General features: G+C 44.8%; 3 protein-coding genes across 3 annotated transcripts in view; 1 reads left to right on the top strand and 2 right to left on the bottom strand.

The window, feature by feature from the left end:
• The first annotated feature begins 36,204 nt into the window (after positions 1 to 36,204).
• On the top strand, positions 36,205 to 43,654 carry RBM15 (RNA binding motif protein 15). The gene has a single exon (XM_032804905.2). The coding sequence runs from the start codon at positions 36,277 to 36,279 to the stop codon at positions 39,142 to 39,144; it is 2,868 nt and encodes a 955-aa protein (XP_032660796.1). The 5' UTR covers positions 36,205 to 36,276; the 3' UTR covers positions 39,145 to 43,654.
• A 9,630-nt stretch (positions 43,655 to 53,284) lies between these two features.
• Positions 53,285 to 63,897, bottom strand: SLC16A4 (solute carrier family 16 member 4). The gene is made up of 5 exons (XM_032804906.2): positions 62,896 to 63,897; positions 61,633 to 62,220; positions 58,212 to 58,423; positions 57,371 to 57,464; positions 53,285 to 53,436 (listed from the first exon to the last, which is right to left on the bottom strand). The coding sequence occupies exons 1-5, from the start codon at positions 63,119 to 63,121 to the stop codon at positions 53,285 to 53,287; spliced, it is 1,272 nt and encodes a 423-aa protein (XP_032660797.1). The 5' UTR covers positions 63,122 to 63,897.
• Positions 63,898 to 70,509: 6,612 nt separating this feature from the next.
• The window catches only part of LAMTOR5 (late endosomal/lysosomal adaptor, MAPK and MTOR activator 5), a 4,171-nt gene continuing 3,015 nt past the window's right edge, over positions 70,510 to 71,665 (bottom strand). Inside the window, exon 4 of the mRNA XM_032804908.2 lies at positions 70,510 to 70,877. Coding sequence (XP_032660799.1) covers positions 70,817 to 70,877 — 61 coding nt within the window. The 3' untranslated portion in view covers positions 70,510 to 70,816. The remainder of the gene's footprint in view (positions 70,878 to 71,665) is intronic.

Genomic DNA, 71,665 nt, shown 5'->3' with positions numbered 1-71,665 from the left:
CAGCCTTGCAAAGAGTGATGGGAAGAAGGGGTGGGATGGGGAAGGTCAGAGCTTCGACCCTCTGTCCCTCTCTCTGTCAGGGCTTTCCTCTCTGTCTGTTGTCTTAACTGGGCATTGCTTGATTCATCCAGGGGAAGGAATGGTGCCTTCTGGGAGGCATCTGGGCTAGAAAGAGAGTCATTATTAGAGGATATTTCTGTAGTAACCATCCTGATCAGAGACAGAACCCTCTGGGTTTTATCACCTCCTCAGAGAATACCTGGGTGGATCAGTGCCCGCTGCAGACCCATGAGTCTTAAACATCTGTCTGGTTCTTCACGTGGCTACTTTTGATAATCCCCTGCCATTGTGGATTTGGTGGTTGCTATCATAACCATGGGATGGGTGGGTTAAGACAGGATCAAACTGGTCAGTTGAGCTGGGTCTCCCAATTGGATAGGATTTCCAGATTTTTCTCAAAGGGCTACACATTTTGCCACATCCCCATGGAGATTTGGGGCACCCTATTTATTGTCCAAAGCCTCCCCGCAGTTTTCTTAAGGAGTCCTCAAATTTTGCACCTCCATTCCACTCTTCCTCAGCAATATGCCAGCTGCTTTGACCCACTTTCTGAAAAGGAACCCCAAATTTTCCCCCTCTACTACTTCTTGGGGACTGGTCCTGCTTTGAACAGGGGGTGGGACTAGATGACCTCCTGAGGTCTCTTCCAACCCTGATAGTCTATGATTCTATGATTCCACTCTGTAGCCTCACCAGAAATATACAAGAGGGTTGAATTCAAGCAACACTGTGGGATGTCTACGCTACCACGGCAAGGTATGATTGCTTCATACATAGACATACCCAATCTAGCTTTGACCAGGCTAGAGCCAAGCCAGCTCAAGTAACTATAGCAGTGAAGTTCTGGCAGCATGGGCTGCAGTCCCCTGAGTAGGTACCCGGGGTCCCGGGTGAGCAGGGCTAGCCCATAGAGCTGCTTGTGATCGCACTGGTGACTTCACTTCTATTGTTCAAACTAGTTTTGCCCGAGCTAGATCAAAGCTAGCTTGGGTCTGCCGACACGTGTTGCCGTCACACCTCCTGACCGTAGTGTATACAGACCCTTAATCCATTTCTCCGACAGGGAGGACAGGTCTTCTGTGCTTCCCAAGTGGCTTCTCTAGAGGCACGAAAGGGCCAGTCCTGGCTACTGAGACACACCAGTTCCATGTTCCAGGTGGCTGTGCATTGCCTGGGCTGATTGAAATTTTGAGCTGCAGCATGTTGTGGCCTCTGAGTCAGAGCAAGAGAAATGAGCACTGGCTGTCTATCATCCCCACTAATCACTGCCAACAGCCACAATTCAAAGCAGCTGCTCCATGTCGATATGATACTGAGCATCCTTCCAGCACCCTGCAGCTCTGGCCGAGCCTACTGTGTAATCAGGCTGGAAGTGAGGAGGTGGGGAGCCAGGATATGGAAGATAATTAGACTAATGGCAAGGAAAATTATGCTTGCTGGAGGAGCGGGGTGGAATATCCAGCCACACTTCGCTAGAATCAATCATGTCAGTGGGGGATTCTTGCAAGGATCAGCAATTCAGGGATGCTTCTAAGAGATGATGTCAGCGTGGTCCAGGGGATAGGCTGCTAAACTGGGAGCCAGGAGAACCAGGACCATGTTCCTATCTCTGCCACTGACCTAGTCTGTAGCCTTGGGCAAATCACTTAATCTCTCTGTGCCTCGGTTTCCTCATCTGCGTGGAGTAGGGATGACACTGAATTTCTTTTGTAAAGTGCTCTAAATAAGAGTCATAGATATGAAGGCAATAGGGAACCATGGTGATCAGCCTGCATTACACAGATCATGAAATTTCTAAGTATTATTAATATTATTATCAGCTGTCGTTACTGAGAAGGGAACAGGAACTGACAGAACCTCACAGTTGAAACTCCATGGGCAGGCAACTTTTTAAAGCAGTCACCTCCAGCCAGGCCACCTGTTACAGGAATGCCAAATATAAAGGTAATATAGCTATAATGGATGTGCATGCCATATATAGCGAGTGATTATGAAGCGCGCCATCTACTGGCAGATAAGGATTTGTAGCATGGCTCCTAAATGGTGCTGTTACGCACTACAAATTGGCTACTTGAGTCTAGGTCTTAATATTGCCGTGTGCTCCTTCCAAGCTAAGAACATCTGGGCTGTGTTAGGACCTGGATGGGAGACTACAGAGTAGAACATTTCAAGGGGGCTGATTGTTTAATGTCTATCACATGCGCACCCCCATGGTGCAGCATCTTTGTTTCACTTTTCTTCCCCTTAAGTTCATAGTGAACCAATGCCGCAGCATGGGACTGTGCTGCTGGATGTGGGGTAAAATCAAGGGCCTGACCACGTGTAGTTATTAGGTTCTATTGCAATATAAAATACCAGGACCCCCCAGCCATGGACCTAATTCCCTGTTGTGCTAGGCATTGTACAAATGCAGAACACATAGCTGGCCCCTGCCCCGACTGCCTTCCAATCAATGCATAAGGGTGAAGACTGATAAACAGAGGGGGGATGTACACGGAGACAATGAAATGATCAGCAATGGTCTCAGTTCATCAGCTGCCCAACCATTGTCAAGGTTTTGGTAGGTATCAAGCACGGGAGAGTTTTAAGAAGGGATTAAAGATCAGAGCTGTTTTCAAAAGAGTCAGGGCATTAGTCCCGGCTGAGTCTGGGTGACCACAGTATAGTCAGCTGGCCAGTTTCAGCAAGATACAGGATCATTCACTTCCTGTCTTCCACTGTCATAATTATTATTTAACACTGAGGATTCTTTCCCTGGTGGAAAAGGAAAACCATTGTCTATGCAGAGGTGGAGGGCGGAGTGAGAACTAAACAAAGATTGGGTTCCTCCCCAAATAAAGTAGCATATGTGCAACAAGGGGGGATGGAGGGGAAATCTCCCAAGGCGGAAATGGGAGTTAGGCACCTCAGGGCAGGGGCTTTGAATGGGAACTGGTTACCTAACTGGTCTTTGTACCTTGGAAAATCTCCCACTAGATCTAATATCATGGCTCACAGAAAATACACTGGACCTGGAGCTTTTCTAGAAATGTGCCTTTCGTTTACTTATGGTGATGTAGAGACACCTCTGGCCACTTTGAAATGGCAGAATTCTACATGCGAGAGGTGGAAACCCTCATCCATGCTGGCCCATGCTTGCAATATACTTCAAGAATACCTCTTAAGCCCCCATCCTTAATCAAATACCAGCATGTGGCTATCACATTCCCTCCTTAGGCTGAAGTCTTCTAAGTAGGCATTGTATCTCCAAGCTCAAGGACTCATGGCTTCTATATACCTCACTCTGCAACTGATTCACTGTGTGGCTTGGAGAAAGTCCCTTTGCCATTCTGTAATTCAGTTTCCCCACCTGTGTAAGGAGAATAACGATACTGACCTGCCTCATAGGGGTGTTGGGGGACTTACATTAACGCATGGAAAGGGTTGGATTTTCAAAGCCACAGGAGGGATTTAAATGCCAAATTCTGATCAGAAATTGGGCATACACATGCTCTATAAAGCCTTGAAAACTCCCCCTGAGTGCTTAGAGATCTGCAGATGAGAGGCGCTAGGGAAGGGCAAAGCATCAGCATTGTGTCTGCATCCTTTCTGAGGGGGGCTCATCTCATCCGACTCACTTCCATCCTCTCTGATGTTGTTTAAATTAAGCCATCTACCCACATTAAGTGGTAAATTATCTCAGCTGCCTACCTGACTCCCGGAGGGAAACAGAAAGAGAAAAAGGGAGAGACGGTGGTGGCACTGGAGCTGAAAACAGTACAGATTGGACAAGAATCAGAATCACATGCCCCCCTGCTTCCATTATTCTCCACCCCACCGGAGAATGCCAGTTCACAGGAAGCTACAGGTTCCGTCTGAAAGATCAAGGGTCACCCAACTTTAATGGGCTGTACAAGCAAGGAGAGGGGATGGATGTTCTATGACCATCATCAAGCTGAGTGAGATCACTTCGCATTACATAATAGCTCTGCATTGTGACCTTACTCAGTTATTGTCCTTAGAACTCCTGGACCAGGCAGCTCAGGGGGGTGCTTTTTCAGCTGATGGAATAAGGGCTTTTTTGTGCCCAAAGGGACTGCTAGATACTGGGACAAAAGCTGTAGAATTACAGCAGACACCCCATCCCTGTGGAGCCTCATCATGAGAAAGGATTTGAGGGATCTTCAGGGTTTTGTTTAACTTGCAATGCATTTTACCTATTTTTCACTTGGTATTACCCCAGCCCGCTAAGGAGTCACAGCTTGAAAATTCCCTCCAGGGTCTTCAGTATGCCATGCCCCTTGGAACTTCCCAGCGGGGGCTGGGCTAGAACTCTCATCCTCTCACTCTAAAAGTGCTGGCAGTTGTCATTCGAGCATAAGGCGAAGCTCTCTGGGTGACATAGGGCAAATAGCTGAGTAGGTCTGAAGCTGATCAGTGCATCAGCGCATGTGTGCAAGCAGCCAGCATGCTCAGAACTGAAGGTAAAGAATACTTGCTAGGCAAAACTCCACCTGACTCTGGGTCGAAAGAAAAGGAATGCAGTCCATGTTCCCAATGGGCTGAGCCTAAATGTACTCCTGGGTGTGTTTATGCTTTCCTGCTTCAGTTTGCAGGGTCCTTCCTTGCTCCCTGGGAACTGGCACAAGAAACTTGGTGTGGGTGCAGCTTAATGCCCTGTATAGCTGTTTGGCTGTGCTGTGACTTGGGCCTATTCATTCCCCTGGAGGTATGTGGTCCCCTCCTCTGCCCCCACTTTGTTGAGGGGCTCACACTATTTGTGAATCTGCCTGCAGGGGGTTCTCTCAGCTCCTGGCCCTACTACACTGAATGGTCTCCCATAGCAACACCAACACATAGCAACACCACAAGGCTGCCACCAAACAAGCCCCTAAGATGGATTGACTGATGCTATGACAACAGTCCCATAAATAGCCATCTCCATGTCACAAAGCACTGTGTGGGCTCGCCACCTGGGGCTATGTTAGCCAGCATTATCTGATGGATGGGATCCAGGGTTCTTGAATTCTTCTCCCTGCTTGGCCGGTGCTTTACTGTGTGACCTTGGACAAATTGCAGCTTCTGAGTGTTTCACTTTTCTCACTGGTAAAATGTGGATTTTGACACCTACCTGTCCTGGGAAACCACCTGGTGACCTGCTCACAGAGAACAGGTGCTATGTAAGTGCTAAGTATTATTAGCATACCTGTCAGTAATAGCAGGTAGCACCTAAGATGGATGCAGCCAATAAACTCATGAGCAACAGAAACTCACTGAGCCCCAGAATAAACAGATTGTGTTGCCAAGACAGTGCAGAGGAGTTTGGGGCACAGGTGAAAAATCTCTTGTCAGAGAGAAGAGTGCCTGGGAGTGTGGCGATGTGCATTGGCTACTGGCGTGGGATCCAAGGAGGAGTGACGGCTTTCACACTCCAGGGAGATGTGCATGTCCTATGATTCTAGAGGAAAGACGGAGCCACCTCCTAAATTCTCCCAGTCCAAATGTAGATTGGGGCTCCTCAGGCAAGCGGAGAAGACACTTTGAACTGGGCAGCAGGACCTTTGAGTTAGAACTGGGCAGTGGCAGTTGGAACTGGGCGGCTTGGCAGCTGGAACTGAGTCATCTGAATGGGGCAGTCTGGCAGGGGCAGAGGATTGGTCAGGGGCAGTTGGAACTGTGCATTCAGGCAGTCGGAATTGGACAGTTGCGGAGTAGCAACTGGAATTGGCCCATGTCAATTTGGCAGCTGCTCTGTCTCCCAGAAATCCAATCAGCTAAATATCCCCATTTAATTAAGTAAAATGACTTTAATTGGCTCAGAATAACAACAAATAAAGTAATGACAGAAAGGAATCCATTTAGCACAGCGAGTCCTTGTTTACAAGCTATACCCAGCCCACTCCGTTTTGGGGGATTCAGTCTCAAGCTTCAACTCCAGCTGCTGCCAGCTGATAGGTCACTTTCCAGAACTTAAAGAGGCAGTCACTGTTGCTTAACATTCATATACTGGAGGTGCAACCGTTGGAGCGACAGTGGAATCAGGCTGTTGCGGACAACAACTGGAATTGGGCAGTTGAGGGAGATGCCCTGTTAGCCAAGGAAGGGATGGCAATTGAGCTGCTCAGATTTGCTGTGACGCAGCAAATGGAATCCTGTGTTCTCTGAGTGACTCATTTACAATCCGGCTTGCCCAGGTGTCTTTGTTCTTCATCATGCAAGGCTGGGCCCCTGGCAGGGTTGTAAGCAGCTGGGAATCAGACCCAAGGCCTCTGCATCTCAAAGAATGCTGGTCTAGAGCCCCAGCTAAACGACTGCCAGTGTAGGAGGTTCATTGTTGTCCTGCATATGCAGACTAGCTGCCACTAGCAGGTTACAGGGAGTGTGGCTTGGACTCCATATTAGTTCAGCCTCTGGCGTATTTGTGAACTGTGGGTTTTGTTGGTTTTTTTGGTTTTGTTTCCCCTCTGAAGATATTTGTAGCTTGTGATTGGTCCTCAGTCACATGCTATTGTTTCTGTTCCTTACCTGGATGGGGAAACTTTTCAGAACAGCAGAGTGAGGAGGAGCAAGGGATGCGCTTTAGTCATGAATTTCAGGCAAATTGGTGTTTGTGTGAAAAATCGTTGGTGTGTAGGGTTCCTGACTACTGAATGCTACAGGAATAACATGGCCCCATTGAAAATGAAGGGGCAAATAGGCTATGGCTATTTGTGGAAATAGCTACAGGTCACTTTTTGTGCCACTCATCTTGCTCAATGAGGACTGTGGGAACTGGATGTTTTCACAGCAGCTGGAGATGGGCAGTTGGGACTGGGCAGCTGAAGAGAGAAAATGCAGTGACCCCGAAGAGAGAGGCAGAGAAGGCAGAGGGGAAAGGTGCATGGCAAAAGGCCTTGCAATACCTCGGTGGGGTCAGAAAGGGCAATTATCCCCATTTTACTGCTGGGGACTTGAGGCATAAAAAGGCTAAGTGACTTGCCCAGGGTCACAGGAGAAAGCTGTGGCAGAGAAAGGAACTGAACCCAGGATCTGCAGGGCCTAAACTAGAGCCCTAAGCACTAGAACATCCCATCTCTCCTGCAAGGGATAGTACAGTCCCTGGGGAGACTGCAACTAACAGGTAGTCTCACTAGTGCTTATCCTGGGGTGGCTCCACAGTATCATACCAGGTCAGTGGCGTAAGTGCCAGGATCCTGCTTCTGCTCTCATTGAAATCAATAGAAGCATCATTGACTTGGATGGGATGGGTCATTTAGTGAATAGGACTGGAAGTCAGAACCCCCATTGCTCTCACTGCATGAGCTGGGGCATTTCTCCTCTCTGTTCCTCTCCTGGAAACAGGCAGTGATGGATACTCATCTTTTTGTAAAAAGGTTTAATATTGATGTTGCATAAGTGCTCAAGACGACTGTTATAATAATATTTTATGCCATGCTCCTCCTGAGTTAAAACTGAGTAAATATTGAATGAGGCCCTTGAGATCTGCCCATTTCTCTCTCTCTTTCTGTCACTCTTTCTTGTTTTCTTTTATTGGCTCATGCTAATCCGCCCGACTGCCTCTTTCCCTCTCCCAGCTGCAGGGCATTCACACATCTCTTTCCATTCCTCCCCATCTGGATTTTCTAACAGCAAGTCAGTGGGATGTGGCGAGTGGAATACACAGGGAGGGTGTTAGACTGCTTCACTTTGTTTGCTGCCTGACTTGATCAAGGCTTTGGAGCAGCCCCCAATGGTGTCAGCAGCTGGCTCTGAGCCACTGTTTTGTCAATGGAAGTATTTCTTATTCACAGCAGCAGGAAGCAGATGACTGCAGTGTGTCCAGCCCATTCATGTTCTGTGCAGCCTGTGGAACAGAAAGGAGATCTCGGACTAACTAGCCTACCTGTGGGCAGAGCCCAGCCTGTGGGGGAGAAAGCTAAGTAGCCCTTTAGCCACCCCAGGGATAGCTCAGTGTTTTGAGCATTGGCCTGCCAAACTCAGGGTTGTGAGCTCAATCCCTGAGGGGGCCATTTAGGAATCTGGGGCAAAAATCTGCCTGAGGATTGGTCCTGGTTTGAGCAGAGGGTTGGACTAGATGATTTCCTGAGGTCCCTTCCAACCCTGAGCTTCTATGATTCTGTCATCCCAAAAGGTAACAGCACTAAGGAGGGAGAGTGTGTTTAAAGCCAAGGGACTCCTGGGTTCCCATTCCCAGCTCTGTCACTGGCTTGCTATACATAAGAACGGCCCTACTGGGTCAGACCAAGGGTCCATCTAGCCCAGTATCCAGTCTTCCAACAGCGGCCAGTGCCAGGTCCCCCAGAGGGAATGAACAAAACAGGGAATCATCAAATGATCCATCCCCTGTTGCTCATTCCCAGCTTCTGGCAAACAGAGGCTAGGGACACCGTCCCTGCCCATCCTGGCTAATAGCCATTGATGGACCTATCCTCCATGAATTTATCTAGTTCTTTTTTGAACCCTATTATGGTCTTGGCTTCACAACATCCTCTGGCAAGGAGTTCCACAGGTTGACTGTGTGTTGTGTGAAGAAACACTTCTTTTTCTTTGTTTTAAACCTGCTGCCTATTAATTTCATTTGGTGACCCCCAGTTCTTGTGTTATGAGAAATAATAAACAACACTTCCTTATCTACTTTCTCTACACCAGTCATGATTTTATAGACCTCAATCATATCCCCCCTTAGCCATCTCTTTTCCAAGCCGAAAAGTCCCAGTCTTAATAATCGCTTCTCATACAGAAGCCGCTCCATACCCAGAATAATTTATGTTGCCCTTTTCTGAACCTTTTCCAATTCCAATGTATCTTTTTTGAGATGGGGCAACCACATCTGCATACAGTATTCAAGATGTGGGCGTACCATGGATTTATATAGAGGCAACATATTTTCTGTCCTATTATCTATCCCTTTCTTAATTATTCCCAGCATTCCGTTCACTTTTTTGACTGCTGCTGCACATTGAAGGGATGTTTTCAGAGAACTACCCACAATGACTCCCAGATCTCTTTCTTGAGTGGTAACAGTTTATTTAGAACGCATCATTTTATATGTATAGTTGGGATTATGCTTTCCAATGTGAATTACTTTGCATTTATTAACATTGTTTCATCTGCCATTTTGTTGCCCAGTCACCCAGTTTTGAGAGATCGTTTTGTAGCTCTTCGCAGTCTGCCTGAGTCTTAACTATCTTTGGTAATTTTGTATCGTCTGCAAATTTTGCCACGTCATTGTCTACCCCTTTTTCCAAATAATTTATTAATATGTTGAATAGGACTGGTCCCAGAACAGACCCCTGGGGGACACAGGCACCGACTTCCCCTTTTTTCTGTGGGTGCTTGACCCCCCACCTCTGCCCATGGCCCTGCCCCCACTCCACCCCTTCCATGAGGCCCCGCCCCTGCACCACCTCTTCTCCCCCTTCCCCGCCTCCATTCCAACCCCTTTCCCAAATCCCCGCCCTGGCCTTGCCTCTTTCCCACCTCCTCCCCTGAGCGTGCCATGTTCCCCCTCTCTCCTCCACCCGGAGCTTGCTAATACTGCCAAACAGCAGTTTGGCAATGGCTGGGCGGCAAACACTTGGAGGTAGGCAGAGGAGCCGGGGGAGGATGAGGTGGGGTAGGGTGGGGTGGGAGGGGAGCTTGGCTGCTGGTTGGTGCAGAGCACCCATTAATTTTTCCCTGTGGGTGCTCCAGACCTGCAGCACCCATGGAGTTGGTGCCTGTGCTGGGGGACACCACTTTTTATCTCTCTCCATTCTGAAAACTGACCATTTATACCTACCCTTTGTTTCCTCTCTTTTAACCAGTTACCAGTCCATGAGAGCACCTTCCCTCTTATCCCGTGGCAGCTTACTTTGCGTAAGAGCCTTTGGTGAGGGACCTTTTCAAAGGCTTTCTGAAAACCTAAGTACACTATATCCACTGGATCCCTGTGGTTCACATACTTGTTGACCCCCCTCAAGGAATCCTAGTAGATTGATGAGGCATGATTTCCCTTTACTAAAACTATGTTGACTCTTCCCCAACAAATCGTGTTCATCAAATATGTCTGACAATATTGTTCTTATGTGTAACTTCCTCTCTCCAGATCTCAACTAATTCCCTATTGTGAGGTGTAATGATTCTATGTTTGTACAATGTGTAGGTATGTGGTCATGGACGGGGGCTCCTCAGCACTACTCATAATAATGAATGAATGGGCCAGATTGATTTCTGGTACGGAGGCCTCAGTTGAGTTACAGCAGGGATGAATGTGATGCAGTGATTGTAAAGTGCTTTGAGATCCTTAGATGAAAGGAACAATAGGTCTGTGCCTCACCTGGACTGCCTCTCTCTGACATGCGTGATGGTGCTGGCTGGGATGAGGCTGGTAGATTTTTAATAGAAATGGGCATGATCCTAGATGGTCACACAGTGGTCCCTTCTGACCTTAGAATCTATGAATGGGTCTTGATCTTCAGCATCCAGCCTATTCTCCCCATTGTTAGAGTGCTGGATCCTCCGCTCATTGGCAGCTGGTCTCCGCCATGGTGGTGGCACACAGACCTAGCTAGATGAGCTCCGATCACAGGGGCTGAGCTCCAGTGCTGCTGCTAATCGGGCAGCAGCAGAACCCAGAGCGTAATTTCAGTGATAGTTGTTGGGACATTTGTCCAAAAGAGAAATTGCTGATATTGTTTACACATAAACATAGGAATTGCCCAGAGTCCACCAGCTCAGTCTCCTGTCTGGGAGAGTGGCCAGCACCAGATATTTCAGAGGGAAGAGCCAAAAACATTACCTACAGAAGATGTGGGCTCCTCTACCACCCATTAAAGTCTCCTCCGAGACTGGCTTTAGACCTGAAGCATAAGGTTATAAATCCCTTCCCAAAACTCTCTGTGGTTTTTTTTTAAGCACTAACTAAATGCAGATTCTGATCCCATGCCTAGTGATGCAGCTCATTTACATTCTAGGTCTGGTGTCTGTTCAGTGAGGCATCTTTCCTCTTCGCTTCATTATATTTCATGAGGCACTCTGAGACCTTCAAATATGGACAAGCTAACAGTTAAAATGTGGTATTACAGAGGGAGAGGCAGTAAGAAAAACCCCAGATCCAAACACTCCTGGATTATGAAGGGACTCTGCCCTTGCCTCTGTGCTTGTGTAGAGTGACAAGGGTGGGGGACCTCTGACTCCAAACCTGGAATGACACAGTTTGCAATAATTTATTATTTTGATCACTTGGCTAGCAAAAAGATCACAGGAAAAGGTAGAACTTCTGGCTGGCCAGCAGGCGGCAGTATTTCTGAGCACCGCCCACCCTGCCACAGCATGAACATATCAAGTGAGTGTAATTGACCATTATGCTATGATTTTTTTCATTCAATTCTACAGACCTTTGGGGGCTGTGGGATTGGGGGCCTAAACGACAGGGGAATTGAGAACTAGGTGGCACAATGGGTCAGTGCACTAGCCTTTTGCTTCTGGATATCTAGGCTTAAATCTTGGCTCAGGGCATGTACATTTCATCCTGTTGCCAAATATTTAGTACAACGTTCTCCTGAACAAAACACAGCCAGAGTGTCCCGGAGAGAGGGAAAGAACAATGTTGACTTCGTTTCTTACTATGATGGATTCCAGTACCTTCAGCAGAGACCAGGATCCCTGCCTTCCAGTGTAGTACTGGATCCTTTTTGTTTGTCTGTAGCCCCTTCCCCAATGTGTGGCTCAAGCCCTCTCACCAATACCTATCACTTGCAGCGGCTTCTCCACTCTCCTTGTAGGAGTTTGGGTCCTGGGTTCTTTGTTGTGATGCATGGTACCTCCACCCATGGTGACCCCTTCACTATGCCTGGAACACAAAGTCTGCTGTTCCTGGGGAAAATGACTAATGCTATCACCCTTAACAAGGACTATGACAAACAACAAAATACATTGATCCACACCCCTGACAAATAAATGCCACACCCCTAAGTAACAATATAACAAATGGGACCTTACTATGGTCAGGAAATAGAGGCTCTAGGGAAGGAAAGGCTAAGGTTAATTAATAAATACTACACTAATAAAACAAAACTTTCCCCCCATTCACAACTGTAACACAACCTCCAGCTCCCACCCTGGCACTCTTCCAGCCAGATGGAATGCCTAGGATGGGTCTGGAGATAGGTGTAGCAGCGCTGCAAACTTTTGTCTGCTTAAAGAAAATGAAGGGGGCCCTCTCCTGGCTCCCTAGTTCGCAGTCTTGTGGAGGTCTCAAGTGGCTCTCAGTAGCCAGCCTTGGACTGGTTCTCTGGCCACTGCTCTCTATAGGGCAGAAACTGCTTGACCATGCACTAGATCCCACAGCAGTTCAGTGTCTTTCTCTGTGGGGACCAGGTGCTAAGCAGAGACACCCTGAGATGTTCTGCTGCTTCTAATCAGCTCCAAACTCAAGAGACCCAAGACCTTGAAAACTGGAGTAATAGAACTGGGATGAAATTTAATAGTGCAAAGTGCGAGGTCATGTCCTTGGGAACTAACAACAAGAATTTTTTGCTGTAAGCTGGGTACTTATCAGTTGGAAGTGACAGAGGAGGAGAAAGACCTGGGTTTATTGGTTGATCACAGGATGACTGTGAGCCACCGATGTGATGCAGCCGTGAAAAAGGCTAATGCAGTCCTAGAATGTAGAGACAGGGAAGTGTTAGTCCTGTTATACAAGGCACTGGTGAGACCTCATCTGGAACAGTGTGTGCAGTTCTGGTCTCCCAGAATTCAGAAAGATGAATTCAAACTGGAACAGGTGCAGAGAAGGGCTACTAGGATGATCAGAGGAATGGAAATCCTACCTTATGAGACAAGACTCAAAGAACTTAGGAGATAGGTATATCTCCATTAATTACATTTGCTATAACTTGGCTTGTTTAGCCGAGCCAAACCAAGGCTGAGGGGAGATATGATCATTCTCTATTAATACCTTTGGGAGGGAGAGGAGTTATTTAAGTTAAGCGCCAGTGTGCACACAAGAACAAATTAATAGAAACTGGCCATCAACAAGGGTAGGCTTAAAATTAGATGAAGATTTCATCATAGTGAAGTTCAGGAACAGCCTTGCAAAGGGAGCAATGGAGGCAAAACATCTTAGTGGCTTCAAGACTGAGCTTGATAAATTTATGGAGGGGATGGTATGATGGGACTGCCTACAATGGCACGTGACCAATCTGTGACTGCTAGCAGTAAATATCTCCAATGGCCAGTGATGGGACACTGCATGGGGAAGGCTCTGAGTTACTCCAGAGGATTCTTTCCCAGGTGTCTGGCTGATGGGTCTTACCCACGTGCTCAGAGTCCAACTGACCACCATATTTGGGGTTGGGAAAATTTTTTCTCCCCGGTCAGATTGGCAGAGACCCTGGAGTGTTTTGCCTTCCTCTGCAGCACGGGTCACGGGTCACTTTTTGGTTTGAACTAGTGTAAATGGTGGATTCTCTGTAACTTGACATCTTTAATTCATGATTTGAGGACTTCAGTGACTCAGCCAGAGGTTATGGGTCTATTACAAGAGCAGGTGGGTGAGATTCTGTGGCCTGCGATGTGCAGGATAGACCAGCTGATCATAATGGTCCCTTTTGGCCTTAATGTCTGTGAGTCCAAGAGCAACACTAACTACATTTAGACTCTTTGCCTCTGTGTCAGTCTGTGCCTGCCCACCAAGGAACTGAGCAGTCATATCTCATAAGTGGTCCAGAAAACTGCCTGTTTCAATCACCCTAGCAGAAGCCTTCCTATTGGGTTTTGTGCGAGTGTCCAATCGATCCTGTCCCTGCCCCAGATTCTAAGGTCCAGAGGCTGTGGAGCCGTGGTTGTTGTCATCCATAGGGTAGGTCCTCTCCCCTGGAGGCTCAAACCAGTATGATTCCAGGAGCTGACAAATTTCAAAGGGGGTTACACAGCTGTCATTTTCCTGCTGCATAACGCATACCAGCGATGCAGCACTTCACTGAATATGAAGGGCTAGGAGGTGACTGAGGAGGAGGCAAAGGTAGCAGGTAAAACCAACTCCGGATTTCATCAGAGGAAAGTCTGGAATGAAGGAGGATGTGCTGCATGAAATCTACAGGGAGGCACGATGGAGGGAAATGCACAGAGGAGAAGTGGAATGTGTTTCCTCATCTATGGTGGTAGCGCCAAGGGCTGCAGATGCCACCCCCTAATAAACATGCACAGGTCGCAAACAACAGGCCAATGTGTATGAACAAGGAAATGCAAAAAATAAAAGCAATCCCGGGTGAGGGTGACTCCTGTGCGAGTGATAAAGCATTGGGCAGGAGCGAGGAATGGAGTTCACAGTGTGAAGTTAATTGGGTGTGAAAGAAACAGAGCACAAGCCCAAGGCACACTGGCTGAAAGGCAAATGGCACCGGGAACACAAAAGTTGCAGCGCTGTAAAGTGCCAGTGTAGCCATACCCTGATGAATGATAAGAAGTTTTCTCAAGTGCATACGTAACCAGAGGTCAAAGCAGGAGGCAGTGGGACTGCTAGAGGGAGCTGGGCACATTACATACATTAAATGATTTCTCCCCTTATTTTTATTTATATCCTGGTAGCATCTCTAATACGCTAGCTGCTGTACATATACACAACAACACACACCCAGTCCCTGCCCCAAAGAGCTCATGCTCTTAGAAATACATTTTCTACCTGAGGGTCTCAGCATGCTTTACATAGATTAATAACCAGATTGCCAATATCCTGGTGAAGTATAATTACCCCAAACTATCAGATGGGGAAACTGCGACACAGAGAGTTGATGTGTCTTGATCAAGGTCCCACCGTGAGTCAGTACCAGAGCCAGGAATAGAACCCTGGTCTCCTCACATCCAGTTCTTTGGGCCTCACACATAAGACTAGAGGAAGAGGAAACCAGTATCTAGAAACAAACTTTCCTATGGAAGGGGAAATAGTTAATGAAGGCAGTCACAATGGCAGCAGGTTAAGATGTCAGAGTGGCTGGGCTGACCTGCCTTCGTGTTACAGTGAAGGGTGAAGACCAACTCATGTCTAGGTGCTACAGAGGTGACTGATGCCATATAAATGCCTTAGGTGCTGAGACAGAGGCTGACGGGAGGGATAGATAGCCTTACACTATTACAGAGAAGACACACAAACATGCTGTGGTCTCTACCATGGACACTTTTTACCCTGGCTCGTTCTTGTTTTTCCCTTATGCTAAAATCAAATTGTTTCAGAGTTGCTCTTGGATATGGAACCCATAAAACTCTATTCAGTTCCTAGTCCACCTGTGCTCAAAGAAAGGGAAATACCTCTTCCCCGCCCCCATTACTCACTTACCTGGGCATACCACAGAATGGAAAATGTCATCCTGATCCCCCAGCTGGTGTCAGTTTATACCCTGAGGCATGAGGGTCAAAAGCCATTATCATTATTTTCTTAGCTTGGAGCGCTGCAGATGCTATTTGTACTCATGTGTGTCTAATCTTTTTTGGGGGGGGGAAGGCTTTTGTCTTAATCCAACTAGCTTGTCTCATGTGCAGGAGAGATGAAAATAAGCCGTCTCTGGAGAGGGAGGCGATCTGACAGAAGGAGAAAACCAAAAGGGAAATTAAACCAAAATAGCTTCATGGGTCATTTAAAAATATACCAACGAGTCAGTTAAAAAAAAAATCACAAGAATTCACCGTCCATGGGTGAGGGAGCTCTGAAAACAATAATGTTTGTGGAAATGGCTTATGATACAGTAGCACAGTGGGGTAATTGACAAGGTCAGCGAGAAGGAATGTGGCAGTGTAGTGTGCAGAATACACTGTAGGCAACAATTCTGCACGGGCAGGGAGTGGAAGGAGAAGGTGACTAGGCTAGTGGTGGGTGAATCTCAAAAGGGTTGGATAAAATCCCAGGGTGAAGTTCTTCTGATGGTTACACCCACCCAAATGGAGTCAAGGAGCTGCATCTGGTGTGACCGAGAACAGCATTTTGCTTCCATAAAATGAGGATGGTCATTCAAAGTTGATCCCAACTATCTGAACCCACTGGGCCAAATTGAGCCCTTTGTGAAAAGTGGAGGGCAGTTCTGTTGACCTGAAGAGCTGGTCCCACTTATTCCTAGGAGGGATGAATTTGGCTTTGCACTAGTGATATGAGAACACGCTTCCTGGCAAGATTTCTGCTATTTCCAGAGTGGGGTGGAAATATCACGGGAGCACTTTCCCATCAGATTCTGGTACTTCCGTATCCTTGCCAGATCCTGGAAAGGCAGGGGCAGCAGCAAGTATGGAAGTAAGGGGGAAAGAGTGAAGCAAACATATCAGAGCCTCTGAAAAGTTTTGTTCCAGGTTCAGACCTTGTCTGTGAGCCAAATCCTGAGCACCTCCAGCTCCTATTGACCCCCCCCATGAGGTTTTCAGGAATCCAGCATAGTAACCCCCCACCACTTGATCATTAGCAGAGTTTGAAACTTAAATCTTCTGTGCCAAACCAGAGGTGTCTACTGCTTGAGCTAAAGCAGTAACTCCCTCAGCTGGTATCAGTAGTAGGCTGTTTTCCTCCACATGGGCTGTGGGTGGGGATGCAACATATAGTTTAAAAGTGTTACATCATTCCCCAGCATAGTGTGGCCCAATGCAATTTGCATGAGTAAGAACTGTAGGGCTTTGCCCCTCTGATGCCATCTCCCATGGTGGTTAGAGACTGGGAGTGGATTTATATGCCCAAGGCACCTAGCTCCCCATTGGTTGAGGAGTTAGGTACCTAAAGGCTTTGAGGATCTGGGCCAGGGTGCTTTGAGTAGAAGCAGTTTGAGGCGGAAGGAGGTGACTAGAAGAGCCCCACAGCAACTGTCTCTTTAAGAAGGGATTTTATTCCATTTGTGCATCTGTGATCTGGAAAGGGAATGTGCAGAAATTGATGAAACTGCTGATCATCCAAAACTGGGGCAGAAAGCACAGAAAGGTGCAGCATTGAAATGGTAATGAAATGCCTAACGAGCTGGAGAGACTAGGAACATGGGCAGATGAGCGGCAGCTGCAGTTCAGCGAAGGGAAATGTAATAGCACTCAGCTGTCATGCAGCCCGCCAGCTCCTCGGCTGCTGTAAACGGACGTTGCTGTGACTTCAGTGGAGTGACACCAAATTACTCTAGGCCAGTGTCATTCATCTGAGGATCTCAAAGCACTTTCCAAACATTAACTAATTATACGTTGGCTGCACACCCCTTGAGACAGAAGGAGGTAACGATTCCCATTTTACAAAGGGAGAAGCCAAGGCACAAAACTGAGAGGACTGGGGAGCGGTCCTGACTCGCAGCCCCTGGCCCTAGGCACAGTAAGGCCTCCGTATGTAAGATGCTCAGGTCTTGAAAAATAATGATGCCTTAAGGTGTGTCCACACTACCCACTGGATCGGTGGGTAGCGATCGATCTATTGGGGATCAATTTATCACATCTCATCCAGACACGATATATCGATCCCCGAACGCTCTGCCCTTGACTCCGGAACTCCACCAGGGCGAGAGGCAGAAGCGGAGTCGACGGGGGAGCCGTGGCCGATGATCCCGCGCCATGAGGACGGGAGGTAAGTCAATCTAAGATACGTCAACTTCAGCTATGCTATTGTCGTAGTTGAAGATGCGAATCTTAGATCAATCCCCCTACTCCCCTCAGTGTAGACCAGGCCTTACCCTACAAAGCCCAGGCTGTGTGATGGAGCCAGGGACTCAATGCATCAGACCTTTGAGGGCTGAATAACACTAGAACTAAAAAGCAAACCATAAGCTGACGTGATCGTGTGCGTTTTCCCCCATGTATCCCCTTTGAGCCTGTCGAGAGACATGGTGCCAGATTCTCAGCTGGTGTAAATTTGGCATAGCTCCACTGAAGTCAATAAACTTCACTCTTGCTGTGAGTCTGTCCTATAGGGTCAATATCAGAGACTTTCCTGCACATTACCACTGAATTGGGCCTAAGGCAGCCTGGGAATTGATGGGGACATACATAATGGGAAGGGGAGTCCCAGTTTTCATCTACACCCCCTATGTGCAGAAGAAAGTCCCCCTCCCTAAGCTAGCTGCGAGGTCCCACTTTGAACGCATCCCACCTAGTGGAGAATGATGCCCTCTCTGGTCTTGTCTGTGGTGAGGATTTTAGGGAACTCTCACCCCATTGCATCAACAATAGGAGTGCTAGTGTAGACCAGCCATCAGCCTTCTTACCAACATGTCTTACAGAGCGTGGTTAGAGAACACAATGATAAAGATCCCTGAGCCCAGTTGCTACCATCTGCATTGGTGCTCCAGTGATGATGGAAGACTTCCCTACAGTCCTCAGGGGGGATGCAGCCCACATGCTCTATGTAGCTCCTCTAGAGCAGGGGGAAGTTAAGAATGGAACCTAAGCCTACAGTAAAACCAAATTCCACCCTGGGAAGGGGACTGAATTGGCTGTCCTGCCTGGAGTTCATCCTTCTTTTCCCAGAGGTGCCCTGAGATGTGGCCTTCTACCCATCTCACGTTTTGAGGTGAAATGCCACGTCCTGTATGGAAAGTGGGTGGGATGCCATTTTCCCCTTGAAGTTTTTCCCCAGTCTGCTCTTTGTTCCTCTGAGTTGTGTCTATGAAACCCGCTTTGGTTGAGTGTGACTCATTGTCCTCTACTTGGTTGCTCCACAAAGGCAGTGTCGGTGGCTGACACTGCATCTGGCAATTAGACTTAGTACTTTAGCTCATGTTTCAGAGTAGCAGCCGTGTTAGTTTGTATCCGCAAAAAGAACAGGAGTACTTGTGGCACCTTAGAGACTAACAAATTTATTTCAGCATGAGCTTTCGTGAGCTACAGCTCACTTCTTCAAAAAAAAACTTTTGAAGTGATAATTAAGATGACCCATAGAAGGTGTGAGGAGAACTTAACATAGGGAAATAGATTCAATTAGTGTAATGACCCAACCATTCCCAGTCTCTGTTTAGGCCTGAGTTAATTGTATCTAATTTGCATATTAATTCGAGTTCAGCAGTCTCTCTTTGGAGTCTGTTTTTGAAGTTTTTTTGTTGCAAAATTGCCACCTTCAAGTCTGTCACTGAGTGGTTAGAGAGGTGAAGTGTTCTCCCACTGGTTTTTGAATGTTATGATTCCTGATGTCAGATTTGTGTCCATTTATTCTTTTGCGTAGAGACTGTCCGGTTTGGCCAATGTACATGGCAGAGGGGCATTGCTGGCACATGATGGCATATATCACGTTGGTAGATGTGCAGGTGAACGAGCCCCTGATGGCGTGGCTGATGTGATTAGGTCCTATGATGGTGTCACTTGAATAGATATGTGGACAGAGCTGGCATCGGCTTTGTTGCAAGGATAGGTTCCTGGGTTAGTGTTTATGTTGTATGGTGTGCGGTTGCTGGTGAGTATTTGCTTCAGGTTGGGAGGCTGTCTATAAGCGAGGACTGGCCTGTCTCCCAAGATCTGTGAGAGTGAGGGATCATCTTTAAGGATAGGTTGTAGATCTTTGATGATGCGCTGGAGAGGTTTTAGTTGGGGGCTGTAGGTGATGGCTAGTGGCGTTCTGTTATTTTCTTTGTTGGGCCCTGTAGTAGGTGGCTTCTGGGTACTCTTCTGGCTCTGTCAATCTGTTTTTTCACTTCAGCAGGTGGGTATTGTAGTTTTAAGAATGCCTTGATAGAGATCTTGTAGGTGTTTATCTCTGTCTGAGGATTGGAGCAAACGTGTATCTTAGAGCTTGGCTGTAACAATAGATCGTGTGGTGTGTCCTGATGGAAGCTGATGGTCACATAAACACCACCCTATACCGGAAACCCACTGACCGCTATACTTACCTACATGCCTCCAGCTTCCATCCAGGACACACCACACGATCCATTGTCTACAGCCAAGCTCTAAGATACAACCGTATTTGCTCCAATCCCTCAGACAGAGATAAAAACCTACAAGATCTCTATCAAGCATTCTTAAAACTACAATACCCACCTGCTGAAGTGAAAAAACAGATTGACAGAGCCAGAAGAGTACCCAGAAGCCACCTACTACAGGACAGGCCCAACAAAGAAAATAACAGAATGCCACTAGCCATCACCTACAGCCCCCAACTAAAACCTCTCCAGCATCATCAAAGATCTACAACCTATCCTTAAAGATGATCCCTCACTCTCACAGATCTTGGGAGACAGGCCAGTCCTCGCTTATAGACAGCCTCCCAACCTGAAGCAAATACTCACCAGCAACCGCACACCATACAACATAAACACTAAACCCAGGAACCTATCCTTGCAACAAAGCCCGATGCCAGCTCTGTCCACATATCTATTCAAGTGACACCATCATAGGACCTAATCACATCAGCCACGCCATCAGGGGCTCGTTCACCTGCACATCTACCAACGTGATATATGCCATCATGTGCCAGCAATGCCCCTCTGCCATGTACATTGGCCAAACCGGACAGTCTCTACGCAAAAGAATAAATGGACACAAATCTGACATCAGGAATCATAACATTCAAAAACCAGTGGGAGAACACTTCAACCTCTCTAACCACTCAGTGACAGACTTGAAGGTGGCAATTTTGCAACAAAAAAACTTTAAAAACAGACTCCAAAGAGAGACTGCTGAACTCGAATTAATATGCAAATTAGATACAATTAACTCAGGCCTAAACAGAGACTGGGAATGGTTGGGTCATTACACTAATTGAATCTATTTCCCTATGTTAATTCTCCTCACACATTCTATGGGTCATCTTAATTATCACTTCAAAAGTTTCTTTTCTCCTGCTGCTGATAGCTCATCTCAATGGATTAGACTCTTCCTATTGGTATGCATACTTCCACCTTTTCATGTTCTCTGTATGTATAAATATCTCCTGTCTGTGTGTTCTTCTATGCATCGGAAGAAGTGAGCTGTAGCTCATGAAAGCTCATGCTGAAATACATTTGTTAGTCTCTAAGGTGCCACAAGTACTCCTGTTCTTTTTACTTTAGCTCAGGTGACTGTACCTTGTTCTTTTTCACTGCAAAGGGCCTGGGCTCAAAACCCGCCCTTGGCCCAAGAATTGGGCTATTTCCTATCTATCTTTCCAGTCACACCAGGACGGCTGAGAAAGAAAATCCATTGGACCCATCCTCAAGGTGGAGAGGGGGAATGTATTTGGCCCTTTCTCACTACACATCAGGTTTGGAGTGGAGAGAAGACACTTCGCCTGGTCACACCAGAGGACAAGGGCAGGAGAGAGATCTCCTAACACCAGGGTGGTGCAAAGGACTAGGAGACCGTACATCTCATCCTGCTTCTCCCAGAGTCTAGCCCTAGTCCTCAGCTCCCAGTCCTGGAGCTCAGGAGGGCCACGTGATTAACCACAGGCCATGAATTATTCACAACTCATCCTCTCAAGGAGGATTCAGTTCCTTTGCAGGAAAGGGTCTCCTTGAACAACCGCGGAGCTTTGCTGAGAGCCAGCAGCTCTGTCATGGAAACCCAAGACCTTCGGGGCTCTCAGCATCCTCTCCCTGTATTTCATTTGCTTTGACATGCTGTCTCTTCGCTCTCCCGTGGCGGCACGGAAGAAGACATGGTGGATGCTTTAATAAAGACAAGTGGGATTCTTAGATGCCTGCAGTGACTTTGGGGGCCCCAGCAGTCTGAATGCTGTTGAGTGTCCTGTTACAGACCTACAGAGTTTATTGATTGTCGGCAAGCTGCATTCAAATCATGAATTCTGAGTTCACTCATTAAAATGACAAATTAAGCTGGCAGCCCCTGGGTTTTCTTGATTTTTTATTTCCTTCTGCAAAGTGAAACCTTGCCCGGATTACTCATCGCTCCAACTCATTAAGAGGCATTAGATGACCTGGAACCTTTCAGAGGCGATGAAGAGGTTTGTTTTGTGTCTGTTTTATGCTCCCACTTGACTGTATTGCAAATGACCTCTCTGAAAACCCCCTGGTAGGGGACGGAGATGCTAAAGGAGTGGGGAGAAAGAAGCTGAGCAATTGATCTGTGGCCAGGGGGCACAGAATTGATGTGGCACGGCAGAATAAAGAGAGCTGAGTTAGCAAGACACAGGCTAACACAGCCGATGCCTAAGTAGCAAGGTGCTCGCTATCTATGCTACTCATATGGCCTCCATTACTGCAGTATGACACTCCCAAAACCTAGAACTCATAACCCCCCTGGGCTACTATCCCCATTGCACAGCTGGGGAACCCAGGCACAGAGGGACTGTAATGTGCTCAAGGTCACATAGGAAGCCTGGGGAAGATAGAGCACATGTCTCCACCAGCTTGGACTCATGCCCTAACCACTGGACAACCCTGCCTCCATACCAGAGCGGGAGGATGCTCATCTGTTTAAGGTGCTCAAACGATGTGGCTTCCATTGTCTGTTCTGTCGCATGTTCCTTGTACAAAACTTGGGCAAACCATGTAATCTCCCTGTGCCCTAACTCTGCATCTCTAACATGCTGCTTCCTTTCTCCCACCTGGTCTGTATGGCCCAGAATTTTCGGAAGGGCTCAGCACACACCCTCAGGGCATTAGTGGGTGCAGAGCAATGTGGAAAATCGGGTCACTAAGTGTCACAAAGGGAGGCGCTGGGTCCTGAGCACTTGGGAAAATCTCCCCCACCCCAACAGCTGTGTCTGTTCTGAACCAGGTGCAAAACCACAAGGCGCAGTTCTCTCTCTTAGGGTTTTATTCTGCCCCTGAGCACCAGAGTCTCTGAGCATTTTCCACGTCAAACTCAATAGCAATAGCAAAGCCAAAAAGTGGTTATAAAGAGGACCGTGATCAGTTGTTCTCCATGTCCACGGAGGTAGTAGGACAGACATCATCAGCTTCATTGCAGCCAGGGAGATTTCGGTTAGATATTAGGAAACTGTCAGGGTAGTTAAGCACTGAAATAAACTGCCTAGGGAAGTTGTGGAATCACCAGCACTGGAGGTTTTTAAGAAGAGGTTAGACCCCTGTCAGAGATGGACGAGGTTTACTTGGTCCTGTCTCAGCATGAGGGCATGGAGTAGCTGATCTCTTGAGGTCCCTTCCAGCCCTATGTTTCTAGAATGCTATGACTTTAATGGCATTTCTGCATCCGTTCCTTTCAGCTCTGGGTTCCAACCCCCTACCACATACACAAACTCACGTTGACAGTGCATTTTGCTGCGGCATGCTGACACAGTGTCCTTTGCACCAGGCTGTGATGTGATGTGATGGGCGTGGTCGACATGCGTGTGGACACTGCACTGTGAGGTGCTACTATGCCGCAACCCCCCCCCATTGGAAAAACTCATGATGTGAACATCACAATGCTGCAGAGTGGCAAGTTTGTCATGATAGCTGGCCCAAACTGTTCAGGGGGGCACCCCTAGGGTCTGAGGGTGACCATTCTAGACCTGAGTCACCTAGCTTCCTGGGGAAGAGCTGCCTGGATATGGTCAGATGTGAGGCATCATGAAGACAATGGATTCCACAGGCAGCGGAATGGACTGAGTCGGCCTGGGATTTTCCAGCAGGAAAATGTCCTCCTGATGTAGCTCTCAGTGACATGGGTGTAAATCAGGAGTAACTCCTCCCAAGTCAATGAAATGATACTGGTATAAATGAGAGGAGCCTATAGTTCCTGCTTACAGGGCTGCGCACAGGGAGGAGTTTCTTGAGTCCTCTTGGTACCATTTTGATGATGACAAGCTCAGCCATTTCCCTGGGCACCTCGTGCTCATCAAGTTTTCACCCTGAATCCCGTCCCCCAGCTGCTCCACTCAGGTAACTGCCATGCTTCTCGCTACAGGCCACATCCCTTCCTCTCCTGACAAGGTTGCTTGGCTGAGCCAGAAAGCCTCGCATGCCCCCGCTGAGCATCGTGCCACCGGCTCGATTTTCACAGCTTCTCCTGACACAGATGAACTCTCCTGTTTGCTTTGAGAGCGAAACACAGTTTGTCCCCAAAATGTGTCCTGCTGGGGATTTTGGATTTCAGGTCAGAGCAGGGAGAAAACCAGCCTTTATTCAGGTGCTTGACAGGCCCAATAACAGAGTGAGCCCAGTTGAGACCCAAACCTCCATTGTTCAGGTTGGTTCTAAATGCCATGATTGTGCTGGTTCTCTCCTGGGCAGACCTGCCATCTGTTTGTTATTTGCCCAGCAGGACAAACTGATCATGTCATGACACTGTGCTGCTCTCTCATCCCTGTCTCTCTCTGGCGATGTGCCAGCATGCAAGGAGATTGTGATACAGATAAATACAACTGGGATGCTTCATAGATTTAAATGCATCCATCTACCTTCTGAAGCAGGGCAGGGTTATTATCCCTGTTGCGCGACGAGGGAGGGGAGGGATAGAGGCACATGGAGGAGAAGTAACTTGCTCAAAGTCACAGAAGAACGCTTTGCTAGAGCAGGGACTTGAACCCAGGTTTCCCAAGTTCAAGGCTAATGCCACTGAACCATCCTTCCTCTCTGGTCTATCACTCAGCATGTCCCGGCAGAGAGCTTAACACTGGAACCTCTCTGGTCACATGTGAGATCAGATCACCCAGGCCTTGTGACTTGTAAGCTAGCTTACTCCTCTCTTTGCTTTTTCCTCCATCAGTCTCTGAGGGTTAGGGTAGAAAGTGAACAATTATCATGCTAATGGATCCATACATTCCCTCATTATTTATTAAGCTCTAGCACTAACCACTTGACTGAAAAAGAATGCCAAGGGTATGATCAGAATGAACAACACTGATGACAAAATATGTTCGAAGCCCCACACATCTCGCTGGGGAGAATCTGCAGTGGCCCATTGGCTCCCTTGAATTCCCTTAGTTCCAGCAGGATGAGGGCCCCAAGTTTACCAACCCAGGCTAGTGAAAGAGATTGGCCACTGAATGGAACAATCAAGATCAGGGGATTCATGTGCAGTTTCTGCCCTCTGCTGGCCACTGGTACGGAAGGTGTTGGCCTGTTCTCTCACTCCTTTAGCCAGTGATTCCTGATTTACACCGGGGTGGATGAGAGGAGAATTAAGCCTCTACCTGTTGGAAGAAAACAAACCAACTCATAGATAATCATGAGGCTATTTCCATGTTATCGATCCTGGCTACTCCAGCTAGAGGGAGAGGCACCTACTGATTAGGAGAAGCTTTGCATAGTTACTCTGCCTCTTAGAGCTGGTATGGCAACTTCCACCTTTTCATGTTCTCTGTATGTATATATATCTTTTCACTATATGTTCCATTCTATGCATCTGATAAAGTGGGCTGTAGCCGACGAAAGCTTATGCTCAAATAAATGTGTTAGTCTCTAAGGCGCCACAAGTACTCCTGTTCTTCCTACTATGAGACGCTGCCTTTTTTGGGGGCCATCCTACAGGCCGAAGCTCAGCAAGAGAAGGCCAAATGCCAATCAAGTTCAGCACAAGAATGTATTTCAAAATGAAATGGAGTCTACAGCTTCACCCAGATGGGACAATCAGAGGAGGAGAGCAAGGCTTGTCCACCAGCGAGAGTGAGGTGGGGGAGAGGGGAGATAACTTTCCAGGCACAGGGAGCCAGAAGGGCATGTTCAGAGGTTAGGGGTTTCACCACTCCTTCCACATGAAAAAGCAGAGGTGTGGTGTTATGTCCCAGGTTCCTGGGAAAGAGACTCAGTTGTGATGTAAGGAAGTAGGAGCTTTACAGACATGTCTGCATGGCACTGGTAGCCACACAGCCCAGGGCATCAGACCTTCTCTTGGCTCAGGGGCAAACCTGGGGAGGATCCTGTCCGAGCAACCTTTGTTCCAATGCTGGATCAGAGGTCTAGCAGGAATGCCCCAGGGCATTATGAAGGTCATCAACAGACTTCAGCTGGTGAATTGGGGGAACCTCTCTCTTCCCTCCCAGCAGTTGGTCACAGTGAAGGACTGCTCATTAGTGAATCTTCCTTCCTGGGATGTTCTCAAGGCCTTGTCTAAGAGATGTGAATGTATTTTGACATTTCTAAGCACCAGCTGTGACTAAAATGCAACTTCCTGAATAATGGAAACCTAGATGGTTATAACAGTTCCAGCCCGTCAGAAGACAGATCCTCAGCTAGTGTAAATCAACATTACTCAATGGAATGAGACTAATTTACACCAGCTGAGGATCTGGCCCGGTAATCCTCATTGCATTTCCTCCTGTGTCAAACTGATTGTTCTGCTTTTCCAAGATCAACTCTTTAGAATGGAGCGGCAGCAACAGCTGTGTGATGGGGTGCCTGCCCCACACTGGGCTCTAAGAGACTAACAGAGCCCTAGGGAGGCTGTGCAGGAGCCAGCCAATCAGAGAAGGACTGAAGGGAGCTGCCAGTCAGGGCCAAGCAGGCCCATATAAAAATGGAACTTAAGGGCAGAGGAAGACAGTTCTCTGCTGGGAGCCCAGCGAGGAAGGACTGTGTCTCTGGAGGGCTGAGAGAACTGCCAGAACCCTGGACAAAGCAGTGCTGCTAGTGGGGAGCGAGAGGCAGCTCCCAGCTGGCTGCTGGGGTTTGCAGGCTCAGGCCCTGAGGCAAGAGCAAAGAGGATGCTGATGCCAGGAGAAACTGGCCAGACAACTCGTTGCAGTACCCACTATGGGAAGTGGCTGAAAAGCGGACTGCAGGTCCCCCAAAAGAGGGGGAGCAGAGTGTGTGGCAGGGCCAGAGCGCTATGCCACTGAAGAGGATGCCATGGTCCTCAGAGAGATGTGGGTCCTAGAGCAGGAGTGAGGCTAAGTCTAGACTACCCGCCATATCGGTGGGTTAAAATCGATTGCTCGGGGATCAATATATCGCTTCTCATCTAGACGCGATATATCGATCCCCGAGCGCGCTTATATCGATTCCGGAACTCCACCAACCCCAACGGAGTTCCGGAATCGACAGGGGGAGCCGCGGACATCGATCCCGCGCAGTGAGGACAGGTGAGTAATCCGATCTTAGATATTTGACTTCAGCTACGTTATTCACGTAGCTGAAGTTGCGTATCTAAGATCGATTTCCCCCCGTAGTGTAGACTAGCCCTGACAGTGGCGAGGCACCACCGGAAGAGGGTGCACTAACATGCTGAGTTAATCCCCAAGACTGCCAGCGGGACGCACCACAGTGGTGAGTGAACCCTGTCACAAGCTGCATATAGCTTAGGATGAGGGGAAACAGGTGAGTGGTGGCTCTCAACTCCCTGTCAGAGTTGATTCCAAGTAACAGAACAGTGGGGGCTAGATGTCTTGAATCCATTGGGAACAGCCTGAGTTGTAAAATCAAGGTTGCTAGTGCCAGTCCCATTCATGGAGGTGCTGAGTGTCCTTGTGTGAAATGAATTTGGTGGTTATGTGCATACATCATAAAACCCATCCCCACAACCAGCATCAGTGGGCAAGCCTAGTAGAAAGGCTGTGTTTCAAGGGGCATGGAGTCTGAAATGCCCCCTCACCTCGAGCAGTATTGCAAAGAGCTACCAAAGGAAACCATTTGCAGTAGACAAGTTTCATTGGTCCTACAAAACCCACAAACCATGCAACATATTCCTAAGAACCATCTGCTGACACCTTAACTGTGTACAGATACAGAGCACTTCTGTAATAAGCACGAGGGGAAGATTGCTGCTTGCAGTATACCCCTTCTCGTGGGCTGATTAAAAATCTCCATTTTCCAGGGCTCCCAAAATGCTGCTTTTCCTTTCATCAGTGCCAAAACTCTTACTCAATGTACTGAAGCTGCTGAACAACCAGCAATTGGGCTCATTCTACGGAAATCAGGCATCTGACTGCAGTTCAAATGGAGATGGAAAATTGCAGGACATCCAATTTAAAAAGAGCAACTTAGAAGCAAAATTGAAATCACATTAAATGTCACATTACTCTGTGGATGGCCCTTCAAGGATACATGGGCATTACTCACCCAATGTGTCTTTTAAACTATGACTCATCAGCTGATGCTTTCAAGTAATTACTGTATATTTCACTTCTAAACTGCAGCAGATGAAGAAAATAGGACCATCACAAATTCTGAATAGATACAGGACCAGATCATCAGCTGTTGCAAATTAACATAGCAGTCAGGGGAGCTTTGTTGGTTTGTACCAGCTTAGAATCTAGTCCATAAAACTGAAATCAAGGCTTGTATGTTTTCCTGCTACCTCACCCTACTCCAAACCCAGTAAAGCAGCTCCAAATGAACAATAATGGTCAATGTGATTTGGAAATAGATTCTTGAGTAACCCTTAATTTGTTTCTAGGACACCAGCTATACCTCTGTACATGTGTCTTCCATACACCTCAGAACAATTATATCTGTATAAGCCTACATACCCTGTGCTTCTGCAACTAATTACATGTGGGTCGGACTCTGATACACATCTTAAGGTAACTTTGAGACCCTAATTTCCATAGACACAGACATAGCCAGATTTATATTTCCTGTATACACTTCTAATCACTCCTGGGTCCCTACTAACACTTGTGGGGCATGGATCAGTGTTCATGTTGCACTCCCTGTCAGTACCTGGCCTAAGCCGGGGAAGCTAATGATCCAACCAGCGGACCAAATTTGGTGATGAATCCTGGTCACGTGCCACCTGAGGCATGTCATGCATAAAGAAGACTAACACATTGGGGTTCTTTACCCCTAATGTGAAATCCAGCCCCCAGATTCCTGTGTTATAGGATACCAGCTCCTTTGAAAAGAGATGATAAAGATGGGGAGAAACGCCATCCAGTGGACTGTCAGGAAAAAGAATCTCATTCAGTTCCACCTCTGGTTTGTATTAAGCTGCAGCTGGGGAGCCATTTTATTTTCATGGCTACGTGACACATGGATTAATGTGGACTTTTCAGCCAGAAACACAGTCAATGACCATCATACTTTCCTCTCTTGAGAGCAGAACTGGATATTTCAGACCTTTTAGGACTGATTGGATGGAATTGCTGCTTTATCAAATGAATTCTCTTTCTCTTCCCCCACCCCACGTCCCCCGGGATTATGGTAACTTTGCCTTTCCCTTGTTGTGACACACTTTGTTTGCTTTGTTTGTACATCAAGTTGACCCCTGAAACAAAACTGGTCAGTTTCACTTTCTGATTCTCCTGATTAGCACCCTGCTCTAGTGTCTAGATTTCCAGCACTGGAAGAGACTGTGGACATTTTAAAATAACTGCAGTATTTCCTTTTAACTATTATTAAAATTTCATTTGGATAGAGTCTACAGCCCAAAATGGGGAGTCAGGAGTTTTGAGTTCTAGCCCTGGGTCTGCCATAGACTTGCTCTGTGATCACTAGCAATTCATTTCACCATTTGGTACCTCACTTTTCATGTCTGTAATACAGGGGAAATGATACTGGGTCCACCCCCTCAGTGAAGTGCATGGAGATGAAAAACATTGTCTTAAGTATTATTAAGCTGCTCACCATTCATTAAGGCTTCCAACATCACAGTGAAATAGGTAACTACTATCTGACATTTCACAGGTGGGTAAGCAGAGAGCTGAGTAAAACTAGGTGAAAAATGTATGTATTTTCGGAAAAAAAATTCAAAAGGATCTCAAAACTTTTATAAGTTTGCACCAATTTTTTTATTTTTCAACATACCAAGTATTTTCTTTCTTTCTTTTTGCTGATGAACAAATTTCAACCAACTCTAGAGTTGAATAATATTCGGTCTTGAGTTTGAAGCATCAATAAACCACACTTGGTTTCCCATTGGTTCCTTTCCTGTTTCTCCTCTGATACTATAATAAAAGGAGAGACTGCAAAAACTAACCTGAATCAAGATTAGGGTGTGTAATTTAAACCCACAAAAAGTGAATACTCTGCAGGGCAGGTTAAAGCAGAACCATCAGCTTTCACTAAGGCCTTGTCTACACTACATAGTTTTGTCGATGCAAGTTACACTGATAATCGAAAAACGGTATAATTACATCATTTGGGCATGTTCACACAACACTCCTATTGGCAGAGCGCATCCACAGTTGGTGTTCTAGCATCAACAGTCAGAGCAGTGTACTGTGGGTAGCATCCCATTGTGCTACTCACTGCCTTCTGCAGCTAGGAGTTGTGGGAAGGCAGAGTGGATCCCAGTGCATCATGGATGCAGGCTCAATGTCCCATGATGCAGTTTTTTCTGTCCCATCATTCCATGAGCTTCTGACTTCATTTTGCAGCATTTTTCATCAGCCCCTGTTTATTGTGTGCCCGCTGTCTCTGTCTGAAAGGATGGATCCCACACTGCTCTCTACTGTTGTGGTCACAGTAAAGCACACATCACGGATGCTCATGTAGTATATCATGAATTCCCACTCTGAACAGGAATCAGAATTACCTGACCTGCTGTGTGCCCATCTTCAGGAACACTAGCCTGTACAGAAAGCTGCAAGCAGGGACTTTCTTTCCCAGATTCCAGTGGGGGATGTTGAAATGTTCAAGTGATCCTGGGAGAACTAGCATACCCCTTACTCCCATGGCTCATGAAGCCTTACACAGGAAACCTGACAGCAGCAAGGAGTACTTCAACAATAGGCTGAGCAGGTGCAGAATGACCATAGAATGTGCTTTTGGCAGATTAAAAGTGTGCTGGTGCTGTCTTTATGGCTGGCTAGACCTAAATGAGGAAAATATTCCCATGGTCATAGCAGCCTGCACCTGTCCTCCTTGTTGCACCTTGGGCACTTCCTTATCTAGCAGAGGCACTCCGCCGGTGTATAGGGGTTTCCCCTGAAGGCCCCATCTGCTGAAGCAGAAGCATGATTGTTAGTTCACATACAGCACTGAATCATTATAGTAAAATATACCTCCTTTTATATCGCTTTCCCACTGTCCCTTGGCAAGCACACATCTTGGTGAACACCCTAAACATGGCCTGAGGGGGTGGGGGGAGTGATGTTTAGCGCTCAAGATGGGCAAAGTTTTTCAAACTGGGGTCTACAGACTCTTGGGTTTTCACAAGGGTATTCCAGGTGGTCCACAGGCCCCGCTGATCACTTTTCCCCCTCTCTCAACTGCTCCCCCTCCCTCCCAGTGCCTCATGCACACCAGGGAACAGCTTTTCAGCAGCGTGCAGGAGGCGCTGGGAGGGAAGAGGAGGAGTGGGGATGGACCGCCCTCCGGGGAAGGAACGGAAGGAGGTGGGGAAGAGGTGGGGCCTTGAGGGAAGGGATGGGGTGGAGTGGGGGGGTGGGGTCTGGGGCTGAGCAGGAGGTTTGGGGAGTCTGTGAAATTTTTTTAAATCAAAATGGAGGTCCTTGGGTTGCTAAAGTTTGAGAACCATTGGTCTGGGTGATTTTTTTAAGGGGATCACTGCAGGCAACTAGGGACAGTATTGTAAATTCTGCCACCATTTTCCACAGGTGGGGGTCATTGAAGCCGATATCTCACTCCAGAGGGTAAGCAAGGATGCGTCATGCAGCTTCAGACCCTATGCTGCTCTCCTGTGTGCTGCTTTGGTCCCAGTGCAAGTGATTGCCGATTGGCAAGGGAAAGTTTCCTATAAATGGGGAAGGTACAAAGCAGCTCTGCTAAGGAACCTACAGCAGAGGATTGGCAAGTACCTGCAGGAAAGTTTCCTAGAGATCTCTCTGAAGGATTCCCATGAAATCTCAGTGTGAATCAACACACTCTTCCACCACACTGCTTAGCTACACAAGGGCACATGCAAACTGGTACATTTCTAGCCTTTCACCAATGTCTAAAATATACAAAGGACAGTTCTACCTCATATAACCGAGCAGCAGCAACGTATCCACAGGACTGTTGGTGGCAGAGGTAGGGTCACAAGCAGAGATATGGACCAAACTCTGTAAAGGGCAGGGCTTAGCATGGCCCCCACCTCCTCAGCAGCATCTCCAGGGGAATCCCATCCTGAGGTGCCCATCTTTCCCCATTCACTGAAGAGGGAGCCTAAGCACCTAACTCAAGTTTAGGGGATCCCATTGTTCTTCCAATGGTTTCCTAAGCATTTAAAACTGGGGGCTGGTAACACTGCGTATTGCCACACCTATGTCCCTGTGTGCTGAGTCAGAAGGGAGCTGAGACCAGGTCTACTTGGTCCGTATTACAGGCAAACAGCTTGGCGACTGTAAGAGGGCTGAGAATGGACATGACTCAGGCAAACAGCCCTGAGACCAAAGAGAGGTTGTTCAGTTCATACCACAAGCATTGAGATCACTGGGGAATGCAGAATAGGTCCCATCAGTGCGCACCAGAGCCTCACCTCCAAAACCAGGGTGGGGAATTGAGAACAAGCAATCCCACTGCATGCCCCAGACACAGAGCCCTGAGCCTGGGGTGGCCAAATGGGGGTTTGAGAGGCATTCTGGAGCTCCCCTTTCTCCCTGTGCTCGAACAAGTAATGGTGCAGTGACTGGGTGTTGCTCATGAAGTCTGCCCACCCATTCTGCGCTTCCTGTCGCTTTTCCCTGTGTGCCTTCTCCACAGCTCCAAATGCTTCTCTGACTGGCTGAGCTTTCTCCAAGACAAGTCTCATCTCATCTTCTGGGAGAACCTCATTGCTCCTGCAGGCGCCAAGTGCCAGCAAGCAATTCTCTGCCTCATTTATAAGTTTGTGGATTCTACTGTCATGGTTATATGCTTTCCTCAGAGCCTGGTTGATGTCTGAAGCACCATAGAAGACCAATGTTCAACTCCCTGTTCTGCCATTGATTTCCTGTGTGACCTCAGACAAGTCATTTAGCTTTTCTGTTTTCCTATCTGTACAGTGGGGCTAATAGCATTGTCCAGCCTCACAGGGATATTGTGATGATAAATACATTAAAGATAGTGAAGCATTTTGAGTTTTACTGATGAAAAATGTTATATAAGAGCGAATTATTGTTATGTGTTGCATGCAGGAGATGCAGGTCCCAGCACAGGCAAATACCAGCAGTTCCACTGTATTCAACCCCTTACCTGGAGACAGGGGGCAGGATTAGGAAAATTAAGATGCAAACATAATAATTAAATTATACTGTAACAATGACTTAATTATTCACTCTTTTTCTTCCCCTTAGATTGTTTGTAATATTAGCTATTTTATAACTGGCAGAAGAATTGTGTGGGGCCAGGGCTCAGCAGTCCCATCAATACAATTTAGTAAGGGAGAGTGTATCTGTAGCAAGCTATTTAATAATCCCCCTTTAGTTCTGCCCTCTATGGTTAGTGATATTTTTAAGAGGGTTGAGGAAACAGCTGCTGCAATCCCTTAGAAAGGCAGCTATTAAAGGAGGAGGAAAATCAGCCCATTCATCCACATCTGCTTCTTGTCTCACATTTGGAGGGTGATGCCCTTTGAGGTAAGAGGATTTGGCAATAGGGGTTTTAAAAAGACACAGAATCTTGCTCCTTAAAAAGAAAACCTCTCTCATTTCATTGTCTCTGCTCTCCAGAGACATGGCAAATAGAGAAGGATGGTGCTTTTGTGGCTAAGGCATGGAACTGAAAGCTAGAGTTTGGCTCTTGTGTTGTACAGACAAAACTACACAGGATCTTTTCAGGGGGCAAGACAAAGATACCACATTTATTATGATAACAATTTGATTTATGACTAATAACTAATATCTTAATTCTTATACACACACATTATACCTAATACCTATACACACACACACACACATTCACACACACACACACATCCATCAGATGTTCTGCAGCTGCTGCATAGTTATCAGTCCTGAAGATAGCTTAAGTTCATAGCTTGATTTTGTAGCTTGGGTTCGTAGCTTGTGGCAGCTAACTGGCCAGGAAAGCCGGGCACAAGGACAAGCTGGATCTCTGTTGGGCAGGCACCAATGTCCTTCCATGTTGGCAGCAGAATCCTACCCAGAGTCTCTCATCTCACTCTTCTTTTTTATAGGCTTTTAGTTTGGATTCAAAGTCTATAGGTCTTGCTGTGTCATGCTGCCTCTGGGTTCGGACTGATCACCCATCTATTGCAGGCGTGACTTTCAGCCTTGAACCTGGCTTTGATCTTCCTTCTGTTGTTCTGTTATCCTTTTCTTTTTAGGGTGGATGCTTCTTATTTTGTTTAGGGCTATTGTCTTGGTCTTCAGCCATTGGTTTTTGAACTTTATCTCATCAGGACAGGCTGGGGCTGGAGGTTGATTCCGTCATCCGTACATACCTCATTCACACACCTAAACTAAACTAATAAGATTACAGCAGGGTTTGCAAAAATGAAGGTTGGAGGAAACTTTTACAAAATGGAGTGAGTGTTTTAAAATGGGGTTTGAATTACAATATGGAACAGAAGTTACAGTGTAGGCAAGTGTAGTGTGGATGGTGAACAGAAGTTACATTAATAAATTAAAAACAATTTCATTTATCAGTTCTACACTTGGCTTTGCCACAGACTCTCTATGGGGCTCTAGAGTGAATTGCTTAATTTCCCTGGGTCTAATCCAAAACCCGTTTCACCTTCAATCAGTGGAAAGACTCTGACTGAATTCAGTGGTCTTTGGATCAGGGCTCTGTGGCACAGCTCCCACGCATCTGCTTGGAGCTTGTATGCCTTTTTTTCTCCCACCCTATCCCACTTGTTTATTGTTAGCTCTTCAGGGCAGGGACTGAAACCACTGGTGGGAAAGATTTGGATTCGACAAATCTCCCACTTTAAAAAATGTTTAATTAAAAACAATGGGCAACTGTTGAAATGATCAGTTTGGACATTTGCAAAACAAAATTATCATTTTACTAGTTCAAAGGAACATTTTATTTCAGAATTTCAGTTAATTTATACAAATGAAAAGGTCGTATTAGAAATATGTTGACAGACCTGATTGCCTTTTCTTAATTGGGTTCCCCCCCCCCCCAGATTATCAAACCAATCTAGGTTTTTTCCCCCAGAGTCTAATGATGTGATCTGAGTTTTTTCTCAGATTATCAGACCCAGTATCAGTGTATTTCCCATATTATTGGATCCAATCCAGATGTTCTTCCCCAGACTATTGGCCATGACATGGCTTTTTCCCATATCCCATATTAGACCAATCCTGTCTCCTCCTCTCTCCCATATTATCAGACCCAATCCTGGGCTATCACTGAATTACAGGACCCAAACCCGTTTTGTCCCCTGATTATGAGATCTGAGCCCTGGTGTTCCCAAGGTTTATCAGACCCAAATTTGGGTTTCCCCTGCATATTATCAGAGGGATCTTGCCCCCGCCCCCTAATTATCAGATATGAGCTACTTTTTCCTGGATTACTGGGCTTGATCCCACGCTCCCTCACATTACTGGACCTGATGCCAGGATTTCTCCCAGGATTACCAGGCCCGATCCTGAGCTCTCCCCCTCCCCCACTCACCGGCTCGTGAACGTTTTCGAGATTTTGACTTTTCGTCTGAGTCAGAGAAAAAATGCCAAAATCTCGAACTGTGCCGGGCTCGGGGGGGGGGGAAGACACCCAGTTCCCGCCCCACCCAGCTCCAGCGCAGGCACGGGGCATGTGGCAGCCGACGGGGCCGGGCACAGCAGACAACACGTGCGTGCGCTCCCTTCCGGACTGCCAGCCTTAGCATGACTGACATCTCCCGCGCCCTATCCGTGGTGCGGGCCCTCGTTACCATCCAATCAAATGGCAGGGAAAGTTTTCAACTGACCAATAATGACTTTGGGGCGGGACAGGCTGCGACCCGCGCTCAGACGGGAGGGACATGGACTTCATTCTACCATATCGTTAGGCTTTGGGTGACCAATGAGAGCGGGGGGCAGGATCACTGTGGCTCGCGAGGAATCGTTAAGATTGAGGGAACCCTCATCTAATTAAATGTAAAGGGTGAAGCGTTCTCTGACCAATGGGAAATGGTGGGGCGGGATGCTGGTGCCACAAAGTAGAACCGTTAGAAATGACAGATGGCTCCATCAATCATAGAAAGGAGATTATGCCACCTGACTAAGTAACGTTAAAGAGTAGGGCTGCGAGAGCGCGAGAACCGTTAGGATTGACAGACTGACTGTTTAATCAGAATGCTGAGATTCCAGAGCTGTCCAATAAGAGCCTTCGAGGTGGGTCATCCGCTAGTGAGCCATAAGAGCGCGAGAATCTGTAACGAGAGACAGACCTCCCTGCCAATCACAACCTCAGCATGGGTGGATCTTCCGCTAGCTAACCTTGGGAACTCCAGGGCCTCTTATTACTGACAGGCTCATAATCCAATGAGAAGAGCGGGTGATGATTTAACTGTCCAATGGGTGAGAGGTGGGCGGGGTTCATTTCCGCGGCAGGTTCCAAGATGGCGGCGGGTGTGTGAGCGCGGTGGTTAGTCGGGGAGTCAGTCCCGGAGGTGCCTGCCGCCATGAAGGGCAAGGAGCGCTCCCCGGCCAAGGCCAAGCGGTCCCGGGGCGGCGGCGAGGACTCGGCCTCCTCCTCTTCTTCGGCACGGGCCGAGCGGAGCAGCAAGAAGCCCGGCGGCTCCGGCGCGGGCGGCAGCAACGGGGGAAAAGCGGCGGGCGGCTCTGGCGAGAGCAGCAGCCGGCGGGGCCTGCACCTGGACAAGGCCAGCCGGGGCGGGAGCCGCGAGTACGAGTCGGGGGCGGCGGCGAGCTCCGGCCGCCACGGCTACAGCAGCAGTAGCAGCAGCAAAAACGCGGAGTCGTCCCGGAGCAGCGGTAGCCGGGGCGGTGGGGGTGAGTCCCGGGCGCTGCCGGCCCCCTCCTCCTCGTCGGAATCGGCCGGGGCGGGAGGCGGCGGCGGGAGCGGCGAGTACAAGACGCTGAAGATCAGCGAGCTGGGCTCGGCGCTGAGCGACGAGGCGGTGGAGGACGGGCTTTTCCACGAGTTCAAGCGCTTCGGGGACGTCAGCGTCAAGATCAGCCGCCTCCCGCCGGGCACCGGCGCCAGCGACGAGCGGGTGGCTTTCGTCAACTTCCGCCGGCCGGAGGACGCCCGCGCCGCCAAGCACGCCCGCGGCCGCTTGGTGCTGTACGACCGGCCGCTCAAGATCGAAGCGGTCTACGTCGGGGGGAGCAGCCGGCGCCGCAGCAGCCGCTCCCCGGCCTTGCTGGACAAAGATTCTCATTCTCCCTACGGGGCCGCGGCCGTGGGCGTGGCGGCAGCAGCGGCCGCAGCTGTCAGGCACCCCCCGGCCGGAGCAACCCAGAGGGCGCTGTCGCCGGCAGGTGGAGGAGGGGGCCTGGGCTACAGAGACTACCGGCTACAGCAACTCGCTCTGGGCCGCCTACCTCCGCCACCTCCCCTGCCTAGGGAGCTGGAGAGGGAGCGGGACTATGGGGCTTTCTATGATACCCGTGTGCGGCCAGCCTATGGGCTGGAGCGAGTGGCTGGAGTGGCAGCGGCTGGAGGCTTCCGAGGAGGAGGTGCAGGAGTTGCGGGTGAGGAGGAGATCAGTCCCGAGGATGATCAGAGAGCCAACCGCACTTTGTTCCTGGGCAACCTGGACATCACGGTGAGCGAGTCGGACCTGCGCCGGGCTTTTGACCGCTTCGGGGTCATCACAGAAGTGGACATCAAGCGTCCAGGTCGTGGCCAGACCAGCACCTATGGCTTCCTCAAATTTGAAAATCTGGACATGGCACACCGGGCCAAGCTAGCTATGTCTGGAAAGGTGCTGCTGCGCAACCCTATCAAAATTGGTTATGGCAAAGCCACTCCTACCACCAGGCTTTGGGTGGGTGGCCTTGGTCCCTGGGTGCCATTGGCTGCCCTGGCAAGGGAGTTTGACCGTTTTGGCACCATTCGCACTATTGACTATCGTAAAGGAGACTCATGGGCTTACATTCAGTATGAGAGTCTGGACGCAGCTCAGGCCGCTTGTGCCCACATGCGTGGCTTTCCTTTGGGTGGCCCAGACCGCCGCCTCCGAGTGGACTTTGCTGACACTGAGCATCGCTACCAGCAACCCTACTTGCAACCGCTGACCCTAGCACCACCTACCCACTATGACCTAGTAGCAGAGGCAGCTGCCTTTGGGGCTCACCGTGGAGCTCCCCCAGACCCACTTCGGGGGGCACGGGACAGGACACCACCACTGCTCTATAGAAACCGCGACAGAGATCTCTATACTGAGGCAGACTGGGTGCCACCACCACCTCCTGTACGGGACAGGAGCAATCGAGCAGCTGCCTATGACCCACTGGAAAGTTTGGAGCGCCGACGGGATGGCTGGTCCCTGGAACGGGACCGAGGAGAGAGGGAGCTGGGTAGCACCAGCAGCAGTAGGGACCAACCCAGGAAGCGAAGATTGGCAGAGGATGGTGGCCGGCACTTAGACCGCTCTCCAGATAGCGAGCGTTCATCTGTGTCCCGTAAGCGACATTGTTTGGCCACAGCATCTCCCCCAGACCGCAGTCCTGACCTTGGTGGGAGCAGGGAGCGCTATGCTAGTGACACAGAACGCTTATCCTCCCGTTTGCTCCTGCTGGAGCGGCCATCACCTGTTCGGGAACCACGCAAAGGCAGTCTTGAACGAGGTCAGAATGAAAAGCGTGACCGCAAAAACTCCGCTGAAAGAGAGAGGAAGCACCGTACCTCCACTGCAGCAGCCGCCCAGGAGTGCAAAAGCCCAGCCAAAAAGGACGAGCGAACCACGGAAGGCGGCAGTGGTGGAGGGTCCCGGCTCAAACCTCCACCCCAGAAGCAGCAGCAGCAAGATGGAACGTCACAGGCTGGTGGGGCTCCCAAACTATGCCTGGCTTGGCAGGGAATGCTCCTGCTGAAGAATAGCAACTTCCCGTCCAACATGCACCTGCTTCAAGGGGACCTCAGTGTAGCTAGCAGCCTCCTGGTGGAGGGAGCAACTGGTGGCAAAGTGGCCCAGCTCAAGATCACCCAACGTCTCCGCCTGGACCAGCCCAAGCTGGATGAAGTCACCCGCCGTATTAAAGTGGCGGGACCCAATGGTTATGCCATCCTCTTGGCTGTGCCTGGCATCTCGGACAACCGCTCCTCATCTGGGGCCAGTGATGCTGCCACCACCTCCACACAGAGGCCGCTCAGGAACCTCGTGTCCTATCTAAAGCAAAAGCAGGCTGCCGGAGTGATCAGCCTCCCTGTGGGGGGCAACAAAGACAAGGAGAACAGCGGGGTCCTGCACGCCTTCCCACCCTGCGACTTCTCCCAGCAGTTCCTGGACTCCACGGCCAAGGCCCTGGCCAAATCAGAGGACGACTATCTGGTCATGATCATTGTCCGTGGTGCATCCTAAAGCCCTTGTGTTTTCTGTATCCAACCCTGCCTATTTCTCCTCCACACAGCCCCTCCAGTGTGTGCCAGGTGCTATGGGATACAGCCTTAGCTAACTCCACAATTATTTTTAATTAGATCGTTATTTGTAGCCAATTTTCCCCACCTGTTTTTCTGTAACTACATTTTTCTATAGTTAGAAGCCAGGAAGGTTTAGCCTTCTGCCTGAGTAGGATATTTTGAGGATCCTTTATCAATGAAGTAGGCTTAACCTCCCTGCTACCCTCAACTAAAACTGAAAAATTCCCACTTTTTTTTTAATTTTAACTTTTTTTCATTTGATTTTTTTTAAAAGCAGGTTTAAAAACTCCTCTAGAATTACAAACTTAAAAGACCAGGTATAAAGCACTAAGTAGTTTAAACAGAAAACCACATACCAGATAGTGGACTGGCATTGACTCATTTTGAGTCTATGAAATTCTGTGAAGGCCTTAGACCAGTAGCCCTAAGTTAAATAAGTCCTTTATCAGGCACCTGAATGGTTTCACTTTGAGTTGACTGACTCAATGTTGATTTCTTTTAAGCGACTAGCACCTCATCTTGTGGTACACTGTAGCTTGAACATTGAATTCCTTTGTAGGTATTAATTTGAGGATTTCACTCTGTCCACAGAAATGCATGCCCAGAAGGTATGCTTTTAACAGGTGTGTTCCTCCTGTTCTGAGTTCCATTGTGTCCCATATATGCACTTTGGGTTTGTAGCAGTAACAGCATTTTGGTAAATAAGTGAGGACTTTGTTACAAACCTTGAATGTCTTGTGCTTACTCTAGTATGCAAGAAACAAGTAGGTGCTTTAAGAACAACTAATCATTTGATGGGTTTTTTGTTTTTACTGCCTTTTTCAGAGTTGCAGGTATAGTGGATTCCACAGTGCAGACTCCAAACAAGTATACTCTTCAGAGAGGGCTTTTAATTCTGTGAAAATTAAACTATGTAAAGTTTTCATCACCATTTTATCTTTGTTAATAGAAAGAAACTGCTGTCTGTCTGTCTTCTGAGGTACAGTAGAGTGGGCATTATGTGAGGTTTCGTAGTCATTGGGACTGCAGTGTTTTTTAGCATCTTGGCAGAGTATTAAAAGTTCTCCAAAATGTTGAAAAAGTAGTTCACTTTGTTCAGCAAACCTAGTTCATTTTCATTTAAATTTATCTCTTTGCTTTTCTCCCTTGTCTTGATAAAATCTAGAAAAAAAGATGAAAACATTTTAAAGCCCCCCACTTTAGCTAGTCCCCAAATGAAGTGTAAATATGAATATACTTATTTACACTCTACAAACGTCTTTGTAGAAACATGAACATGATCTTGAACTCGGGTCTTCTTTTTCCCTAGGTTTAAACTATGGGTTTTGAAATGCGGCTGTGTGAAAGTGACACTGACTTACTCAGATCCTGTAGTGTATTCATTGTTCACTACGGACTAAAACTAGTTTTTGCTGCTCCTTTTTTCTAAACTAAAATTACAAACCTCATTTAATACTCTTAATGTTCAGTGGAAGTAAAATCCAGGACTTCTGGATTGTCCTTCAGCATGAATGTAATGGGCTTATAGAAGGCAGAATGCAGCTGTTTGTCTTGCTATTAACAGTGAGAATTGTGGTATTTTTGGAAATGGCACCAATTACATAAGGGATGATCCATATTGTTGTAGGTAATTTAGCATATTCACTACTTGTGACAAAGAATGTCTGTTTTATTTAGCTGGTGTCTATGTTGCATATTATCATGTAATTCATCACAGATGCTGTGTTACCCATTTCATTGTCCTTTAAGCATTTGTTGCATTTACAGTGAGTTTCCTCACTGTATTTGAGTTGCAGGAGGAAGTTAGAATCACTTTAAAGCACTGGGCTAATTACTCTTAGTGTTTTAAAGACCACCCATCCAACTTTACCACTGGGAATTCAAAAATGTAAAATACTAGCAGTAAGCTTGTTTGTATTCAACATTTAAACTTGCCAAGAACAGTGTTTGTTACTGTCATATGCAACAGACACCTTTTGGTGGTTTTTTTGTTTTGTTTTTTTTAAAAAAAGAAACCAACCAAACTTGGTCAGAGTACAATTATCAGCAAATCTCTGACAACTAACACTTGAGGAAGTCCTCCTAGGAAAGCGCATTCTAGATGACTACTTAATTTTCAAGGAAAAATGAAAGTGCATGTTCATTATCTCTGGCTTCTATGAGCTGGAGATGTGCTATACTGAAAATTAACATGGGATGGACAAGATTGTACTTCACACTCCAGGTTTCTTGGTTTCTTATTTAATGAGGTATCTGCTTCTGTTAAATCTGGTTTATTTGCTGTTCTGTTTTGCAAACAAGGATTTGAAAACCTTTTAAGGGTACATAAAGTCAAAACAAGTGACAGGCAACATTTTGACACAGCACTTAGCCACAGGCTGCATCAATTCTAATACAGCTCTTTTGGCTGTATTTTCCCTTGTGCTATAGAAGCGCACAGCATTGGAGTAACTGTCCACTTAAACCTCCTTTGCCATAGCTGACTGCTAGCAGAAGTCCATATTTAATGCCACTTCTGTATAGAGTAAAACAAATTTAGCAGAGTTAGGTTTTCTGGTTATATTTGTCATTATGTGGCTCTGGTAAGAGCTCAGTATCTTTTCTAATGCTGTGTGCGGCTGATGTTCCTATATTTCATTAGTTACAATGTACTGAATTAGCGTGGAAAAGGGATGTCCCTTTCCTGAATCATCATTTCATAGTGTGCTTTATGCTTTGGGGAAAGAACTTCAAGTGACTCATACTTTTGTTAATATTTTAGATTTTTACAAATTGCGAACTTTATGCAACTCTCTTGGCTGTTAGCCAATGGCTTTGTTTGCTTGAATCTAGTGTACAGTCTGTTTGCTGGCGCTGTGGCGTGAATCTCAAGGCTACCTCAAACTACTGCAAGGTATAGACTTCTGTGGTTTAGACAGTGATTTTGTCACCCTTGCACAGATCGCAGAGGGGAGATGAGAGGTATAGGCAACACAGACAAATAGGTCTTAAACCTTTTTAAAGAAGGATGAGTTCTCAGTTAGATGTCTCTTCTTGCCAATGGTGGTTGAAGGTATTTTGGAGGCAGCCTCCTATGGAGGGCAGAGAATAGAGAACACAAGTTCCTTGGGTAGCTTAAGGAACCATCTAGTGGATGTTAGCTGTGGTGTGTAGGGCCTTGAGTATTAGTGGGGAATAGAGAACAAAATGGTGGGGTGAGAGTCTAAAGACTTCTGAGGTTTTGCGTGAAGGCCTCTGAGGAGATCCTTTCCCAATTCAGTGACAGTAGTGCTTATCGGGAGCCTGCTAAGAGCCTATTATGAAAAGATACCAGACTTGAAGAAATCATTGCCGTGTAACTAGAGGATTTGGGATTCTTTCCCCCTGTCTCCCATTCTTAATGACTTTCTACAAGTAAAAACCAAGGACAGCTACTCCAATGAATCATTAAACTTGACATAAAAGTAGTCTTTGTATAAGACTTAAGCAAAGCAAACCATATTATTTTGAAAATGTTAAATGAATTTAATTTCATGCAGTTCTAATTGTATGAAAAGGGTGGATTAGAAATACTACTTGAATAGTAACATCTTAAGTTTGTTTGTTAAGTGCATCCTTGAGTTGACCTCTTTGCTACTGTGCATCCTGCTGTTGGAATTATACAGCAAAATGAGAAGATATCAACATGTAACACTACATTTCATGTTTTTATTGAGAAGTTGCCTCCAGGAAATGTCCTTTGAGGAAAATCAAGTGAATTATAAATCATTCAGTTGGTTTTCCTCGTGGCTGATTTTTTGACATGTTCTGTTAGCTGTTAGAAACCTGTTGAATATCTTCAATCCTGTATATCTTCAATCCTGTAAACCTAGTTTAACAGCAGTCCAAAAAAACCTGCACTACTTGTTATGCATTTATATACAGAAAGTGACTTCATTTCAAGGTTTTGTGCCGGTGGGTGGTATTGGTGCTTTTCGAAGTCCAAGTAGAATACTTAGGCCTTGTTGTTCTTTATGTTCATCTGTATAGTGTGGGGAGGGGAAAACCTGTTGTTGTTTCAGTACAAATGTTTACCTTTTCTTTCCTCCTGCAAGCAAAGCTGGTGGACTGCGGAAGATAACATGGGATTCCAAGCTCTAATGGACCTTTGCGAAGAGAAGTTGTGGCTTATGTGGAATTTCCATGGGCCTCTTGATGGAAGAAAGCTTATCTGTTTAGTATTTGTGCATTTTACTAAAATGGCAGCTTAAAAAAAAAGTTGTGTATCTGCTATTGTGATGCCAATGCCCGTGTTTTAAAGTGGAAAAATGACCTCTTTGCTTTGTGCTGTGTACACAAGATTTCTGGAAAAGTAAAGGAATACCCTTTTTATGGCTCACACAGCTTAAAAGTAGCTGTCACTCAAACATGCGCTCACAGTTGAGCTGATTTTGTTTCATTCTAAATAAATTGTTTCTTTTGAGGAAAATGTTTTTCTGCCTGGAAGTGAATTGACGACAAACCTTTGACCCCTTTGTTTGCAGCTAAGGGGTACTTGCTGCTGCTGCTCAGTTGTTGATCTGATAGTTGTGGGTCTTGAGCAAGAAGCAGGGAGACCATCACTTTCATATTGACCATCCTGTTGTATCAGATCTGAAGAATCTAGTTCATTGTGTTGCTGTGGCACCTCCCTTTGATTGCAATGAAGGGGGTCATTTGCTGCTAACTCCTCATCTTTACGAGGAAGCGGTGCTGATGCGGGCATGCAAGAAACAGGGAAAACACCATAAAAGCCTCAGAACAGTGTGCAAGTCTGGGGCTTCGCTGGTTTGAAGAGCTGGAGTTCCTGAATTTTAAGTTTCTGATTTATTTTGTTCACCCAACTTGTTTGGCTTTAGTTCTGATTTTTTTTTAATTTGAAGAAAAAGTTTGAAATTGCTTTGAATCATGCACGTAAACCTTTGCACCAAATTGCCAAAAGAAAAGAAAAATGAGTCTCATTAAAAAGTGTTAAAATGATGTTAATAAAACCTTTCCTGACACACTTTGAGGAGCTCCTCCATCTCCAGGGGCTTTTCACCAGAGTTATGCAGTGATGGGTTTAGTTCTGAATGGATGAAGAATTCCAGAGAGCTAGTTTGTAATTAAAACGTTTGCATTGGTATCAGTGCCTTATTTTGGCCAGTTTTGAAGCAAATGTTCCACACGCCTTGGATGTGCATGCACCCTGATCGTTTCATAGGTACGACTGCACATTTGCTTGCGGTCACCTCAGTTTGTAGTACAGATTGTGAGAGGAAAATATGGAGGCACCTTTGAAAAAATTGTATGCTGTAGTTCCTGCATTATCCTGTACGGGGGCTCCTGAGATTTGGAAGGCTGTTCCAGTACAGGAGTACAACTCCATGTTTGCTGCAGGAGACTTCGGGCATTTGACAACACCAGAGCTCAAGAGGAAGCTAACACTGCTGCATCGTTGGCTTCAGAAACCTCTCGTGTTATGTTTGCCAGTCTTTGTTAGAATTAACTAGTCGCTGTCTGACATGCAGATGAAGACACCTTGAGATGCGAGCTTGCTCTGGTTACCTTGAAACCGTAATCTACTATGGATAAAGAACCCTGGTCCTGTCCTTCATCCATGCAGGATGATTGCTAGGCAACAGGTGCTTATCAACAAAGGATGCCACGATTTTGTTCTGCAAGGTGTCCGTTCCCGTGGCAAACAGCTGTATAAATCTCTTATAAACAGGTAAGGGGGGGGGGGTTAAAGGTCAAACTGAATTGTGATTTATAGGAGAAGGTTATGTTGACTGAAGTGTTTTTTTGTTTTTTATCCTCTACCCCTGAGTTTACTTACTAATTCTGACTAACGTGTTCACTCCATGTCAAAGAGCCATGACCACCAATCTTTGGGGACTGGACTGTACTCTTCAATATCACTCAATGCTACATTTTAGTTTGGTCCTGGGGGTTTATGTTAAAGGATGCAAAGCACCTCTAGCAATTGGGAGTGCAAGACACTGGTATCCTGAATAAAACCTCAGGTTTTCTAGCAACCTAGCGTATGTCTACACTTCAAAAATAAAACCTGTGGCAACAAGTCTCAGAGCCCAGGTCTACAGACTGGCTTTTGCTGCTACAAGGCTAAAAATAGCAGTGTGGCTGTTCCTATTTGGCCTAGAGCGTGGCCTCTGAAACTTGGTGGGGCTGGTGGGTTTCAGTGTCTGAGCGGTAATGTACGCGCTACTATTTTTAGCCTTGTGTGAACCCCAGTCTGTAGACCCAAGCTCTGAGACTTGCAATTGAGTCTTTTTTTGCAGCATAGACATACCCTTTATCCTTCACCTAATGCTTGAATGAAAACACTAACAACCCAGAATGCTACTTAATTTGTGTGTGCGCGCGCAGAGCTGGCATTAGGCATAAGCAGACTAAGCAGTTGCTTAGGGCTCCAAGCAGCTCAAGGGGGCCCCCCTATTAATTATTAGTGTATGTTCTGAGGGAGGTGGGAAATATTCCTGCTTAAGGCCCCCAATGGGCTAACACTGGCACAGGGAGGATGGGTGTTTGTGAATGTGGGCACACTGAGGACAGGCCAATGATTCAACGAAGCTGTTCATCTGTTTGTGGTATGCTGGTATAAGTGTAGGATTAAGCTGCATAACACAAGTTTTCTGGAGCTATTCTAGATATGTGATAACTAGAAAATTCCAACTTCATATGGAGTTTGTTTCCCACACAAGTTTGTATTCATTGTAGTCAGGAATAAGACATTTTTACTCAGTGTTTCTTCTCCCACCTTGCTCAGATATGCCATCTAAATCTTAAATTTGGTACAATAATTTTAATTCCATTTACAAAAAGTATGTAGACTTTGGGCCTGTAATAGTACTGTGAATCAGAGGTGTGATTGACATGGCTGGGTTATCCATCCCCGCCAGGGCGATGGAGTTTTATTCATATGATCCAAATAATTGGGATATCTTCAAGACGACAGATAATGGAGACAGGCAATCTGGGTGGGTGGATCAGTGATCTGGCATTTACTATCTGATTTTTCATGTCCTTCCTAGAAATGCAATGTGGTGCCCCTAGAGGCTAATCCATAAGAGGCCCCTCTAGCTGTATTCAACATTCAGTATGAATCTCCTTTAATTAAGAGATTATTTCTACTCGCCCTGTATTAGTAGATACTTATACCCCAGTGATTTTAATTAGTGTTGGTGTGTGGTGCAAGGTGATTCTCTAATGGCTGTTCTGTAATAGTGAGTTATTTCTTCACAGGATTGTTCAGCCCCTTTGGATTGGTTAGAGGGATGCCTTAACGTGCCAGGTAACTGCACACTTTTGTTAAAATTAATAATTGTAAAGGTTAACAGTGCTTATATGCATTGAATTAATTTGGCTAGTGGGACTTTAGGTAAACAAGTTTAATGAGAAAATGGATTTATAAGACGAATCATTTAACTGCACTGCTGTGTTAACTGATTCTAGCCAAACAAGGGGAATTGGCTATTTTAATTCACACCCATGTTTCTTTGGAACTGTGCTCTTTATCTGCTGCAGGTGTGTTGTAAATAAGCACAAAATTTCAATCTGCTCTTAGACTTGAAAAGCTGCTAACATTAACAGTAAGGTTTGTGTAAGGCTTAGCGCTATACAACTAACATTTTATTGTAGAATGGCAAGAAATCTAGATCATAGCATGACACTGTCCCAGAGAACTGAAAAAGACAATATGTCCGGTGGTTTTCAGAGAGAGTAGTTTGGACAGATACTTTTAGAAGAGTGGGGAATGTGACTACTTTCACTTGAGCTGCGTTATTGCTCACTTGATAACAAGATACTATTCAGCTCTCACTCCAGTAAACCAATGGAGGACCTAATCTAACTTCATTTTGAGCATAAAGGATTTTTTCCATTGACTTTTCTAATGGGAGCTTGGGCCCTGTATGAGGGACCTGAGACATTTGGGTATTAATTGACGCCTTTCTCATTAAGTCAGGGCATCTCAAGCAGGAGCAGACCACTAATTATATGGGAAACAGTCTGGATTCCTTTTGCTGGCTAGCCCTTGTATTGCCTCCGGTGAAGAGCTTACTCTAGTGATGTTACTTAAATCCAAAAAACAAACTTGACTGGAGAATCATTTATATTCATATTAGTTTTACATCCTGAACTGAAGATCAGTTTGGCTTCAGATTTTAACTTTGGTTCAGATTTGCTGCATTCTCAGTGTGCTTCTTTGACTAATTATAATGACTAAAGTATCTATTGTGTTGGCAGCATTGTCTAAATTAATACTAAGAGATATATGTGCTGTCCTGTTCAGGACAGCATCTCTGCAGCACATGACAATGATGTCTAGTCTTGGAAGCAACCTTTCATTGGTTATTTCCTTGTGGGTTCTGCAATGTGCAACAAATAAGTTTTTAGGTATTTCATGTTTAGGCTGCACCTTCTTTCTAATCTCCAAGTCCCACATTTGAATCACATCAAATCTAGACATGACTACCCTAAGTTGTTCTATTTTTTGACTAGATTTAGGATGCCAGGTGGACATCTGTTGTGTGAAATACCTCTCCTTCCGTGGGCTACTGCTTCCAAAAGCTACTGTGAATATCTATTTGCTAGTGCTTCAGGACGCTCTAGCTCATTGTAGCCAAGGAATTGCTCTTAGTCAATTTATTCAAATTTAGGCCAAGTCTTCATATGTGAAATGAGTCTCCATTCAGAGCTATGAACTTCTTGTCAATCTCAGTGGAGAAGGAATTGAAAATGAACCTTCCTTTTGGCCCTAAAAGATCACTACTCTGTCAGGAAAAATGAGGAGTCCTTGTGGCACCTTAGAGACTAACAAATTTATTTGGGCATAAGCTTTTGTGGGCTAGAACCCACTTCATCAGATGCATGGAGTGAAAAATATAGGAGCAGGTACTAAAGACACTGGTGGGGCAGTGTAAGGAAGCTAACATTGTTTTCCTGAACTGCCACTATTGCATGGATGAATGAAAGACTTCATTCTCCGTGTCTATCAATCCCATATCTATTCATCAACACACACATTCATTTTAAATGAGGATGGATGTAGCAGCATGCTTCCTAGCTGTCAAATAGTTCTTAATAAGTGCCTTTAGTCTTTCTCATTTCAAACCGAACTAGACTGGAAGGACCTGGCATGACCAGGAAGTGTGAAATCTAGCCTGACTGCCTGGTACTGATTCCACATGTATATGGCCTTTATAGATATAGATCTCTACACACACGAAAGCAGTTGGCTCTAGAATGTTCACATAATGTTTACTGAACTTTAGCATCTAAAACTGCATCCTCTAAGTCCATAGGGATTTTCCCAGCTGCAGCTGTTCTTTGTCCGTGGCCCCACAATGTCACAGGACCTTCTGGTCAGCCTCCTCCTAGCCCTGGCTAAAATCAGGGAGAGGAGGTTGGCCAATGAGGACTCCTGTGACTGTGGGGCTTGTTTCTGGTCCTCTGTCCATTCACGCATCTGGGCAGAGTTCCTCTGGGCGGAGTCCACTGGCTCCCTTGATGCTTTTGAGGAGCAGTGGGTGCTGTCCGGGGTTCTCTGCTTGGTGTCCTGTCAGGCTCCCTTCTTTTGACCCTCTGACCGCACTCCTTTCTGTTATTTTATTAGTTATCTCCCGAACTCAGTTGGGTTTTCAGGTCCTATAGATCCTCCCCTTAGGCTGGGGGGGGATCCTTTAGCAGTGGGAAGGCTTCCGCCCGCCCACTTCCCGGAACCCAATAGGTGCAGCTGTTCTTTGCCCACAGCTTCATCTCAGTGCCTCAAGACTACTTGGACTGGATAGTTCTCTTCTCCCCCCCCGCCTTTTTATTTTTTGGTGGTGACACCACTCAGTGAGACTGGGAAGGAGTTGCTATTGAGCAACATAGACACTCTTCTTTGTCTCTCTTAGCCCAGGCTGTGATCCTATTCCTTGCTGGCCCAGATGAAAAAATAATCTAGGCCAGTGATACTCACTCCTCAGTGGTTCAGGAGCCAAATTAGTGATCAGCATTACCCAAAAGAGCCATAGTAGTGTGAATTCATTGTTTCATTTATTATGGTACTATATATTCATATTTAAACAGTATATCAAGAAATATTTGTGTGTGTATTCTCATTTTCACAGCAAGATGACTGACCAAGTATTATTAACTACAGTTGGTTAATATAGTAAAAGCATCCTGATTTTTAATAACTTAGATTTGGTTAATAATAAAATCACAGCGTTTTAATATCCTGTGCTGCAAAGAGCTGCAGGAGACGCATTAAAGAGCCATTTGTGGCTTGCAAGCCTCAGACTGAGTACCACTAATGTAGGGTAAAATTTTAGAAAGTGCCTAAGTGACTCAGGAAGCAGCCTCAATCCACATTACATAAGGACTTTGGCTCCTGAGTCACTTAGATGATTTCAAAAACTTTTTGAAAATTTTACCCATAGATTAGACAGAATTTTTTTGTCTTCCATATATTATGCCAATAGTTCACCAACTATTCAGAATAATTTTAAAGGGACAGATGTCAATCTTTTAAAACCTAGAATTTAACCTAAGTGAAAACTCCTGGGCAGGACTAATTCTGTTCCCACTGAGGTCAGTGGTAAAACTCCCATTGACTTCCGTGGAAATAGAGTTAAGCAAACACCAAGCACTCTTGAAAAGCTCACCTCCATTTTCTCAGGTTTTCAAGCAGGCAGTAAACTACAGAGTTTTGGTTTTGTTTGTTTTTTAAAAGAAAAACATTCCCATTCTTGCTCTGGAGAACTCTGGGAAACTTTTGTTTCTTAATCTAAACCAAAGATGAGCACAGATGCACATTCATGTTATTTAGGGAATGTTGTTCCTAGAGCTCTGAGCATTCCTGTTTTCAGTGCTTGTGTATGGGGACAAATCAAGTCACAACCATACAAAGCATTTGCCAGACTGAGGAGTGGAGAACCATCCTGCTTCCCAGTGCCTGGGTGATGGGAAGCCATATTGTCACATCTTTTCCTGAGTTTCTTTTTATCATTTTTCACATCATATTATTCTAGTTAGGGCATAAATAAGCGGCAGCTGAAAGGGTGTAGTTCTATGAAGTACTCAACCTTGGGTGTATTGGTATGTACCTTAAATCAGCCAAAAAAAAATGTGGGTGTCCAACATAGCCACTAAAAAGCACGAGTTCGTATTAAAAAGTTGTAAACTTTAAATATGCTTTTTATTTCCCATAACTAACACTCACTATAAACGCTTTACATTTTGAAACAACTGTGCAAACATTTATTCTCACAGTATCCCTATAAGTGGTGAATAGCATTATCCCCATTTTGTACATAGGGAAATGAAGGTACAGTAGTGATGTAACTTGCCTAAGGTCACAGCTGGCCAATAGCAGAACTACGATTGAAGTGAGGAGTCCTTGACTTCAGTCCCTGTGCTCAAACTGCTTGGCCATGCTGCCTTCAGCTTTTTAAATGTTAAGTGAGTTTTAATTCTTCAGCTGGCTTTGGAAATTGTCACTTAAGCCTTGTCTACACACAGGGATTGACTGGAATAAGCTGTTCTGGAATAGCTCCCCATGTGGGCATACTCGTCTAGAGTAAGTCACTTAATGCTGAAATAATCACTGTGCTTATTCTACAATAAATATTCCAATCAGTTTCCCTGTGTAGACAAGGCCTTACCTTAGCAAGCAGTCAGCAGCTGAGATTGACAACATAAGGTCTTATGTTTGGCTGTTAACTCTTTTGGTTGAAAAGGTTGCTATGCAAACTATAAGGCAGGGATAAGGCTTGTTTTGTGTAGCTTGGAGTTGTCTAAAGCTATATTTTAAACCTTAGCCATGACTTTTGATGGTCCAATGTAGGTATCCACAGATATGGAAGCAGGAACTGAAAGCCCACAACTGAGAGATGGAGTACTAACAAATGTGCAGTAATTTCTACTTCTGGGGAAACAGGTACTGGGTCTTCAGATATATAAGGTAAGGGTTTAAAATACTGTGTAAACTCTTGTTTTAACTTTTATTTTTTGCAAATTTGACCTCTTTTTCTACAGAAACAATTGAAAAAGCCACCAAGATGAGTGACTTTTTTTTTTTAATCAGTCATGGTGAACAGCCATAAGGTTTTAGATTTGTTACTGCATTTTTATCAAAAATCAGAGCAGTCACAGTAAATGTTTAGTAAGAGTCAAGGAAATTGTGCTGATTGATTTAAAAAATGTTGTGACAAATGAAATTCAACTGTACCTTGCTAAAATCATAGGCCAGCATCCTTCTCTGCTGCTTCCTCCTTGCCCTGACCATCCACATTAGCACCCACCCTCTGCCCCGGCACTATAACACCAATCCTGCCTGGTGAAGGGGGATGGCCCGAGTGGCGGGGGAGGGGGGATTGTGCTTACTTCCTTTAGGCACCTTTGACTATCCCAGGCTGAAGGAATGATTTATCACCACATTGAGTCTTGTTGCCATTCTGAATCTGGTCGTACCTTACGATGTATTTATCCTTTTTGGTCTTTCACTTCATCTCCCAAAAGCTGCTCTTAGACAGATTCTCAAGTACAGGAACAACAATATGAATCAACTCCTACAATTCTTATAAGCAATGAGACTTATATTTCACTCTTCCTTATGAAAGTATCCACGGGGAGCCTAAGAATATGCAAAGGATAGGCTTGGCAGAGGAAGAAATGAACTGCATGGCTCAAGGTAATGAGGAGAATAGAGCCTTTGTTATTGGCCCAACCAGATAAGGTTAAACGAAAGTTTTTGGCTTGGCTCTGACAGCTGAATGTAGTATGTGCATGCCCCAGTCACTTGGAGGGATGGGAAGGAGATCGGAGGAGCCTTTGATATCTGCCTTACAGTCCTTTTAAACCTGCTATTGTATGACACATTAGGCAGTGTGGCCTGGTACACAGTACACCTGAATGGGTAGCCCAAGAGGCCTGGGTTCTGTTTGTAGCTTGCTGCTTACCTTCTGTGTGACCTTGAGCAAATGTGTTCACCTCTCTACCTCCCACCCATTTTTTTTTCTGTTTAGACAGTAAAATCTTTGGACTGGAAATTATCTTAAGTCATTTGCCCAGTGTCTAGTACAGTCTGGGTTGGGCCTCAGGGCATTGTTATACAAATAACAGGAAAAGACCATCTGACCTAATATACCTTCCCTTTTGCATTATATGGGAGTATAGTAACTTATGGGGCTAGAAGTGAGAGTTGCTGGTTTCAGAAGGGTCTCTTTTCTAGTCCCATTCCTTTTCTAAAGGTTTTTTCCAACTCAAGAATTCCAGCTGTGTTGCTAAATTTTTAATGAAAATATACTCAGCACATCAAATAACAATTTGTTATACTGTATGAACAGAGGATTGAATTTAATATTATATCTTAGTGCCTTCTTTAATGAAATTGTTTGGTTCCAACATCCTGTGTTATAACAAAGATGCACTATGCCAATGGTCAGGAGAACTTTTAGCAGTCACAGTGTTGTTTCCTTGGTGCAGAAAAAATGGTTTTTATGGACTCCCTCTGTTTCTCTGGAGCTTAAATTTAATCCTCTTTAGAGCACTCTCTTCCTTGGATCATTATTCTAGATATTTTTAACAAGATCCTCTGTTTTAGCACTTTTGAGGGCCTTATGTGCTTTAAGTTGAAAGGTGAGTCCATATGTTTGGGTTGACTGGATTTAATTGCCCTTCAGGCTTAAGGACACTGGCTAAGGAAGCTGGAAAAGCAGAAATGAATTGCCTAACACAAAGGCTGTTACTAATCATGTTAAACATATGAGAGAATATACATTGGGGGAAGAACAGAAGCAGTGAAGTTGTTTTAAGAGATGACTAGACTTCATGCCAAACTGAGGATATTTTAGGAACAAAGTCTTGTTAGCCAAAATGCACATGTTGCTGGGCTCATCTTGATCTTAAACACCACTTGCTCATGAAGTAACATATATGGACAATAGACTCATTTGAGTCTTTTGTTGCGACAAATGTCAGTTTATTTTTCTACCATCTTTTATGAATTAGTGAAAAGTCTGTCCTAATTATCACCTTCTGATCATATACTGAAGTCAGGCGGCTGCTTTTCTTTCAACTGCAGCAGAGCCTCTCCACTAAGTGGTCACTTCATTCAACTCCTTTTCTTTCTGTAGCTTCGGTTTATGGGCCGAAGGCTCAAAGAAGAAGGAAATGGGTGCGATGAGATAACATGTTCCGGCAAAGAGAAAGGAGCAGGCATATGTCTGAGTGTAGTCATACAGCCAACCTGCAATGGATGAGGGTTTGGTTATCAAAGCTGCTGGACTTTCCCACATAGTAACCTTTCAAGGTTTAATAATAACACTGAAAACTGAAATGAGTTATGACTCATAACTTCATTGAGAAAATACTGAACCATAATGTATACAGATATTATACTGCCTTATGGAACCATAATTTGAATATGTAACTAAAACTAAGTGGAATGCAGTGTATATTAATGGAAGAGTTTTTAAAATAGTCCCAGTTTAAAGTATTCTCTAACTAGTTTTTTCCATGAGTGGTAAAAAAAAGATGATTTTACGTGGTAAAAGCCGCCGCTGGTAAATTCAATGACATCCCTGTGTTGCCACTGTTCAAGCTATCTAAGTGAAAGCTAGCTTGAATATGTCTGCATGTGCTGCAGTCACACCTCTGATTGCAGTGTAGACAGACACTTGGCTAAACAAGGCATGTTGACAACAGTACTGAGACTAGATGAAGACTTGATGAGCCAGTTTCTCAGCTAGTGTAAATGTACATAGATCCATGAAAGCCAGTGGAGTTACTCCAGTTCAGGATATGGCCCAATATATCAGAGGTTCTAAAACTAGTCTCCAATCAGGAAAAATACATAACAGCCCCTACTTTTCCTTGGCCACATGGCTGTTTGTCAGGGGTTCTGTCTGTGTGGGGAGAGCCTAGACCGTAATAAAAAAACAAGTAATTTCTCAAATTTAGATGTGAATAAAAATAGGAAAATGTGAAGAGGAAAAAAATCAATATTTTAAAATGTTTTTAATGGCTATTTTAAGAGGATGAAGGCTAATAGGAGTTTGAGCCGTAGTTGCATCTCACTAACTGCTGCTCTGAACTCAAGTTAACTAGTTGTGATATTTCAATTCCTTGCATCATATCACTTCACTGCGGTGACATCTTGTTTCGTTTTCTCAGGGATATTGTTTGGGCCCTTCCTGAACTTGTAGGTTTTAAATGACAAGTTATGGGTAATCTAATGGGATGAGGTAAATGCTTTATTTCATAGGATATGGTGACTTCATATTGTACAAAAGTTTGCAAGGTTTAGGTGGGTGGGCTACTTAAGCTCTAATCACAGGATTAAGATGTCCAGAATGAAGTGACATGAGCTTCAGTTTTTAAACCCATTATGTGTAGAGCTTACAGAGAAACTGAAAAATACCTACTTAACATAAAGGAAAGAACACAAATTCACGTTTTCCTTTCAACTCAGCTGTTTTCAAAATCATCAGTAGGTGGTGCCTGCCTACCACCTCTTACCAGCTGGCATTACAGTACATTCTGAAGCATATGCATCTGAGAGACTTTGATCACAGAGAGATGTCTTTAATGGTTTCTTTTTTTGATTACTGGTTGGAGAAAGCAGATGGCAGCTAGCCACTCAGTGTTGCAGAAGGATTAGTCAGTGAATTGGAAAGAACTTAAAAGGGGACGCAGTTTCCTGTGAAAATCCAGAAAAGCAGCATTTCTCTAAACGTAAGTAGAGCTTATAAATCCTTGTTCTGTAACTAAACCCCTCACAGCATATGCCTATGCTATATGTTTAAGTATAGCTATCATTCCTTTTATTGCCACTAATGGAGCTGGAGGTGGCTGCTGTGCTTTTTTTCTGCAAATTGCCTTTTGGCTTTGAATTGTAACTGTTTTGTTAAAAGCATGGTAGTTGGTTTGTATTGTTCAGTGGTTCTCAAAGTTTTGTACTGGTGATCCCTTTCACATAGTAAGCCTCTGAGTTTGCCCTCCTCCCCATAAATTAAAAACACTTTTTAATATATTTAACACCATTATAAATGCTGGAGGCAAAGCGGGGTTTGGGGTGGAGGCTGACAGCTCGCGACCCCCCATGTAATGACCTTGCAACCCCTAGTTTGAGAACTCCTGGTATTGTTCCTGTAAAGCTTAACATAGTTCACTTCCTGTACTTGTTTGTGCCTCTAAGAATCAGCCTGTTTTGTTGTCCTATGTTATCTTTAATTTCATTTCTAGAATGTCAGAAGTATTCACAGCTTAAACAGGTGTCCCTTGTATGATGAGCAGGTAAGTGGTTCCTACTTGCTGGTGAAGCTTCAAACTTTTTAGCTCTGGGTGGACAACCACTACTTTTGACTTTTGTTTCCCAATTCTTACTTCTAGGTCCAGTCTTTCAGGTAAATAGCTTTTTTTTTTTCTAGTGTGCGTGTTTTGATTTTTTTTTTTTTGTTCTGCAGAATATGCATCCTTCACGTCTTACTGGTGTTATGTATAGTGTATATTGTACTAAGAGTACTAGATGTTTTGAGTTTATGGACATATTTTTTTAAATGAGCCTTGACTTCAGTACTGTAGATAAGTTAGGAATAATACATTTAATCACAGTCAAAGGAAAAGAAACCCTAGAACCAGCTTTAAGAGCAGTAACAAACTTCTTTCATTTTCACCAGAATTAACTTTCAATGTGAAGTGTAAGGAGCACATGCTTCTGCAGTCTTGGAGAGTTAATATTTTCTAGCATATGCAGCTTTCATACTTAGGTGGCTTGATTTGAGGGAAAAATTGCAGAGTTGATCTTGGATCATAGGATTGCACCCTGAACATACAATCATGTACTCGATCCCATCTTCCCTTTCCCTTCATGGGACAAACTGGCGCACACAATTGAGGGGGCTGGAAAAATTAGATTGCTTTGTTCCTGGTTGCCTCTCCTGCCTGTTGCTGGCCCTTTCCTGTCTCAGGACTTGGACTGCCAGGAGCTGCCAGACTAATACATATAGCCTGCATCCTTCTCCCCCCAACCCCCCTCCCCCAATAAACTATTAATGGTTAGTGTTTTATTAAAAAAAAAAAAATTTAGTTGTTAGAAAGAAGAGACATCACCAGTTAGTGAAGATATGTTACAAGCAGGTGAAAGTGCAATGGCCATATTAGCATGTATGATGGATAGACAAAAGAAAATGCAGAAAGTGAAGTAATTCATTATATAAGGTACTCAGGGCAGACTTTGAAGTATGTGACCAGGTGAGAGACAGCAGATCATTGAGTGGGGATGCATATAATGAACTGTAAATGCAAAATTTGGTTTGGCACTTTTTATTGTGTGTTCCTGGTCTATTTACAAGATTGAGTGACCGAATGCCATTGACCCACCGGTATTTGACCTTGCAGCTTTATCCATACACTGTAAAATGCTAGCCTGGGAATAGCTGAAGATGCTGACCGCACATCTAGATATGAGGGTAAGGTGAAAGGTTCAGTGAAGAACAGGCTTTGCCTTGGGCAGAGGTGCATGAAACAGCATGCAAATTTCTCCTCAATCTAAGTGGATAAAGAAATATCTGACTCTGAATATTTATATTAATATAGCCCCCAAAATGTGCCACACACTATATATATATATATATATATATATATATATATATATATATAGAATAAGATGGTATTTTTTGGGAGGGGAGGGGGAAGGCTCCCACTTACATTTAGACCTACATAAGCTGTTTAATAGTAGAGATTTTGAATCTTTAGTCAAGTCAGGAGATGACAACTGGAACCACTTTGGTCCCCTCTGCTCTATGCAAAGCACTGCAAATATAGCACCTACCCCTCATGCTGCTGGGACCATGTTATCACCTCTTCAGATCCTTTCAGCATCAAGTTAAACTGAAATAACAGCCTGAGTTGGGTAAAGTCATAATTTTGACTTCTTCAGAAGCATACAATTCTTTCCTCTTCCTTCCCCTAAAGGGAGGGTTAGAGCTAAAGAAAATGCTGTGTGGTTTACCACCATTAACTCATTCAGTTGCATGTTAGTTTTTGTTAGAAATTAGTTTTATCTTTTGAAGAAAAGTCATCTTGACTCTCAAATGTTTCCTAGTAAGTACTCTGATGCTAGAGAAGAACTAAGAGTATTTTCTATGGAGAGGATAGAGGGAAAATATTGCTTATGTTACCTGCTATAGGAGGTCCAGCGATGGCTGCTATCCCAGCAAAGAATGAGGCAAATCCTAAAGAACTGTGGAGTCTGGGGACACCTACAAAATCTACCTGTTCATGGAACCAGAATTATTACTTTATATAATGTACAGACACATTAGAATGAAATGTTTCTCTGGGCAGTCTCCTCTTTACTTGGTTATAGTTTGAAAGTTGTCCATACAGAATTAAACCCATGAGATCAGTATGATCAGTGCTGACATCACTAGGATGCTTGATGCATTTCTAGCCCTGGGCTGTACAGACATTTGAAAATCAGTAATCTTTACATCTCTGAAGATATTTTAAACTCCATCTCTCTTTGGAGATGCCACTGCATTTTCATGTAACTATATATCTGTACAAATCTTGCTTGTGCAATGTTATACTGGTCATAAGTATTCAGAGCCCTTCACCTTATCAATATTGATTTAGGTTACAAATGAATGAGTTCTCCTCATAGTCTCTACTCGACAGAGTGCAATACCTAAGCTGGAACAATGGCACTGAGACAGGACTTGGGAAGCAAAGTGATTTAGGTAGGTCAGTGGAAATAGGTTGCGAGGGCACTCCCAATACTGTGCCTCTGCTGTGTCTGGCCAGCAGATGACACTGTAATCCTAAAACCAGTAACCTAACAAGGTTCCCATTGGTTTGATGATGAGAGTTCTGAGCACAGGACCCTCAGGCTGAAATCTATGGCAGCTGTGGATACTGAATACCCTTGAAAATCAGGCCATAGGATTTCATATGTTTGAGATACTCAGTTGGAAGTGCAAAGCATTACTGTATTACCTCTTGATAAAATCCTTTACTCACCAGCACAGGGAGCAGCAGAGCCAGGTATCCTCCACAGAAAATGGCAAAGCTTACTGTGTAGACCATAAGTAATGGGAAAGATGTGGCAAGAGGACCCAGCAGGTTAGTGATGCCACACAGAATAAGGTAAGTCTTATGGTAATGATATTTCTTGATCCAGTTCTGATCAGCGATCCAGCCAGAAAGCAATTGGCTGACTGTCTCTATAATCCCTAGAGAGAAACAGAAAATTCTTGTGAAGGCTCTAGCCAAATCTTTTAGAAATTGTTCATTAGCAGTTTTGTGCTCTTCTTGATCCTTCATAATATACAAAACCATTTGCCTGAAATGTTTTGTCAAGAAAATTCTGCTTGTATTTTACATTTAGGATACAACATTGCAGGAGATGAGATGGGATTCTTAGATTGTTCTAAAATGTATGTTTTTCCGTTCAGTACTTGGTAAACATCCAGTAGGCATCTGGTGTTGAGAGAGGATGCTCTTTTAAAAATTAAATTAAGGGGTGAGACAGTTACAGTAAACGTGACACATGCACAAAGACATCCAGCAAAATCAGAGAAGACCAAACTTGGCATTCCTGGTCAAACAAAACCAAACCCCACCTTAATCCATCATGAAGAAGCAAAAAAGGGCATAAATCGAACATTTTTAAAAGTGCAGGGTCACTTAATAAAATACACTATCTTCTGGGGATGTTATATGAACTAGTCTCAAGTTCAGGAAAGTGCTGATTACCACTGAATATCCTGTTGGCTAGAAAGTGGTTTGAGTGCAAACAACATATTACCTCTGTTCCTGCCAATGTCACCTGCAAATTAACCATTGTGTTCTTAACCTAGATCAGTTACCTCTTTAGCCCAAATATCCCCTAAATAACATTCCAAGGATGTTGGTTTCACTTTAGGTAAGCTTTCTTTGTACAATAAAGGGCTCTTTAATGCTAGAGAGTGGAGCTACTTTCTTAATGGAACTTTACTTGCATGTTTTGAAACTAGAAAGGTTTGATTTTTGAGGTGGACAGGCTTCATGCACAACAGCTGTACTTTAAAGTAGGCTGGCCTGTAAACTACTTTCAGTTTGTAGTGTGCCATTGTGACCTTTCCAGCTGTTACATAAGTACAAAGGGTTTCACAACAGAAGCCATTGTGCATAATGTCTGGGAGGGTTAGGGGAGAAGATAAAGGTAGCACCCTAAGGTGTTTTCACTGCAAAGAAAAAAAAAAAGGGGGTGGGGTGAGAAGAGTTGTTCTCCTAACTTGATTTAGGCTAAGACTTTAAGGCCAGAATGGATCATCATGATCTGCACATTGCAAGCCACAGAACCTGGCCCATAACCTCTGGCTGAGTTACTTGAAGTCCGCACGTCTTGATTTAAAGACTTCAAGTTACAGAGAATCCAACATTTACTCTAATTCAAATCAGCAAGTGACCCATGCCCCACAAGGCAGAGAAAGGTAAAAACCCCTTAGGCTCTTTGCCAGTCCAACCTTGGGGAAAATACCTTTCTGACCCCAAATATGACAACCAGACCCTGAGCATTGGGGCAAGACCTACCTGCCACATTTGGGAAAGAAGTCGTCATAGTAATTCAGAGCCTTTCTTGTTTAGTTTTCCATCACATGTAGTTGGAGATGCTAATAGCAGTCATGGATGTCCCATTGTATGCAGTCTTATACCATCCTCTCCATAAACTTATCAAACTCAGTCTTACAAATGGTTAAGTTTTTTCTTCCACTATTCCCCTTGGAAGGCTGTTTGAGATCTTCACTTCTCTGATGGTTAACCCTTTGTCTAATTTCAAGACTAAACTTAATGATGGACACAGTTTATCCATTTGTTCTTGTGCCAACATAGGTCCTTAACACTTCTTCCTCCCTACTGTTTATTCCTCTAGTTATAGAGAACAATCATTTGTCCCCTCATTCTTTAGATTAACAAAACAATCTCCTCAACAAGCCAAAGTCTCATCCTAGTAGCCTTCTCTGTACCTGTTCCTGTTAGAATTCATTTTTTTAAACAAGGGAGACCAGAATTGTCCTCTAGCTTGTCTCACTAGTACCTTCTATAATAATTGCAGTTGAAATAGGGAAGTGTTCTCTCACGTGATCTTAGTCTTTTTTTAACCACAATCACATTGGTGGTTCATAATCATCCTGTGACTGACTAGTACATGCAGGTCTCTCTCCCCTGTTGCTTCTAACTGCTACATCCCTAGCTTACATCAAAAGTTCTTAGGCCATAGGTGCATGACCTTGCACTCTTATTAAATGTCATCCCATTTCTATTACTCCCGTTTTCAAGGTAGGATATTCTGGGGGTCCTCCACATCAGCAATATTTCCAACTTTGTGTTATCTGCAAGTTTTATTAGCGCACACCTACTTTTTTTGCCAACATCACACACGAAAATGTTAAGTGGTGTGCCAAGACCAATCCTTGAGGAACTCCACTAGTAACCTCCCTCCACCATTACAGTATACCTTTCAGCATGACATGTTGTCTCCGCTTTGAGCTGTTCCTTACCCACCTTTTGATCCTACTCTTCTCTAATTTAACTAATTTCCCATGTGGCACTGCATCAAATGCCTTACTGAAATCCAGTAGACCCAAAGAAAGAGCAGCTTGGTCTTTTGTAAAATCAGGTATACCTTATCTCAATTAGCATTTACCTTTGGCCTTAACTACTCTCTCAAAATATTTGTTCAAAGACCTTGCATACAGTTGAGGCCAAACTAATGGGCCTGTAGGTGCTTAGATCACTTTTTTCCTGTCTTAAATACCTTATGACTGCAGAATATAATATGATGCCCTCACATTTACAGATTCATTAAAAATCCTTATTAGGGTTGCAATTTCATGTGCCAGTTCCTCTAATATTCTTAGCTGGAGGTTAGCCATGTTCCTCAGTTTGGTCCCATTAAGCTGTTTGAGTTTGGCTTCTGCCCTCAGATGTGGTGTATCCTTTTCCCCATTAGCCACCAAGCTCCTCAACAGGCAATTGTTCATGGAGTGTGTAAGTATCTAAAAGAAGTCCTCTAAAGACTTGAACAAGGACTGTTGGTAGCTTAATTTAGCCCAAACCTTACTCTTTCGTTTTTTAAACTACTAGAGGTAATTAACATTCTCCTTCTCTGACCAAAGGCATCTTACTTGGGATCAAAAGACAGCTGCTGCTATTTGAGTATTAAAAATTGGCAATTAACTCTCTGCAATTATGGGTATAATCCAGATGTAGGAGCAGAAAGGACATATTATTGTCATGTGTTTGCCTTCCTCTTGAGCACTGAGCAACAATTCCCTTTTAAGAGTGGCTGACTGCTACAGTTTTTTGATTTCAAGAGTTATTACATTTCTTTCCTACTCTGTATCACTGTATAAATATAAATACCTTTTTAAAATAAGGTTAGAAGACTTTTGCCTACCAGCTACTGAAATAAGGTAAGAGGCATCCATGCTGTCTATGCCCAAGGTTTTGGCTCTTGCTGCCAGGTGAAAGGTGGGAATGAAGTAGGCCAGCTGGCTGAACAAAAATGACCAGGCAAAAATACAGAAGAAAGGATCTTTCAGCAGTGAGAAATCAAGAAGAGGCTGCCTGGAGGGAACTAGCCATGAGTTGGAATTCCATTCCTTTTGCAGTGGAAGGTTGTTATGGCTACAGTCCCTGTCACTGTCTCTGTCAGGAGTGTAGCAGTTGGAGGTTTCTCTCTCAGACCCTTCCAAAGCAGCAGATTTCACTGGAACTAGTGATCCTAATGTTTCAGCTGGCTGGAGCCCATTTGTGACAGTGGAATCTTGCATAGGAGAATCCAGGCTAGTATTAAACTGTGTTTCTGTAGTACTGATTTCATCTAGGTGGCTTGTAAGAGCTGCTGGATGTTTACTTTGTGTTAACGATCCACTGTCTACATTTCTACCAGAAAAGTCCTGGAGATTCTTGATGATAACAGGCCGCAGTAACATACTAGAAGGCACAAGGTTTAACATGATCCCTCCAAAGATCAGTAAGGTACCTGAGAGAAGAGAGAGGGAAGGAAGATAAGTGTTTTTTCCACCCTAATGCTGTTTAGAATGGGCTCTTTTTTCATACTGAACACACGGAATGATCTGGCAAGGAAAAACAGTTTGTCTTGTGTCAGGCCTTCTGTTTGACTACTTCCCTAGGTGAGGTCACCTTGCTGCTTCAGAAATGTCAAACAGACTCTAGCTAGGAAGCAGATAAACTCATAAGAAACATAGCTACTCTCTGTCCCATTGCCCTGCCTACTAAATTAAAACAAGGGATGGAAAGAGAATTAAATATGTTTCAAGGTTTTTTTCCCTCTTCTACTTAAAAATTCGGTTCCTGTCTCATTTGGCAGACACCATGCTGAGTGGTGAAAATACAACACTGCAAGAAAGTGTGAAAGTTTTTAGCAAAATGAGAGAGAGGAATTTTTAGTCACTGGTTAATACCAATATAACTTCAGTGACCGATTACAACATCCTTCTTCCAAAATGAAAAGATTTAACAATCCCAGAGATGACCAGAGTTGCCATTCTTGATATGTCAAAAATAAACAAAGTAGCTAAGGTGCTATAAACAAAGCTTCTATCAGAAGGTGCCAGAAACCAACCCCACAACTTCAGTCTTTAAAATAACAATCCCTTCTAGGTGGTGAAATGTGGAAAAAGTAAAACCACTTTACCTTGCCAACCATAAAAATCTATCAGAAGTTGAGTGAAAGGTGCTAGTATAAATGTCAGTCCCATTCCTGAGCGAGCAATTGCATTGGCTAGAGCCAGTCGCTTTTTAAAGTACCTGGCAGTCATCACAGCAGCGGCTTGATACAAGCAAGCAAAGCCTAGCCCTGAAACAGAAGAAGGAAGATTGTCAGTGCCCAAGCAGTGACTCGTATGGAGTAGAATTTTCATCTCATGCAAGCAAGGAGCAGAGCTTCTAGTTCAAGACCTGCCCTCAATGAGTTACCTCAACTAACAGCTGTATTGTGAAGACAGAAGACTGCATGTGATGCACACAAGGAAATGCCCAAGCTGTGCCTGTTTAGAAACAATGCAGAGTAGCAGGGATTGGCAGTTGGCAATAGTGCTTTCTGGGAACCCAGGTAAAGTGCAATGGCATGGCTCCCCAAGGTGCACAGGGTAAAATCAGGGCCAGCTTCAAGTTTTCTGCTGCCCAAGCACATGAAAGGTGCAGCAACATGATCGCACCGCTCCTCTCTTTGGCAGCAGGTCCTTCGCTCCGAGAGGGACTGAGGGACCTGCTGCCGAAGACCTGGACATGCCGCCCCAAGCACCTGCGTCTTTAGCTGGTTCCTGGAGTTGGCCCTAGTGAAGTCCATGGGATCAGGATTTCACCCATAGTATTTAGAAACTGGCTTCTTTACAGATACATATTGTTCCTTTTCAATGAGGGATTAAAAAAGTCAGGTTTTTCTACGTGTCGTGGGCTTACAAAAAATTGAAATTCACACAGCGGCTCTAGTAAGTTAAAACTTTCATTAGACCTTCCTGAATGTAAAACCTGCAGGAAAGACTCTTCTTTTTCCAGCCTTTGGGTGATACACTAATATAAATAGGATAATCAAGCAGCCACATGGCTTAATGGTTATCTGGATCTGCTGGTGCCCTGTTATAAACTCAGGAAAGTGGCAAAAAGGCAGCCAGAGTGAAACTTGTGAGCTGTAGGAGGTTACTCACCCAGCAGAAGTCCCATAGACACACACAGGAAGGAGATACTAGTGGCCTGTGTGCTAATCAGACAACCACTGCTAACTAGGCCTGCCCCAATGATGGAAGTCAGCTGGTCCCCCAGCTTCCCACAGGCTATAGTGACCAGTGGACCTGGAAGATAAGTCAGTTGTGAGGTAAGCAGTTGGAAGATTTAGAGGAGATTATTTTTATACCCCCCCCCCCCCCACACACACACAGTATAATAGCATCTAGAATAGCATTCTTGGTATTCTCTTACCCTGCTCTGAGAATTCCATCAGAGCTACAAGGAGCACTCATTTTATGGTCTGTGGAGAGAAAGGTACTCAAATTTCCTGTTTGGAGATGGTCAGGAAGGAATTCCTTAACTTGCTCCCTTTAGACAGCAGTGCTCAGTTAAATTGGTGGATTATTTAGTGGTGGGAGAGACTGCTTTGCTTTGAAAGATTGGGCATTAGAGGTAGGATACTGTGCTAAATAGATCAGATCTGGCATAGCCAATCGTGTACAGAGAAGCGCAATGACTTGTCAAAGGCTGTGTTTATGCAAACCCTCTTCTTTAAAGTTTTCCCTGTGCTACCACCACCAGTTCAGCTCCCCTAGAGCGCTGGTGTAGACAAGAGAGCTTCCCCATAGTTAGCCAAGGGTCACAGCCCTTCAGAGGTAAGTCTTCAAAGAACAGGTATGATAGTACAAGTAATTGCTTCTTTTAGTGCTATTGAACCTTGCTTTGGAGTGATTGCCCTCTAGCCCTGGAGGGTTGTTCAGCATTCAGGCCCAATTAATTTTTGGACTCTCTAGGAGTGCCAACAAATGTGCCAATTGCACTAGTTTGTCATGTAGAGACTAGGAGTTTGGCAGGTCATTTTATGTCAGCCATTTAATGCTATCAAATGGACTTAAAATTCAAAGACTAGAGACCTGTCTCTGCTACTTTCTGAACCTTATGTATCCCTGCTGACCTGCTGAGAAGCGAAGAGACGACATGATGGAGCCGATCCAACTGATTTGTTCTGAAGAGCCTCCCACCTCTTCTTGAAAGACCACAAAGAAAATTCCAAAGGTTTTCAGCATTCCCATTACGAGCACGTTTACCTAAACCCAAAGCAGATGCAAGTGAATTGCTGCACATAGTTGGAAAAATATCCTCTCCCTGTTCCTCAGGACTGTGATGAATCATGTATTGGGAGAAAAGCTGATGACAAGCCAGAGTCAGGGAAAAATCCCCTTTCCTCCCCCTATATATATATACACACACACACACATATACATACACACACACACTCTCCACCCATTATTGCAAGTTAGATGCAATATTGAGATGGGACAGTGTGTTGCTGCTTTCTAAGCCATCTAGCAGCATTGCTTAGTGGTAGAAATGAGGACACTTGTCTGGTAGGATTGTGAGAGACACATTCAGTGACTAGGTCTAAGTGGTGCCCACGTTCTAACTGGAGCAAAGCCTACACAGTATGGGCATTTTTCCAACAGATCAGAATGGCATTGCACTTGAGGTGTTTAAAAATTCAGATTCCTTTGAACTGTATTTGGCATATTTCTGTAACCAGTTCTTATAAAAACTAGAGACTGAGAACTTGAAATAACTAAACACTTACTGTCAGTGATTTAACAAGCAGTACTGGAGTGTTTGAATTCTTGGAAATCTCAAGAATCAGACAGATCAAAACTGATAGGCTTTTTGGCATGAACACTGGAAAGATTTCCCAGTCAAACTGCCATGCTGCCTAATTTTCTTTTTCCAGTAGCTGACTGGTAAATAAGCAGGTAGTATAATATACTAAACACACTTGAGTCAAGATGCCTGGCTCCTATTCATAGCATTGCTGATTTGAGCTGTGACATTCTGAAATATGGGTAATATAAGGCTCCCTACCTTGGAGGCTTAGCTAAGCAAGCTTGTGTAGTGCTTTTGACATCCATGGTCAAAATGAACTATATCTACTACTTGATGTTAATGTACAAATTGCAGGTAAATGAGTTGTCATTTTGCAGCTGCTTAGCAATTAATTTTTTTATACAGACTGTGGGCTAGATTCCAGAGTTGGCAATTTCCTGGGAAAAACTAGTTTAGGACAGAGCCCTGGTAAACACCAGTTTAAACTGGAAAAAATTAAGTTATTAGAATACTAATGAAAATTAGTAAAATAGATTGCAAAAAACTTATCAAATTGCTAAATATTGTTTACATAATATGAGAGTCATGACCCCTAACTTCCTTGAGAAAATACCAAACTAAAATGTATACAGACATTCTGATGGTTAGTATTATCTATACTGCAGTTTTAATTTGTATTTGTACAACAATCTAAATTAATCTTTGAATCTTCTGCTTTATGGAACCATACTTTGACTATGTAACTAAGGTTAAGCAATGTGGTGTACATTAATGAAACAGTTTTTTTAAAACAGAAAATACTTTGAACCAGGACTAACTAGTTGGTAAAAACTATGATTTTACCTGGTTAAAAAACAGCTCTGGTAAATGCCATCCCTGCCACATTCTCAGCTGATGTAAATTGGTAGAACTGCATTTACACTAGTGAGAACCTGCAGCCTTTTTCCCCACAGAGCCTCATGAAGGAGACCAGAGTTGGGTTCCTCTGTGGTTATCAAGCTAACCAGAAGTAATAGGAAAGCTGTATGATCTCTACAGCAACAATATGTACCTCTGGAGACGTGGGGTGGGGGGTGAACTGCCACAAGCAAAGAGTACCAAGTCCAACTGCTTTTTAATGAAGGACAGAGATCAATCCTTCCTTACAACTAGTTACACATTTCACTGTGAGCATAATCTCTACCTGTAAAGTTACAGACCAGTGTGCTAGACTCATTAAAGTAGGACTTCCGCCCTCCTTGGCGATGTTAATCTCTGCCATGAGCATGTTAGAATCAACCTTGTGTGCATCATATGTTGGTTTTGTTGTCTAAAAAGCATTCTGTGTGAGAACACAACCAGTGAAAGCATCTCTTTCCTCCAGGACTTAACCTTGTGGGACTCTTGGGAGTTCTCTACTTACCAAAAAGAAGTGAAGCACTATCATCCATCCCCATCCTCCATCAGGGGGTGGTATGGGTTGCTGTTCCTCCTTCTCCTCCATTGCTATTGGACGATTTTCTGCCTCTGCCCCCTTCCTTTCTCCTGCAAATGAGAATTTCAGGAAATAGTCACACTTTGCCTTACTGATCAGGTTGTTTTAGGTAAACAAGACTCAAAATTCACTTGGCAGGATTGACCTACTTTAAAAACAAGCTGACACTTGCTTCCATCTATCTTTCCTCCTGTTCCCCAGGCTCTGCTGCTGCTAACATGGGAGACAATATTTTGCATTTAGTCAGTGATCACAAGTTGCTTTTCAAAGCTGATTGGGCATTGTTATATCTTTGGGAAAAAGGAACTTAGGTTTGCACAGTCACACTGTTGCAGAGCTGGAGATGGAACTCAGGTCTTTAACTCCCACCTTTTTACTCATTTCTAGAATACAGCTGTCCCCAAGTAAAGACGACTCCTGCATGTTCAGGTATGTTTCCTTTGGCGTATTTATACATAATTTAGTTTGCGCCAGAACTAGGGAGCCTGCTTCACCATCTGTCTGACTATTCCCCACTCAGTGCCCATCTGAACCTCTTTCCAACCCCATTGCATCTATGCCATTTCATTCCTTCACGATTTATCTGTGAGGTTTCTGTCTGTTACTGAGTTTGCTCTAGGAGTTTTGCCTCACAGTGCAGCTGAGACCTTCAAGGGGGTTAGGACTGTAACCCAAAGCTTTTCTCTTACCGTCTGGATGATGCATAGCATAAAATGCTGCAAAAATAAGATTATTTTTCTTAATCTGTCATTTGTTGTTGGGGCTAGCTACAGCCTCTTGAGTTAGTTTAAGTCTGTTCCTTAATTCCTCTCTGCACTGAGGAACACAAGGTTCATTCTTCTAAAAGAAGCCACGAAGCAAAGAAGGCAGAGCTAGTCCAAAGGGGGAGGGGGAAAAACCACAGCCCCCTAAGTGCAGGGCCTTTTGGACTTTATCCCTCCCCTCAGAAAGTAATTAGCATATTCAAGGCATTTCCGCCCCACCCCTTACCCAAGATGGAGGGTGAGGAATGAAGCTCCCCTAAAAGTATTCTGCTTGGAGGAAATTTGAGTCCTTAAAGTGCTGCCCAAAAACCAAGGGAAGGCTTGAGGGCAGGCATATGGTTTTGCTTGATAGTCACCATGCGGGCCAGTAGGTGGCACCAGTGCATAAAACCAGTTTCCAGTACAGGAGCCACATCTGAACTTGTGTGTGTGTCTATCACAGCAGGTAGAGATGGGGAACGAGACAGGGGGATTCCCTCCCTGCTGCATAGCAGGTACCATAAGCAAGATCATATCCCTTAATTCACTGTTGAATGTGTAGTCCTGACACAAGGAGTGGTTGGAGACCCTCATGGGGCTTGGCACCTGCCCCAACACTTCAAGGCTAAAGCAATGTCTTCATTGTCCAAAATGGTGTGTTCTTACTACAGAGAAACTAATATGCATTAGCTAGTCTGCTGTAAAACCCTAGTGGAGGCAAAGCACTGTAGTTTTTCAATGAGATCAACCACTGATAGAGGTATAGTGTTGATGTCATGTGGTTATCCTGTAGCGCCTTGTCTCCTCTAGGATTTTACTGTAGGCTAGCTAACATAATCACTGTTCAAACAAAGGAAAACATCTTTTTTGCAGTGGAGACATATACAAAGACAGATTTGTGCTGCAAATGGGGGAGGAGAGCTCATAGTGAGTGGCCACAGGTAAGACCTGCTGCTGTCATCTGCAATCCTAGGCTCTCTTGCAGTAGCTCAGTTCACTTCAGGAAAAAGTGTTATAAGCTGCAGTGCAGCAATGTGGAGGTTCTTCTGGCTGCAGAGGCTCCCATTGGCAGTGGCTTAGGAAATCTGCTACATGAGAACAAACACAATGGGAGCAGGCTTACCACCCCCCACAATCAGACTGTAGTATTCATGTGTTACCCAATCTCAACGCTCAGCCTCCCTTATACCTCTACCTTATGCAGTTGTCCACTCTGCTGTGTAAAGATTCTGTGCCCCACTTTATTTTAATTGGAACACCAAAAGCTTCTGATCCCCTTTTAAAAATCCAGCACAGATCCTGTCAGATCTCAGATTTGGCACAGCAGCCTCAACTGTTTCACTATCACTGTTTGAACCCCTGCTCCAAAATACCAGCTACGAGCAATCAGTAGAAAGGGTAAAGAGCCTATAAAATGAATTTAAAGAAAAGTTTGACAACTTACCTTACTAGCAGAGAGTTGACACATTTTCTCAGTAGATGATGTTTGGTGTAAGCATGGAAGGGCTGTGGGAGAGAATACATCTGCTGTGTCTGCTCCTCAGCAAATGTAACTTTTTTCCCCTCAAGTAACTATGTAGCTACATGTGGCACTGAACTTTATGTATTCGTTCCAGATAACAATGAAACAGAGTATCTTAATGCATCCTGGACAGTTAAGAATATACTCTTTACATTCTTTAATGCATTGTTTGGCAACTATGATTGATCACTTGGAAAACTGAACTACTTGACATTTCACTTCCTTACAAGAGATTTGAGATGGGGTATTGGTCAAAGCTATAATGGTGAGACAATAATCAACAGAGCTGTAAGAGTACTTCCTAGTCCCCATTGGCACTACAGGAGGTTGGAGAGTACCAAATGCAAGAGGAACAGTTTAACAGTCAAAGTTTGAAAAGTAAGGATCCTTTTGGCCATGTCCCTATCAAGGATTGTATTGCTGTGAGATTTAGGACTAATAGTTGCATCATTTTCCTGCTAAAATCATGCTAAAAATCACTGGGTCTAGTATTGTCTATTGATGTTGACATTATCCACTCTGAGTCCACCACTACCTAAGGTCACCTTTCTTATACTGATTTAAAACCATGCAGTAAAGATTTGTATCTCCATCGGTTTAGTAATTGAGACATTGTCAGGTCAAATTTGGCCCCAGATCTAGGTTTTGTAAGTAAGCTTTCACCATATGTAAAACAAATGTTTCCATATACACTTGAACACCAAGGGAGGGAGTTTAAACAATGTTTTTCCTGCAGTGTTTGCAATTTTAACAGTATCATTAGGAGTTAAGTCTGAAAATCCTGGTGTGAAATTGACAGCTTGACAAGTCCATTTCCAGTGTCAAAACAGTAACACAGGACACAAAACACTGTAAGTAGTGCTGTTGAACTTAAAACTTCAATTTTAAACGAAGACATTTGTAACAGATGAGGAAACTGTTTATAAATGTATGTATTTTTAGCCAGATGGGATTAAAGGTGTCCTACAAAAAAAAATCTTACTGGGGTTTGGCTCTTTCTTTGATGTATAAAGGCAACCTACATGAGTTAAGCTTTCTGCTTGTTTACCTTAAAAACATCAGGCAAGCTCTGATTTTTTTCTGAGAGAGGACCATTGGGAAGTGCAAGGGATCTTTATTGTAAGATGACATATCTGTAAAAGTCTCTCTCTATATATAGTATTAGTCAGAGGTTCAGATAAACCAGCATTCAACTGACGCTTACATAGCCAGCTGTGTATTTCATCTCAGATAATTTATTGAATTCAACAAGTAAGGCCACAGGTTAGGATATTTGATCATTACACAAGGTAAGTTAAACCACAGTCCATGCTTGACAGTAAGTTCTGGGCTGTGCTGGAAGTTAAAGACCCTGACTGAAGTACAGTACTAGTTTAAATAAGGGAAGCTACCACATATTTAAGATTGGCCCAAAATTAGTTCTGCAAGCACTTTCTGGATATGATCAGCAGAGGAAATAGATCAGTCCAACAACAAGGAGTTGCTCCAAGGGTGGAAAAGAACCAAGCAGATGTATGAAGGGTCAAGATGCCATTTTGTGCACTGCCACAGTGATGCTGTCATGCTTCTGGATCATGATGTTCCTGAAATAAACAAACAGTTATTGAAGACAGGTATAGCTACTACAGTCCTGAAGAGTTCTCACACAATCTGCAGGTCACTAGCAAAGATGTAGCAGAAATTTAGTATCTGCTGCATGCTGTCAAAGAGGAAGCACAGACTAGATCAGCATTTTTCAAATGCAGCCACCAGGGGCTTTTCTTACAGCCACTGTCTGGTGGACAGTGAGGCAGGGGGAAGCAGCATCCCCTCCCCCAGGGCTGCTAGCAGGGATTGGGCCAGGCAGTGGGGCTCAGGCTTCTGCCCTAGAGTGGCAGACTGCAGCTGCATGTTGGCAGGCTCCATCCCCTAGAATGCAGGGCCCACCATCACCCTCATTCCCCTGGCTCCTGCTGCCTCCCTAGCCACAGCTTAGTCAGTCTATTTCCTCCCCCCCCAAGCTGAGTACATCTGTTGTGAAAAGTGATTTTGTTTGTATGTTAATCACTTTTCACAGCAGCAGACTTGTTAGCTAGCTAGGAGGCAGTGAAAAGTGACATGTACAAATTACTTTTCCCAGATGCAGACTTTCTAGCTAGCAAGTATAAAAAGAAAACATAGCCAAAAAAGCAAAACAAAAAACAGCCAGAATATGCAAAGCACATTGTTTCTTTTCTGTTTAGGTCCAGTAAACAATAGACAACTGTTATTTTTCAGTTTGTGAAAAACCCCTACATACATAAATATGCACATATATATGTCCAAGTCATAGTAATTGTTTTTTCTAAAGTTAATTAGGAATTTTAGGAAAAGTTTTCAAAGTGGCCATACT

This window comes from Chelonoidis abingdonii, chromosome 4, assembly GCF_003597395.2.
Source record: "Chelonoidis abingdonii isolate Lonesome George chromosome 4, CheloAbing_2.0, whole genome shotgun sequence".
Lineage (NCBI taxonomy): Eukaryota > Metazoa > Chordata > Testudines > Testudinidae > Chelonoidis > Chelonoidis abingdonii.
The sequence above is the reverse complement of the archived record's forward strand: the minus strand, read 5'-3'. Positions and strand labels throughout refer to the sequence as shown.

What these genes read in the sequence shown, in the direction of transcription:
- RBM15 (XM_032804905.2), top strand. Translation starts at nt 36,277, where the DNA reads ATGAAGGGCAAGGAGCGCTCCCCGGCCAAGGCCAAGCGGTCCCGGGGC.
- SLC16A4 (XM_032804906.2), bottom strand. Translation starts at nt 63,121, where the DNA reads ATGAAAATTCTACTCCATACGAGTCACTGCTTGGGCACTGACAATCTT. An exon ending in AGATTTTTATGGTTGGCAAG is followed by an intron (nt 62,221 to 62,895) that starts GTAAAGTGGTTT and finishes CTCTTCTCTCAG; the next exon opens with GTACCTTACTGATCTTTGGA. An exon ending in TTACCTTATTTCAGTAGCTG is followed by an intron (nt 58,424 to 61,632) that starts GTAGGCAAAAGT and finishes GTTTCTCTCTAG; the next exon opens with GGATTATAGAGACAGTCAGC.